This window comes from Lycium barbarum, chromosome 1 (genome assembly GCF_019175385.1).
Source record: "Lycium barbarum isolate Lr01 chromosome 1, ASM1917538v2, whole genome shotgun sequence".
In the NCBI taxonomy this organism is placed as follows: domain Eukaryota; kingdom Viridiplantae; phylum Streptophyta; class Magnoliopsida; order Solanales; family Solanaceae; genus Lycium; species Lycium barbarum.
In genome coordinates, this window is record NC_083337.1 from 90,963,776 (window position 1) to 91,035,864 (window position 72,089).

At 38.7% G+C, this 72,089-nt stretch overlaps 1 protein-coding gene across 3 annotated transcripts; it reads left to right on the forward strand.

Annotated features, from left to right (window-relative positions):
- The first annotated feature begins 3,809 nt into the window (after positions 1 to 3,809).
- On the forward strand, positions 3,810 to 48,916 carry LOC132636265 (uncharacterized). 3 transcript variants are annotated; one of them, XM_060353039.1, is made up of 44 exons: positions 3,810 to 4,224; positions 4,311 to 4,496; positions 4,596 to 4,685; positions 5,190 to 5,263; positions 5,348 to 5,503; positions 6,390 to 6,549; positions 6,664 to 6,719; positions 7,458 to 7,512; positions 7,587 to 7,643; positions 7,773 to 7,874; positions 10,458 to 10,538; positions 10,687 to 10,739; positions 12,412 to 12,481; positions 14,959 to 15,022; positions 19,045 to 19,193; positions 19,301 to 19,428; positions 19,510 to 19,567; positions 19,704 to 19,804; positions 22,756 to 22,840; positions 22,976 to 23,041; positions 23,122 to 23,181; positions 23,740 to 23,826; positions 23,916 to 24,102; positions 29,517 to 29,560; positions 29,638 to 29,769; positions 29,852 to 29,983; positions 30,100 to 30,152; positions 30,245 to 30,293; positions 31,305 to 31,363; positions 31,623 to 31,774; positions 31,878 to 32,026; positions 36,101 to 36,229; positions 36,307 to 36,392; positions 36,487 to 36,602; positions 36,696 to 36,808; positions 36,953 to 37,076; positions 38,634 to 38,755; positions 45,621 to 45,789; positions 45,885 to 46,101; positions 46,666 to 46,972; positions 47,715 to 47,854; positions 47,945 to 48,063; positions 48,164 to 48,365; positions 48,553 to 48,916. In XM_060353039.1, exons 1-44 carry the CDS (start codon positions 4,120 to 4,122, stop codon positions 48,638 to 48,640), a joined length of 4,932 nt encoding a protein of 1,643 aa, XP_060209022.1. In that variant the 5' UTR covers positions 3,810 to 4,119; the 3' UTR covers positions 48,641 to 48,916. The 3 variants fall into 3 exon arrangements, with proteins under 3 accessions (XP_060209022.1, XP_060209030.1, XP_060209033.1); XM_060353047.1 differs by having other exon boundaries at positions 6,390 to 6,510; XM_060353050.1 differs by having other exon boundaries at positions 6,390 to 6,510; positions 31,623 to 31,762.
- The last annotated feature ends 23,173 nt before the right edge of the window (positions 48,917 to 72,089 follow it).

A 72,089-nucleotide genomic window follows, 5' to 3' on the forward strand; every position in this document is an offset into this window, starting at 1 on the left:
AGAAATACGGACTGTATTTCAAAATACGGGCCGTATTATTTGGCCGTATTTTATGTTAACAAAAATAGTGGACCACATAGGGAGGCGGGTGAAATACGCCTAAGAAATACGGGCCGTATTTCAAAATACGGGTCGTATTCTTGGGTCGTATTTTACATTAACAAAAACAATAGAGTCCTGATTCTCCAAGACGTTTTCACACTCAACCCGAATTTACAGAGTGTTACAGAAAGTTAGCCTTAACATACCTTAAGTCATCCAAGCAATCCAACAACGAGCTTATCACAACTAGAGCACCAATCCTATAACAAAGGAATACATATACAACTTAGATGGCGCTAGTATATCACGTATATCAATGATAACTGGATTCTAAAGTGAGATGGGAAGCATTCCCCTATTTCTTAATCATCACCACAAAGCCCACAACTAACAATCAACAAAACAACCTCATATGATTTTCTTTAAACTCATATCCACAACATTTAAAGATATACAATTGAGCAACCCGTTATACGCTTGTATACAACACCTATACACTTTCTTCTTCCAAATACACCAAGTATAACAACCTCAACACATCCTCAACACTAGCCATTATCCCCATAACAAGATTTTTGCTCAAAACACACTAACAATCATGGCTCAAGTTAGATTACAACTAAAAATAACATCAAGTTCATGTTTGAACCTTTCCTCCAATTTCTTTCTCTCAAACTCTAGCATAAATATCACATAAACTCATAAACATGGAAATAAGATGAAATCTTACCTCAAAAACTCAAGAACACTTCAATTCCAAGATTACTTCACCTTGAAGTATCCTCCAAAGCTTCTACAAGGAGATGAAACAAACTTCAACAATACTTTGAAAACCCTAGGCATTTGATTCTCACTTGGCTCTTTGATCTTTACTTAGGGAGTGATTGAATATGATAGGAAAGGGTTTCTAGAACTTATATGAACATGGGGTTGAGTTAAAATGACTTAAAAATGAGGAGGGGTCGTAATATAAACAATCAGCAAAAATCCACCGACATGGAAATACGGTCTGTATATACTGGCCGTATAATTTTATACGGACCGTATAGTGGTCCGTATTTCCCAAGCTTAAAATTTGCCTTCTCTGTTAAATTTTAAATCCTTAAAAACGGTCAGTATCTCAAGATACGGTCCGTATCCCAACAATACGGTCCGTATAAAATAATTTTTAGAACGAAACTTGTCGAAACGTATTCTCTTCGATTCACTTATTCTTTAATCCTTCCATAACTTACCAAACATGAACTTAAACCCTTATAAACATAAGACAGGCATTTCCAACCTCGTATAACCTCGGAAACAACCCCGGTGTCCTAGACTAGGGCAACTAACATACGACGAATCTCAACGTATAAAACTACGAGGTATAACATTGCGCTTATATTTTATTTTACCAAATAATAAAAAATAAAGCAGATAACCTTATCCGCTTGCAATAAGTTTTTTCGAGACGGAAATAAATCAACACACAGTATTATTATTTCCATTGTAATCAGACAAAACCAATACCACATGCTCAAATTTCTCAACTGAATGCAAACTCAGCCTTTCATTAATGCATAAAAAAATATAATTTGACTGGTACACTTGAGTTGTATAATTTGGAGTAATGATTTTCTTTCATGACGAAATCTGGACAACATACACATCAGAAGTAGTGTCAGGACTTCATATGTTAATGTCTGAGGTTAAACATGTCAAGCAAAACTTTAGACACGTCTGACAAAAGTTTGTGATGAAGCCATGAAGAAAGTTTGTGAATAGTGCGTTTTGTTCCCATTGTTCATATCTAAGACCAATTGTTTAAACTTTACACAAGTAGTAAGCCAAGGCATCTGAAGTAGGAAGAACAGTTTGTTTAAAACTGGTTAGGCCTAGCAGTCAACATAGACCCAATATTACAAAATTTTTAGAAATGAAATTGGCATTACCAGGATTCAGAATCCATATATGGGTGGAAAGAAATTACTGAAACATACAATCTAAATATCCATACACCAGAGGAAGTGGAAGAGGAGGAACAATAACCTATTATTTGAGGTTTGCCAAGATTGATTGCCTACTAATAATTTTGAAAAAATTGGATATAACTTAAATTGTAGGGTGAAACTGACTATCTAGTGAAATTAACACATATAAAGTTGAGAAAAACCTAGTCTATACGACCCAATCAACATAAAATTGATGGCAAGTGCATAGATAGCCGATTTGGACCATCATTTAAGTCATATTGTATTTGTATACAATTTGCAAGTTTAGCCACTTCAGAAGCAACTTCATGCATATGAGAACCAAAATTGCTAAAAATTGCATCTGAAGCTTGGTAGCAAACTTTCGCATAAGTTTGGATTTTTGATATTTTTTACTAAAGTTTGGCTTGCATATGCCAAGGCCAAACTTCTAATAATGGTGCCTGAAGTTTCAGACACATATATTTGGAACTGAAAATAGTTTTTTGGAATTTAGAACTACCAATCTTCACATTTAATTGCACGGTTTGCCCTTCAAATGGATTGATCCTTAATTGTTTTCCTTAGCAATCGAACTTATGCCTAGCGGGGCATAACTTCTTTAAGTGCGGGGCCTAATTTATGGGATATTAATTTATGCCCTGCTAAAAAAATTATTTGCCTTGAGGGACAAAAATTAAAGACCAGCACAAAATAGAGACGAAAGTGCAAATGACCTGGAGCCCGTTTGGATTGGCTTATAAGTTGCTTATAAGCTGTTTTCAGTTTTTTTGAGTGTTTGGCTGGCCAGCTTAAAGTCATTTTGCGCTTAAAATAAGCTCATAAAAATAATTGGGCCCGTTTGACTTAACTTATCCAAGCAGCTTATAAGCTGAAAACAGCTTATAAGCAACAAAAAAAAAAAAAATTAGGCTACCTCAATTTTTTTTTTAGCTTATAAGCTGCTTAAAATAAACCCATCCAAACAGGCTGCTAATCATCATCCTTGATAATGTTTTCAAGCTTTTTCAATACAAATTGTTTTATAGCCTGTAGCCTGTTTGGCCTAGCCGTTTTGAGGCCAAAAACACTTTTTTTTTTTAAATGTTTTTTAGAAAAAACACTTTTTTGAATATTTGAGGTGTTTGACCAATTAGTAAAAATGCTTTTTAGTAGAAGCAGAAGCAGTTTTTCTGCTGTTGGAGAAGTTCTTGCAAAAAGCAGAAGCAGAAGCAGAAAATTATTTCTTTCCCGACAAAAATTTCCCCACCATGAATACATATTTACCAAGTATATCTGTCATTAATCCATTAATTTTCAATGAACAATTCTTTGTGTTGAATTTCAATTTGTGGAATGATTTTGAATTTTATTTTAGTTGTAGCTTTTTAGTATATTTAAATCATCGTGTTTATATTATATCAATATTTAATATATTTTTTATATGTCTATGTATTATATTAATTGAAAATTTTAATATGTATTTTTAAATTTTAGTTAAATAAAAATAAAATAATCTTGACAATAAACGTTCATTAATACTTATCCTTTTTCATAATTTGACACTCAATTTTTTTTTTTATAAGATGTTTAGTCAAACACAATCCATTGATTAAAAGCAGTCAATAATATTTTTTAAATAAATTAGCCAAATACAAATTACAACAACAACAATCCAGTGAAATCCCACAACGTGGGGTCTGGAGAGGGTAGAGTGTACGCAGACCTTAGTAGGATGGCTGTTTCCGAGCCAAATACAAATTACATCACCCATTTTTTTTTAAATAGCAGTTCTCAAAAGAGGCCGTTTTTAGCCGCTAGCCAACCAGGCTCTTAAAACAATTTTTATCCTTGAAATTCAGGATCCCCTTACAACAATGGTGATTTTGATGTTGAAATCCGTAAGTGGCTACAAATACAATTTCTTTAAAAAGGTGGCTGCACTTTAAATAGGCTAGGGGTGAAATTACTTGAGAAAATTGATCAATCTGGTGATATCCCAAACGACAGTGGATTTGCTTGTATTCTACCGTGTCAAGATGAAAGCACACAGTAAGGAGATCTGAACAATGCATAATTTTTATTCCAAGTGTTTGTTTGTTTGATTCATTTAGGAGAGATCTTAGAGATGGCTTTGATGGGAGTGTTGGAGTCAGATCTTCGAGCTTTATCTGCAGAAGCTCGACGCCGATACCCTGCTGTCAAAGATGCTGCCGAGCACGCTATTTTGAAGGTAACCTTTCTTCCTTCTTCAAATATATTTAATTCATATATTTTTCAACATTTTGAACTTGAATGGCTTTGGTGTTGTATATGCAGTTAAGATGTATGTCGAGCCCGAGTGAGATAGCAGATAACGAGGATATATTAAAGATATTTTTGATGGCCTGTCAAGTTAGGAGTGTTAAAATGAGTGTTATTGGCCTTTCTTCCCTCCAGAAACTCATTTCTCACGATGTAGTTGCTCCTTCTGCTTTGAAGGAGATTCTCGACACTCTCAAACATGTAAGACCCTGCCATTCTCACTGTTCAAACTACTGCTTCTCTATATTTGCATCATCATACATATAAAGCTGCTGCTGCTTCCTCTTAATCTTTTCACAGCACGGGGAAATGCCTGATGAGAGTCTTCAACTTAAGACCTTGCAGACTATCCTCATTATTTTTCAATCTCGTTTGCAACCTGATAATGAGGTAATTCTTTATTTATTTACTACCTGCTTGCCTCTTCTTATCCATTTATGCTTAATCTAGTTTTGTCTCTTCTTTTGAAAAAAAAAAAAGACCGGAATTTGTGAGGGCATGTGATGGGAAACAATATCCTTTACCTGTTGACTCCATGTGTAATATCTTTAGTTTTCTGTCTAATGTGATTGACAGCCCATAACTTTGTTCTAACACCTTTTATGTGAGTATTCAATGTTGCTCAAAACTTCATTGTGAAACATGATATGTATAAAACAGAAAAAACATACCGCTGTGTATTAGAGAATGATAAAAGCCTAGGTTGTAGCTAATGAGTATGTGATAACATGTAATATAAGGAAGGAAGCACTGGAGCTTAAGAAAAATCCTTCTTTTAATTCCTTCAACAGTTCCCAGTTTCCTTCTTAACGTGGGATATGTTGTATTTTGGGAGAGTTCTGGTTGGTGTTCCTTTACAAAATGGATATGCATTAACTTTTCTTTAACTTTCAGGATTACACCGCTCAAGCTCTTGCTATCATTCTTCACCTTCTTGAAAACAATAGATCCTCTGATAGTGTGAGAAAGTGAGTTTAAAGGGTGAAAGTTCAATGTATTCAGTTTCTATGTCTTGTTTCATTTGGGTGCTCATACTTGGCAAATTGTTTCAGTACTGCTGCTGCAACTTTTAGGCAAGCTGTAGCATTGATATTTGATCGTGTGATTTCTACTGAGTCACTTCCAGCCGGGAAATTTTGCTCTGGCGTGTACATTTCTCGTAGCAGTTCGGTTACTAGTGATGTTAACCGCAATATAAATCATCTAGAGTATGTACACATCCTGATAACTTTTTATTTAAATGATAAGTACACATCTTGATATTATAATGGATTTAGATTTTTCGGTCCTCTTCTCTGCATGTCTAGTAACTCTTTTTTTTTTTTTTTTTTGAAACTGGTAACTTTGTATTCCTTAGCATTAAGGATGGCAACCTCCAAAAAGTGTTGTATAGAGTGGTATTGATTACAAAAGTTCTATGAGATCCAATATCTGTATTTCATCATCCATACTATGCTCTTTACACCAAAAACATAAGGAACTAATACAATTCCATTTGATCTTTTGAATGGAATTGGATCTGACTTAAAAAATTCTACCATTTCTCTCCTTCCATATGTTCCAGGACTGTTCTCCACCATATCTTCTGGCTTTTACTACCCCCCTTCTGATCCAGCAACTTAAGAGATCTGCTGTGTGTACTGTCATGGTCCAACTTTCCCTGGCCAAACTAATAAAAAGAGCTCAAAGATGACTATTGGGTGGTCTAGCCTGTCTTTGCTTTCTGAACATACCTACTGTGTTAACTGTGTGTTATGTTTCCTCTGTCTATGCCTTGTGTTTCCTCTGGCTATGCCGGCATATTAAGTCATTTTTAGTATTGCAACTACACCAATCCATGGGTGATCATGATGAACTTTAGTCGTTTAATCCTTATATTTCAAGTATTTTTCCTCGAGGACATCTTGTCCTTTTGTTGTACTCTCCTTCTCATTGACTGAGTCTTCCTTTCTTAATGAAAGAATGTTTTGCTGGCATTTAAGAAGTCTATGTTAGTCGTTGATCTAATTGGTAGTTTAAAGAAATTGCTTACTTGTCTTATGAAGTATGATGTTATGATTTATGAATTTCAATTTCTGCGACGTACTTGAACAGGTCATTGGAGCAAGAGTTTTCTTCTGGAGGTCCATCGCTGATGAGGGATACCTTAACTAAATCTGGAAAATTTGCACTTCGGTTACTTGAGGACCTGACAGCTCTTGCTGCAGGTGGATCTGTATGTGCCGATATGAGTTCTTCTTCCGGTTTGAAAGATGTTCAAATTCTTTTGACTGTCTGCTTTCTGAAAGTGATCCATTGTAATTGTGGTTTCTGTTACAAATAGAAGTTTTAGATTCCTCGCTGATATTATGTCTGTTTTATACTTCAGGCTGTCTGGCTACGTGTCAGTTCTATTCAACGGACATTTGCACTTGATATACTTGAGTAATGATCTAACCTTTAAATTAATACTTCTTACCCCTTAAACATGGATTCGGCTGGATGCTTGTGAAGTGTATCACATGAATGTGGAGCATTGTAATACTTACCTCTTCAAAAATAATGTTGTGCTTGGGACATTGAGCTTGTAAAAATGTTACTTTTCAACTTTTGAGAAATACATTAGTTTCCTAGATCCCCTAACTAGTAGAGTTTTGAAAGCCTGCCATTCTTTTCCAAAGTGTATATTAGGATTAAGTTATTGACATAAGTTGTTCTTTGTACGTTATATGCATATATAAATAAACGAGAAATTTCTGTGGGCCAGCTGACGCATGTTTCGTAACTCGGTGGATAATGGTCCTGTCCCTCACCCGTCTGCACTTAGTTGATTCATTTGATTGTCCATGACTTGAGAACCTTGATGCAATAAGAGTAGGCCATGCTTCAGAGCATGAGCTAAAGAAGCAGCTGTAGTATTTTATCCAGCGTTTGTAGATGGAGTTTTTGGGTAGTTTTTGGCAATATCTTGTGCAATCTTTTAAAAAAATTTGAGTTAATTGACTTGTTCTAAAAATATAAAAAATAAAATAAGAAGAAGAAAAAAGATAGAGAAGGCAACTAAGGAAACATGTTTATATAGATGGTCTAAATGAGTGAAAGAGTTTGTTGTAGCTGTTGACTAACTTATATAATAGGTTTCTATGATTTTGATTTTACTTATGTTGCTTCATTGCTTTTCAGGTTTATTTTATCTAATTATGTGGTGTTGTTCAGAGCATTGGTTCCTTTTGAAGAGGTATAGGGATATCGTCTTTCTTTCTAGTTATATTGATTATATCCATTCTCTAATTGGTAGCTTCTAAATAGCAGGTTCTCCGTCGCAAGATATGTTCACTTCTAATGACATCACTTCGTACTGATACTGAGGTGATAGTTCTTCCATCTATAATTTAGTCTCAGCAAAGCAGATATAAGCATAAACTTTAAACTGCTTTTCTTCTCAAGAATCTGGCTCTCTTTATTTACTTTGTATCTTATACATTATCCTGTGAGCAGCTTGAAGGAGAATCTGGAGAACCTTATTTCCGGCGTCTGGTGTTGCGTTCAGTAGCCAACATAATCAGGCTTTACAGTTCTTCACTTATCACTGAATCCGAGGTAGAATTTAAACCATTTTATGACATTTGCTGTCCCTTGTAGTGGTCATTATGGATTCTTTCTGAGAAGAAATTCAATGTATGCTGACAGACTAATTGCCTTATGTTAAGAATATTGTAATGATATATTATTTATCATTTTTCTTCTCAAAAAAGGAATATTGTAAATGATAATTTATATCAATTAGGACTAGTCAAAATTAATCAGATTGATGCTTTCCTGTAAAGAGGTAGTCAGAATATTTTCTTTCTTATTGTAGGTTTTGTTCATTCAACTATTTGAGAAAATGACAAAAATGGTCCTTTATGTTTGGGTTAGGTTTAACATGGTCCCTTAGATATATTCCTAAGCAGTTTTGGTTCTTTAAGTTCGCCTTTTTGGTCTATCTGTGGAGTGTGGTGCATGCAATTTTTTGAGGTGCAGGTTCTGCTACTTTTTATCTTTTTTTGGTGTCTGGTGCACTTTTTGGTGTTGCGGTCTATGATATTTGACGAGATTTTTTTGGAGTTTTTTTTTTTTTTTTTGACTTTTCCCATAAAATCTAACAACCAGAGTTTGTTAAATATTTGACGGAGATGAAAAGGGCTCACTGTTGTGCATCTATTTATCAATCTGATTTTCATTCCCCATAGTATCACCCATGATAGAAGAAGAGAAATACTGGTTCTTTATAAAATAGAGAGAGCAATAAGAATGAAGCAGATGGAGAAGTATTGAGCAACTAGAAACTAAAAAAAATAGAAAACTCTCAAGTACTATATGATCTCAAGTACGGGATAGTGTTAAAAGTAACCAGCAACAAGAGAAATCTTTGCCGGAAAAGAGTACCTCGCTGGAAAGTGGATTGACCTTCTCGAAATAGAACTCTGGTGGTCGGAATGTTGCAGAAGGTGGATGGGTCGAAGTAGATCAAAGAGGCGACACCCACAGTAGAGGGGTTCTCGCAAGGAAGTGGTCAGAAGGGCTCGCACACGCCGGCCCATGAGATAACCTCGTTGCAAAAGATAGAAGACTTCTTGGTCTACTCTGAGAATTGTCTGTACTACCATTTTTTTTTTGGGGATCAAGATAAAACTTGCAAAATACTACCATTATAGATGTATCATATGAATTTACCACTGATGCAGGTGTTTGAAAATCCACATCTTGTTCTCTCTCAAATTAGCCCAGCGAGTCACTGACATTGCTCCAAGCCCACTCACTTAAGCTTGTTGAGCCTAACTTGTCTCCCTCTACCTTAGCCCACTTCGGCCCGTTAAGCCTCCTCTCTCTCTCCTTAAAAATAGACCAAATCCACGTGTAAACTCTAAAATCTGGTTACACGTGTGGGAGGGTGTTAAGAGTATGCTACACTCCTCCCTCATCGGTTGTGTGCGTGTTTTCAAAGGAGTTATATTGTTCTAATCTGCTCCACCTATTTCTTTAAGGTTGTTGAATGCTTGAATTCTTTTGCAAGTGAGAACTAATTAGATTTGATTCTTTCTTACAATTAGTCAGTCAGAATAGTTTCTTTCCTGTTGTAGGACTTGTACATTTACTATTTAAACACGATAGCTTGATGGAATCATCATTTAGGTTTTCTCTCAATATTCTTTCCCATGTTCTTTATTTCTCACACCTTAAAAGAAAGAGAAAAAGATAATGCTGATATAGGGATATTCAAGAGAACCTAACAGAGAATATTGATAAAGAAATAGAGAGTATACAAAGTGGAAGAAAGTAGGAGGTTAGGACTTAGGATTAAGAAAAGAGCTAGAAAGTGGATAGTAGGAAAGAATGGAGAACTAATGAAGAAAATGAGTGCTAGGATTTTGATTTTTCACCAACTTGCAATATCTTCTATAATTGTATAGAATGTCCTACTATGTAATTAAGTAAATAAAAATATTCTCTCTCTAGCAGCTTAAGCTTTTTTTAATTGATATGATCACACACTTCTAACAACATGGTATCGGAGCAGGCAGAGGTGCTCACTAAGCAGGCAGAGGTCCTGAGATAGAATCTCACCGCCACCCATAGTCAAAAAGCATTTCCACGTACTTGGCCAAAGAATCAGGCCCGCACGTGAAGGGGCGTGTTGAGAATATAATTAAGTGAATAAAAGTGTGCCCTCTCTAATAGCTCAAGCTTTTAGATGGGATGGTCACACACTTCAACAACACTTATAGTTGTGATGCATAATGTTAGATAGGAGGGGATAGATGAAAATAAATCATAATTAACCGTAGATCCCTTATCGGAAACAAAAAAGAAAAAACCCTAACCTAAATCTCGGTAAATCTTTTTTGATGAACTGTATTCGTTAAAAGATTTGTGGCGTGTCAGTACACAAATTACCACTACTTGTATTTCTTTCTTCACTTCTCTACTCCACTTTACTATACACTTTTTGCTCCTCCTTCTCTAGTTTAGCAGAGCATGCTTACTTTGTCTGGTGTCAGATTCATTAACAAATCTGCTGATCTATTAGTCTTGCTGAATTTAAGCTATATTCCTATTTATTTGTTATTTTTTGATTGGCAACTTTATTTCCTGTCTACGAGTATCTTACACTGCTAAACTGGTCAATCCTTTTCTGTACAGGTATTTCTCAGCATGTTGGTGAGGGTTATATCTCTAGACTTACCTTTGTGGCATCGCATTCTTGTTCTTGAAATCTTGAGGGTATTTCCAAAATCTTCTTTTTTTTTAAAAAATAAAAATAAAAATTCCTGTAGTTATTGCTTCCAACCTTTAGACTGAATCTGTAAGTACTCAAATGAATACTAACTTCTATCTAATATAATTCATAGTAACTTTTCTTATTTGGCAGGGCTTTTGTGTGGAAGCACGCACTATGCGGATTCTTTTCCTTAATTTTGACATGTAGGGTTTCTCACCTTTTGATGCTTGGATTTTTCTTTGCAGATAACTTTTTGCGGATAATTTTTTGGATGAAACTTTGCGGATAATTTTTGGATGAAACTTACCTTTTGCAGATAAATGTGATCATGTGCTTTTCTTACGTCACCCCCTAGATTGTGAAATTATGTGATTTACTTGTGTTTTTTCCCCACCGCAAAGTATTCAGGTTTTGTATCTGTAGTCATAGTCACATTCTCTTTCCGATGAAGTAAGGTATTTCATTAACAAGAAAGCATCAGGTAGATGCATAGTTAGAGTTTGAAATACAGAAACAAAAAGAATTGTTGGTCCCTTTTCAGTGTGTTAATCTAAGACAAGGGGGCTAACAATATCCAAAAAATGGTCGGTACTTATAATTACAGTATTTTAACTTAATCCAGCAAAAAAGATTGAGTAAGCATTTAGCTTCCAGGGAGTGATTTAGAGTTGAGGTTCCATCAAAACATCTACTATCCTCTCATTATATAAACACCAAAAAATACTTGTAGGGATCATTGCCAGGTATTTTTGATGGTCTTATCAACTCTCTATAAGCTCCAGTTCATATGAGCCCTTCTCATATTCGGTGGCATGATCCAATTCAAGCCAAAAATACAGTAGAACGAGCACCGAAGGTCAGTGGCAACTGGGCAGTGTAAAAACAGGTGGTTGACAGTTTCCACATTCTCCATACATAGATAACACCTGTTGACTGCCCGGTCTAGAATAGGTTATATATGCAGCAAGCTTGGTACATAAAATTGTATGCTCCAACTTGAGGGAGAGTGTTAGAATCCTTGTAAATTTTCTAGTATATATAAATATAAAAGTGGCTTAATTTACTCCTATCCTAATTAGGTAGTGATTTCCTTTCCTTTTTAAAACATGTAAACGTAGATGTTTAAACCCCAATAGGTTTAGGGAATAATGAAGCCAAGTTCTCTTTTATTTTCTCTTCCGTGTCACAGAAACAAATGTTATGTGCCCAACGCCTCAAATCCACTTCACAATGATTGCTTCTCTTCTATCTTCCATTGAAAGCAAAATCTAACTTCTCCTATCTCAAGATCCGATGTAAATTCAAAAAGTAGGCTGCTCAGTGGGGAAAAAGAAGAATTAGATTGTTTCATGCATCTCTTTTGTGGAGATCGTGGAAATCAAAGTTGCAAGGACGCTGCTAAACATGTTATCAGGCTTTCGTTTTCAACCATGGCAATGGAGGTGATCACTACATGCAATACCAAGAAGCTGCTCCTCCCACTCCTGAAGTTTCTGAATTGGTTTATAGGAATTTTGTGCCTTTGAGTTAGCAAGTGTGGGGTTAACTTTATGTGCTGTGAAATTTATGGAAAGAAAGCAACAATATGTGTTCTGAGGGCAAGTTTTAAGCTATACATAGTCTAACATATAAATGTATAGCCTATATCTATGGCGTAAACAGAAAGCTATATCTGAAGTGAACAATTTATTAGGATTCTTGTACCATTTCATGCCCAGTTTAGATTGTGTAAAAGTTCTGTAATCCTAGGCATCTAATTGGTGCTAGCTTCCATCATTAATATAATTGATTTTACCTGTCTAAAAGATACCTTGTTCCTCTATTCTCCAGTTCTCCTTTTTATATATATATGTGGGTGTATTTGATTGCATGCAGGCATCCGAAGAACACAAATGTAGTTGAGAGTCTGGTAAAAGCTCTTGCTCGCGTCGTTTCTACTATCCAGGTACACAATATGGGCTCCACACTTATTTACTTTACTAGTTTCTCGACATGTGCGTTGCACGTGTATCCTGATCGATTCATGATTTAGTACAAAATTTAAAATTAATAACCATATAAGATTATTAAAAAAGACATGTTTTCAAGTAACCTACAAGCCAGTGGCACTAGAGGGGGAATTCTGATGTCGTGGGATAGTAGAGCGTGGAGAGGGGATATTCTGGAAACTGGATCGTATACTCTAACCTGCAAGTTTGTGGCACTTCTTCAAGATTTTGAGTGCCACATAACTGGAGTATATGCTCCAAATTGCAGATTTGAGAGGGAGCATGTGTGGGAGGAAGTAGGAGCTGTTAGGGGTATGTTTGATGGTCCATGGGTAACTGGAGTAACTATGGCGAAATAGTGCGATAACCAAAACACAATAAACAACAGATGTTAACAGAAAGCAAGAATCTAAGGTCACGGTGCTTCAAACTACCACCAAACCTAATCCTGTCGAAAAGCGAGACAACACCCAACTACCTATAACCTTATACCCTAATTCGCGAACTCCAAACCCTCTATCTAAGGTCATGTCCCTGGTTAGCTGAAGCTGCGCCATGTCCTGTCTAACCACCTCTCCCCAATACTTCTTTGGCCTGCCTTTGCCTCTCCTCATACCCCATATCCAACCCTTCAGACCTCCTCACTGGGACATCTATGCATTTCCTCTTCACATGCTCAAACCATCTCAGCCTTGCTTCCCTCATCTTGTCCACCACCGAGGCCACTCCCACCTTGTCCCTGATATCCTCATTCCTAATCTTATCTCTCTTAGTCTGCTCACACATCCATCTCAGCATCCTCATTTCCGCAACTTGCATCTTCTGAACATGAGAGTTCTTGACGGGCCAGCACTGCGCTCCCTACAACAAAGCCGGTCTAATCACCACTTCGTAGAACTTACCTTTAAGTTTGGTGGTACCTTTCTATCACACAGGACTCCGGAGGCGAGCCTCCATTCCATCCACCCCGCACCAATACTGTGTGTGACATCATTGTTGATCTCCCCAAAATTACATTGCTGCTAAAATCCCTAAATAGCCCACTGAACCTATTCTGGCATCTGCCCACTCACGAGGTGGATACAAAATTGCCATTAAGGAAAATTTCGCACCATCCAAAAAACTATTTATCCAAAGTTGTTTGGTGGATTTATTCCCATCATCAGCAGACCCCTTCTATATGAAGTACAGAACTGAGCTTAGTGGAAAGTTCCTTTTCCAATCAAAGAGGTTTTTGATGATTATTTCTTGTTTGAATGCCCTTCTCCTTCTCGAGAAGTGGCAAACTCCATCTTGCAAGTTGATTGGAATTGAAAAGGAGAATAATACAGTTGAAATGGTGGACAACACACTTTGGTATTCGATTGGAAACAGGCGGAGAGACCAATATTCGGGTCAGATTAAATGCTATTCCACTTCATGTTTGGTCTGCAGGGACTTTTCAACAGATCAGAAAAGCACTAGGAGGACTCACAACAATCGATCTACAGACAGATAATAGAAGCTTTGTGGAATGGGCCTGTATACAAGTCAAGCCTCCCCCATAAGCTTCCTAGTTTTGTTGAGATGGAAATCAACTGAAAATCTAGGGCCATACCCTTGTGGATTGAATCTCCGTTCACTTTGTCTCTGTTGGAATTTGAACCCTAGTCTCCTTTGGAGTTTCTCCCTTTATTGGCCACTATATCACACCATTTAGTGCTGTGGCACAAAGTAATTTCATTTGATAGCTTATAATTTTAAAAAAAAAAATTACTGTTATTGAACTGCATTATGCAGATGGCTAAACCATGATGACCTCCTACACTTAAGAAATCCATAAGGAGGTGAAAAAGGCTTTTATCCTAATTGATGTGCTGTGTCTGCAACTGCAAAAAGTATACTCTTAATCGCTGTTGCGTTCTGGAGATTTTCATTGTGGTTATCCAGTATATTTGAGGAAACTTGCATCTTCCCACGTATGTAGGAGATTTAGTTCCACCCTTTTCGGGTTTTTGAAACTAAAATGGAAGTATGAGTTTTTCATGTATATGATAGCACATGGAAATTTGGTTAAATCTAGGAATTCTTAAATTCAAAGTTTTCTCTAATACCTGCTGGTTAATAGTGCTTGCTATTTTGGGCATACATACATTGGGTTTCTTATTACAATTGTTGTATAAGGCTGCACCTCAGTTTGGTGCCTTTCACTTAATTTCTTTTAGTCATAGGGAAAAAAGAAACTGTTGGCCCTTGTCAACATCAATGTGTATGTGACTTCCTTTTCGATGTAAAGATGAAGGTTGTCTTCAGGTCTTCTTTATTAAAGACTAAGATACACAGTCACATTTTTTGATTTTGGCTTCATTCTCCTTGCTCTGTTTATCTCTGATCTCATCTTATATCATTATGGTTTCTAACAAACTTAAATTATTTTTTTCTCTTCTATATCCAGTTTCAAGACACATGCGAGGAGAGTCTTGCCGCTGTAGCTGGAATGTTTAGCAGTAAAGCTAAAGGTAATTGCATCATCTGCTCTCTGATTGAATTGTTGGTGGTGAATGGAACATAAAATCTTTGGGACAGTAACAAATTTGACTCATTTTGGCTTGTTGATTAGTTTAAATGAGTCATACAGGATTCCCGATTACGTCAATTAACTTTAGCAGCGTTCAGTTGATTCAACGATTTAATGATTGTTGTAAATGATTACTTAGATATGGTGAAGTAAATTGCTGGAGTGCCCTGACGAGTGACCTTTATTTTGACATGGTAAATAATCTTATTAATAATGGGAATATCTCCCATATACAAGCAGTAAGAAATAGATAAAAAGCAGAGAGTCTACAACATACTAGGATTCTCTATGAATGATAACCCTGAAGAGTGATCTGTATCAGTGGATTTTGAACTAAAATGGTAGAAAAGATTGTAAAATTTTAGTAACTTTTTTTAAAAAGCTTGAATGATGCAGGCATTTTTTGTGCTGGATTTGGTTCATAGAAAAAAAAGGAAGATTTTGTGGTGAGTATTGATTCTATTCCCGAGAATGTATTAGCTTTTGTTCCAAAACGTCATGCATGGTTACCAATATATTGAAAATAAAACACCTGGATTAGGCATGAAAATATATTAATCTTCCTATAAGGATAAGGATGTATAGTATGAACAGGACAAAAGAATAACGTGGTCAGTTGATGGTAGGGACAAAATAGAAAAGCTTTTCCATGTAAAACCTGAACCACGAGAGCATACAGAAAAGAGACAGCATGGTCAGCTGATGGTAGGGAATGACTAAACAAGACATACCTGAGAATACAGTAAGAAAGACGTGAGAAGAATTAGACTGAGAAAGTGATTTTTGAAAAGCTCGAGTGGTTTGGAACTCAGCATCTGGTATTTAGATGCATTAAAAGAATAATTACATCTTAAAATTGAACAACTAATTCTATTATTTTCACTTCGACACAGTATCCTATATGCTACATGATGCCTTTTACTTTTAACTGTATACAACAACAACAACATACCTAGTGAAATCCCACAAATGTGGGGTCTGGGGAGGGTAAAGTGTACGCAGACCTTACCCCTACCTCTGAAGATAGGGAGGCTGTTTCCAAAAGACCCTCGGATGAAGAGAAAACATGACGAGAAAAGGTCAGATAAGCACAAGCAGTTCAAAGCAATATGAAAATGAAACTAACGAAAGCGAAAAGGCCCTGATAAAGCAGTCTGAAAAAAGAAGCAGCAGTAGCTTCCACAGATAAATAAGATAATCGAAGTACAAGAAACAACACAAGAAACAACATACATTAGCAAGAATCAAAGGACAATAAACTATAGATCAAAACTGCGACTGTTAGTACGAAGGGATACGCAGACTACCTACTAGCCTTCTACCCTAATCTGAGTCCTCCATAACCTCCTATCTAAGGTCATATCCTCGGTAAGTTAGAACTACGCCATGTCCTGTCTAAGCACCTCTCCCCAATACTTCTTCTCTGAAACCGTCCATAGCCAACCTCTCACACCTCCACACTGGGGCATCTGCGTCTCTCCTCTTCACATGCTCAAACCATCTCAGCCTCACATCCCGCATCTTGTCCTCCACCGATGCCACTCCCACCTTATCCCGGATATCTTCATTCCTAATTCTATCTTGCCTGGTGTGCCGACACATCCATCTCAGCATTCTCATTTCCGCAACATTCATCTTTTGGATGTGAGAGTTCTTGACTGCCTAACACTCCGCCCCATACAACAAAGTCGGTCTCACTACCACTTTGTAGAACTTGCCTTTAAGTTTTGGTGGAACCTTCTTATCACACAGCACTCCTGAAGCGAGCTTCCATTTCATCCACCTTGCACCAATACGATGTGTGACATCATCGTCAATATCCCCATTTTCTTGTATAATAGACCCAAGATACTTGAAACTTCCTTTCTTTTGGATGGCTCGGATACCAAGCCTCACTTCCACGCCAGCCTCATGTGTCACGTCACTGAACTTGCACTCCAAGTACTCTGTCTTGGTCCTACTCAACTTGAACCCTTTAGACTCCAGAGTTTGTCTCCAAACTTCTAGCTTAGCGTTCACTACTCCGCTGCGAGTCTCGTCATTCAAGACTATATCATCTGCGAATAACATACACCATGACATCTCATCTTGAATTTGCCGCGTCAAACCATCCATCACCAAGGCAAATAAAAATGGGCTAAGAGCTGATCCCTGGTGCAACCCCATCTCCACTGGGAAGTGCTCCGAGTCTCCTCCCACTGCCCTTATCCTTATCCTGGTCTTGGCTTCCTCATAAATGTCCTTAATCGCTCTAATGTACGCCACAGGTACATCTTTACTTACAACTGTATATTCACTCTTATTATCATTTCATATGCTATATTAAGTCTTCTTATTTTTAATGATACATCAATTGCCAATAACATGTCCAACACCCTATTTATTGGATAAGTGATTTTTGGCAGACCGAGACGGAAAATATGAACCAAATTGTTCATATTTTGACCAGTAACAACATATATTTTAGCATTTTTGACACATTATAGGAACTCAATGATAATTGATTTTTATCTGAAGTCTACCCCTTCAGTTGTTGACTTGTCAAATTGTTATACCATGATAATCCATTTGTTCCCTATTATTTTTTTTTTGATGACAAGGGAACCCGCAGCTGCTACCCTTCAGGTGCGCATAGGGTAAACCACGCTTTTGTGCAATAGCTCGGAAACCACACAGAAGAGATAACCCACACTAGGCAAGTCCCGTGCGACGAGCTCGACCCAGAAGGCAAATCCCCTGCTTTTTGTAGGCAGGGGGTTTCGAACCTGAGACCTCCATTATGGAAGCCCCATGCTCAACCAACTGAGCCACCCTTGCGGGTTCATTTGTTCCCTATTTGGTTAGAAGGTATTAGATATTTTAAGATAACCCTGGCTGCATGACTCCTACCTATATTATCTTCTTATCAGCTGGTGCACAGTTAAACTAGCATGCACTCTGTAGTCTGTACTTCAGGCAATTATCAGGTTTTCCAATATGATAGGCTCTATGATGACGCCCCACTTCACTAACTTGATAGAATGTTTAGGTACATCTTTACCTTTTCACTTTACTAACTAGGTTCTTCTCTTTATAGAAAGTTCAGGCCCAATTCAGTTTTTGATAACCAATTTTATTGATAAAATAATGAGAGTACCCGGGAGACTAGCCGTAGACAAAAAGTAGAGAATCTCGAATTGTAAAATATGTGTTCAACAGGCACACTGTCAAACCTCCTTAGCCGAGAAACCATTGTAGGATTTTTTTCCCGACAAGAGGGGGTTGCTCAGGTGGTAAGCATCCCCCCTCTCTCTCCAACCCTAAGGTGATGGGTTCGAGTCACCAAGGGAGCAAAAAGGTGGGAGCTCCTACAGTGGGTTAAAAAAATGTATTTGTTTTCAAATGAGTTGCATGATTTTATTCCTTTCCATGACTTATCGCTATTCCCTCCCTGGTGTGCAAGGTGGAACTCATTGAAATGCAGTGACATCAATGAGGATATAGCCACTGATTATTGTTTCCATTGGATTAAGAACTGTAAATGACTGAATTTTCAACTGATGTTATGTACTGATGCTCTCAAAGTAGAAATGCTAAAGCTTTGTTTAAAAGCCGATACCACTCGGACTTTGTGGTTGCAAGCTCTAGGGAATTCAGATATATACCTAATTCTGTTCTTGGTTGGTAAAAGGGAATGAATGTGGATTTGGTTGAGAATTCCTGTACTTAGTGATGCAAAAATTCTACTTAATTAAATATTATTTTGGATCCTCTATAGAAGCAATAAATTGATGTATTAGGTTTTACTTGTGTGTTTTCTTCCTTCTTTTGATAGGTGGGTAGACTTAGGAGCTCCATTTTGAAGGTGTGGCAGGGGGTCAATTACCTCTCTTGTACTTTGCTCACCTTTATCACTGTCTTGGAGTCATACCTTGCAAAACCTTCATCACTAGGATACTAACATCTGAGCAATATGGCTTATAGGGATTGAATGGAGCTTAGATAGCGATGCATCGAATGCTGCTGTTTTAGTTGCAAGTGAAGCACATGCAATAACTTTAGCAATTGAGGGCCTACTAGGAGTCGTTTTCACTGTGGCTACTTTAACAGATGAGGCAGTTGACATGGGTGAGGTAATTAGTCGAGTTGCTGGTCTCTCTCTTTGGTGTTTTTTATATATCTGAAAGGCAATTAGTAACATGACATACTTGCTATTTCATATTTGTCTTGGAGTGACCAGCTTGACTCTCCAAGATGGGAGTCTGATCCTCCAGCGAAATTGACTGGGAGAACTGCACTTCTTTGTGTATCGATGGTTGATTCAGTGTGGTTGACCATTCTTGATGCTTTGTCGTTCATCTTAGCAAAGTACGTAAAATTTTAATATCTATGAATGAACCTTTAAACAATGCTATATGTACTTACTTTCATACGTGATGTACATTGAAGGTCTCAGGGGGAGGCTATTATTTTGGAAATACTAAAAGGCTATCAAGCATTTACTCAGGTAATATTTGGACAAATTTAAGTTTAGTTAGACTTTTGTGCAACTTTTGAGATCAAGAGAGTTTGGTGTTATGTTCTTGCCAAACTTCTTAGTTTGCTACGATTTGTGATGATGACCAGAACTTCTCGTTTCTCAGGCCTGTGGAATACTTCATGCTGTAGAGCCTTTGAATTCTTTCCTTGCATCCCTTTGCAAATTCACAATTGGAGTACCTGTTGAAGTAGTAGAGAAGAGGAGGTAAATTCCAATGCAAACCTTTCCTGTTTTGGCGACAACTTTAATTACTTGTTACAACATGAATTTTACTGAACCTTCTCTTCCATCATCATGATTGACAGGTCCTCAATCTTGTAGAAATTATATTCTCATACATCACTCATGCTTTTTAATCTTCTGTAAGTTGTTAAGGTGCCTGCCGACACTTGCACTTGCTATAAGCTTAGTTCTTTGAACACTCAATGTGCATCATAGTTAATAGCTTGCTTACTACTGTAATTGTTATGCCCAAGCCCAAGGGTCTCAAACGTGACTTCACTTGGAAATTGGTTATCTTTAACTTCAAAATGTCTTGCACGATATCCCTAAAAGATTAATTTCCATTGTAGAATGGGTGATAGGAAGAATAGATTTGGGGATGAATGTACAACTTGGTTATCGCTAATGGAGGGATAGCCTTGTAGTGCTAGTTCATCTAAATCCTAAGGTTGAACTAACTCTACTAGGACCCGAAATATAAGATGAACTAAAGAAAAAGCGGACTCTACGACTCTCAGCACTACGCGGGAAGGTAGTGCTAGTTCATCTAAATCCTATGGTGGAACTAACTCTACTAGGACCCGAAATATAAGATGAACTAAAGAAAAAAACAGACTCTACGACTCTCAGCACTATGTGGGAAGGTAGTGCGGGTATGTTTCCCAAGTACATATGACTCACAATTTAATGTGGAATTGTGGATAGACTAGATAAACTAGGCACCATCTTTTGTAGCTTGGATAAACTTGAATGTCCCAAACTTCTGTGAGAAAAGTTTGGAGGATCTGTAACTGGACATGCTGTGGTGAAATTAGTAGGGGTAAGGTAATAAAGGCCGTGTGATTCATGTTCTTTGCCAATCGTTTGTCCTGTATTGCGATCCTGCATAACAAAAGAATCATCAAGAAATATTATGGTACAATTTAGGATACGAGTCAAACGATGACACATGCATGATTAAAAGTACAATCAGGGAGAAAGAACTAAGTTCAGAGTGACTGAGGAGAGAGGATTAGCTTTTCCAACTGCTTTTGCTTTTGTTTGGAATCCATTGGCTAAAGTGACAACATGAAGAGACTGTGAATACATAAAACTTGAAAAAAGGGATTTATTATTAGAAATATAATTAGAAGCGTCTGAGTCCACGACCAACGGTCCAAGGGTATTAACTTGTAAAACAACAAGCAAAAGAATTACTCGCAACAGAAGCATCAGGCTGAGCAACTGAGGCTACTTGTAAAGATGTCTGCTCACTTGCTCGATACTAAAGAAAGTCATTATAGTTCCCTCCAGATAAAGAAAAACCCTCATTACCTGCATTTTTAGTCTGAGCGGCATGAGTATTCTTGGGTGGTCGAACATGTAGAGAATAAGATACTTCACGAGTATGTCCAAGTCTATTACAATAGCTACACTTAGGTCGAGGTCTTCCAAAATGACTTCCTCCTCGACGATTTTCCCTAGATTGGGATGTCCGATTTTCTATTGTCTAAGATGCGAGAACGAAGGAGTCAACAGTTGGTGATGAGACCATTGTGTGACTGGGTGGCACAACAAGGTGAAGTAATTGAGAGAATAGATTTTCAAATGTAGGAACACTAGGACTAGCCAAAATCTGGTCACGCACCGAATTAGGATCATTAGGAAGTCCAGCAAGTGTAAGAACTAGATACATCATCTGTCGTTACTCCTGTTGCTTTTCAACACTAGCAGTATTTGGCATCGACCTCTCAAGTTCTTCCATGACTGCCTATACGTGTCTAAGTAAGTAGACATCCAAGATTCATATCATAAAAACGAGATATGTCATTAGTGTATAAAGGGGGAGCCTTTTCCAAAAGTGAATAACATGTTTGGAATGGATGAAACAAGGGCAACTTGGAATCAATAGATCGCCAGAGGAGACTACTTAATTGAGCGTCAACCTTCTCCCATTGTGCTCAGGCCTTTCATATCCCTTACTAGGCTTTCTGATTAAGTGATCTTGAACACCTTGACCCTTGCACCACAACTCAATCAAGGAAGCCCAAGATAATAATTTAAACCTCCCATTAAAGGTTCTGAAGTAATTATAAACTTGAATTTCCAACTCTTATATTTCTGAAATTAAAGCCATCAAATGTGAGAGACATGGTTGGATTGAAGAGAGTTCTAAGCGAACAACTTCAAGAGAATCTGACTGAAAAGAAATGGGATAATACCAGCCTGCATATGGTGGACTGTGTGGAGAGAGAAATAGGAGATGTTTTGAAGATAGATCCAATTCTATTCAGAAAGTTAAATGGAATTGTATTGTATCTTTACTTTTCTGGTTTAAACAACTTTGTATAGAGGAAACAGATCAGATTGTAGATTTACTAGGTTTCTGTAAGTCTTTTTCCTTTCTTTTGGTTGCTCACTTTTTGGAGGTGGCCAGCATACCGTTAATGCCGACGAATACAACTTTACCAGTTAAATTTTTTTTTTAAAAAAAGAAGAGAATCTGACTGAAAAGAAAACACCACAGCTTCTGCCTCAAAAAGGACTGCTGGTTCATAAAACAGAAATCCAGAAGCTATTGAAAGGCTGGAACACTGCTGGATGTTCGAAGCTTAAAGCATTTATCATATGCCCTCCATTGACCCCCTCAGTGGATTGTGTAGGTAGCCAAGGTACTAAAAGACTTCACGTCCTTATGTTTTCAGAGAAACAGTTGATGTAGTGCTTTCTCGGAACCTACACTTAGGAGTTGCACTCTGTAGTCCAATGACTTCAGCTGCTCAACTAAGTGTACAAGTTCGTGCAGAAGTGGTTATTGATTTTATGTTTTTGGTTGGCTAAATCTACACATTAAGCTGGGTGTTATTAGGATGATGTTCGGTCACATGTCTTAGTTTTTCTTTGAAAACGTTCTGTGCAATTTTTGGATTAACATGCTTATCAACAATCTACAGTGTGGTACAATCTCCTGGGTCTAAGCGGTCAGAAGCATTGCTTGAGCCAAGGGAAACTGTTGTTCTTACTCCTAAGAATGTGCAGGTTTTTCTTGTTTGTCGTGTTTGTAGTCTATTGCAAAATTTCTTTCACATTTTACTTTTGGAGAGCCAATATTATTTCACGATATATGGTTTTTGAGCAACTTATGATGTTATTATTAATGCTTCTGTATCTCAGGCACTAAGAACACTATTCAACATATCTCATCGGCTGCATAATGTTTTAGGTCCTTCATGGAGCTTGGTGAGTTAGTCAACTATCTTCATCTACCGAATGTTTAGAACTATATGCTCCTAATATTTGCTTTTGCTAAACATGTACAGGTACTGGAGACTCTGGCTTCTCTTGACCGAGCTATTCATTCTCCACATGCAACTACACAGGTAACGTTGGGTGTCATCAAAAGAGAGGGCTAGTTGTACTTCAGTTATAGTTTTTGGAGATTGCTTGGACCAACCTCTAAAATTAAATTGACCTACTTCAACAATGATAGGCCAGTGGCCTTAAACACTGTAGTATAGAAAAGCTTTGGATTAATCAATGAAAATCTAGTAGGAAAATGCAGTTCCTGATGTCTACTTCATTTCCTTTTTGGTTTTTTCCCCTTTTACTATTCATTGGTTTTTTCATGGCTAATAGTCTAATTATGAGTGAAACATGGAAAAGATAAATAGAATGCTATAATTTCGAGTAAGAAGGGAAAAAACGGCAGATTTCTGTCTGTCAGGTTTCTCTATTATTACTAGCAAACAATTCCGAGTAAGAAGGGAATGAATTCTAGAAATGGCATAGTAGCTAATAAGTATATTGTATGAGCTAATTTACAACTCGAGCCTGTCAAATTTTTTATAGTTGTCCATGTCATTATGGCTTAATCTGTATTTGTCACCATCAAAGGCTGAAAAATATACTGATTTATCCACTTAAATACCATGATACAGGAGGTCTCCACAGCTGTGCCAAAGCTCACCAGAGATTCTTCTGGTCAATATAGTGATTTTCATATTCTTTCTTCCCTAAATTCTCAGGTGCTTGATTTCCCCTTTTTCTTCTCATTTTAACCGTTTGACTTATTTTTTATTTGTATATAAAGATAAAATTTCACTTCTTTATGAAGCTGTTTGAGAGCTCAGCTCTGATGCATGTATCTGCCGTCAAGTCACTGCTTTCTGCTCTACGTCAGTTGTCACATCAGTGTATGTCTGCTGCTGTGAGTGGCTTTGGACCACCGTCAAGTCAAAAAAGTGGAAGCATCAGTTTCTCAGTAGAAAGAATGTTATCAATCCTAGTCAATAACGTGCACAGTATGTCCTGACAGCTATTCTTCCCATGTTTGTTGTTTCCCTTCTGTTGTTACGCATTGAGGTGCAAATAACCATGAAACATGCACTTTATGGTCTGAGTTACTGCTATCTGTTTAAATTTTTTGGAAGGTGCCATCAAGTATAATATCTCACTTATTTATTACTCTATTTATTCTTCTGAAATTGTCTAAACTAAGAGGAGGTGTTGCAGCTGAAATTCTATAAGATCAGATGTTTTTGCTCTCTGGTAAGCTGTAAAGGTTTTTGACTTCCCTATCACTATCTTGGTTGTTGAATATATAATTAAGTAAACGAAAGTGCATTATTTCTAATAGTTTAAGCTTTTAGATAACGTGGTCATTCAATTTTGTAGTGATCACTTGAATGTGAGGATAATATTATTCAAAAGTACCTGCATAATTGTTTGGAATATAAAGCTGTTTCAAACTTCTGCTTCTAATTTATTCTAAGCATAACAAGTGGTAGTGATAAAACCACAGCAATAAAACCAGGTGGTTGCTCCATAAAAACTTCCTCTTCAAGGTCACCATGGAGAAAAGCATTTTTAATGTCCCTCTATAATGAGGCAAATGGCTTAGAACCTAAGTTACTCGGACTCGCCTAAAATATCGTCGGGTGCGTGTCGGATCCTTCAAAAGTAGTGTATTTTTGGAGGATCCGACACGGGTGCGGCAACACTTTCAAAGAGTCCGAGTAACTTAGCTTAGAACAACCATGGATAAAAAACAGGAGGACACATGCTATTTTAGCCATGGGAGAGAAAGCATCAATATAATCAAGCCTAAATATCTGAGTATACCCCTTGGAAACAAAACAGGCCTTAAGCTGATCAACTTGGCCGTCCGGACCAACTTTGACTGCATAAACCTAATGACAACCAGTAATAGATTTATCTGAAGGATACAAGCTCCCATATACCACTCACATGTAGAGCTGACATCTCTTCAATCATAGCCTGTCGCCATCCTGGATTAGAAAGTGCCTCACTTGTAGACTTTGGGATGGAAACAGAGGACAAAGATGATACATAAGCATAATGGAGTGATGACAGACAATGATAACTTAAAAAGGTATATTGGAGGTTAGTATTACGAGCGGATCATATAAATTTGTGAAGTGCAATCGGTTGAGTAGGATGAGACAAGTCTGTAATAGAGGGTCTGGTGTAGGACGTGAATCATTTGCATGATGCTGGACGCGGACGGCGATCATAAGTCAGGAGTGATGGTACCATTGCTGGAGATGTAGAAATAACCATAGATTCCTCAAAAATTGATGTTGGTAAGACCTCAAAGATATCAGGAAGATCAGAAGATCAGAAGAAGTTGTAAAGTAAGATGGGGACTTAAAGCATGTGACATCGGCTGATATAAGGTATGGACGAAAGGTCAGGTGAGTAGCAACAATACCCCTTTTGAACCCAAGTATAACCAAGAAAGACACACTTGAGAGCACGAGGGGGTCAAGCTAACTTGATCTCAAATTCTTGTGCTAACAACTTCTTTGATCGGATCATCTCCTCTTTGTCATCTCTTGTCACTACTATGTCATCAACATAAACGATAACCAGTGAGTTTACCTGTTCATATCTTATGAAGTGTGATCAACATTGCTTTGTTGGTAACCGATATATATCATCGTTTTGGAGAGTTTGCCAAACCAAGCTCGATGGGACTACTTCAGTCTGTACGAGGCTTCTTTAGTCTGCACACCTTTCCCTAACTTTGTTCAGGATCAAATCCACAAGGGATCTCATATACACCTCTTCTTCTAAGTCTCCATAAAGAATACGTTTTCACATCCAATTATTTTAATTCTCAATCAAGATTAGTTGCATAGGATAAAAGAATTTTGATAGGGTTCATCTTCTTAATTGGGGAACACGTCTTTTGATAATCAACTCCATAAGTTTTAGTGAATCTCTTAGCCACCAATCTTTGTTTGAATTTCGGTCGAGCCATCGACTTTATGTTTCACCGTGAAGACCCATTTGGAGCTAACCAACTTTTTGTCGGGTGGTGAAGTGATAAGTTCTCAAGGTCTTATTTGTTGACAGGGCCTTCATTTCTTCAATCATAACTTTCTTTTATTTAGGATTTGGAGTGAGAGGGAGGTCATACAGAACCCAGTGACTCCAGAATGCCGGGGGTGGGGTGGGGTGGGGTGTTTGGGTTCCAAAGGTGTTGCTGCAGGCGCCAACACCGAGATAAATTACCCACCCCACTCGTGATAAAAAAGAGCATGCGAGACTTCATGCCAAATAATTTTGGAATGACGAAGTTACTAGGAATTTCTCTCCGGTGTCGCTAAGAGGCTCCGGTCTTTGATTGACACTATTATGTGGAGAAGACCTCGATATTCTCAAAGATTAGAGATGTCATTGTTACTATGTTTCTGTTACAAAAGTCGCCTCCAATTTTGAGAATAGATACAAAAAAAATAGACAAGGCAAAGGTTCCATGAGAGGGAGATAAGGAATTAGGAGACAAAATTAGATAACGAATGTTTTATACAAGATCCGACTCCTTTTCTATGAGAAATAGGCAAATCTAACTTATTAGGAAATGTAGATAACTCACCAGTAGAAAGGGGTTCAACTTCGACAGATTGCATAATGACTTCTTATGCTTTATTTCTCCTGAGTAGGTTATCAAATCAGGTCTATCCAAATGCTCAACGGTCTCTCCATGAATTCTTTCTCTAACTTCACTTTCCTCTGTGGTAGTGGTTTCAACCGTGGAACTAGGGAGACACTTCTTTTTCCTTATTGCCCTCCCCCTGAAGAGGTGATGGTGTAATATTTAAATGGGGTTCAGACTCTCAAAAGGTAAAATCCATACTGACAAGGATCTCCGGGAGGGAGGATGATAAAATTTGTACCCTTTTTGTGTAGGCGAATACCCAATAAAGACACACTTAAGGGCTTTAGGTTCAAGTTTCCCAAAATTCCTAGTGTGAACAATACAGACACATCCAAACACCTTAGGAGGAAAAGTATATTTATTCTCACCCTTAAAACCAAGGGGATTGGGAAAATTGAGGTTTTAAGTGGTGCTCTATTGATAAGATAGACAACAACTAGAATGACATCCTTTAGTGGGTTATTGGTCATGGTAAACACAAAAGATCTTGCCACTTCTAACAAATGCCTATTTTTCCTTTCAACAATCCCATTGTGTGCACTAGTGTATAGAGAACTTGTTTGATGGATTATCCCATTGAACTTCAGATAAGCACCATGTTTTTTTTCATGTATTTTGTATCTTTGTCAGTTTACATTTTTTTTTTTTTTTAATCTTAGTGTCAGATTGAGTACAAATCATCTTATGAAATGATTGAAAGCAAGTGAAAACCCCATTTTTGGTCTTTAACAGATTCACCCAAGTCATCCTAGTGCAACAATCAATAAAGGTAACAAACATCGAATTGTGGACAAGGCTGAATCCATCAACATATACCTAAAGTTGGCAATATCTTTCACTTAGACATCTCAACTTAGGGGTGTTCCTATTGACCACTTACACTATCCGAATTTTATACCAATTAGACACTTTTTTCACAATCAACAAACATTTAAAGAGTGCAATGCACTCACCGATGACATGGCAAAAAGACGAATTAAATGAAAACATGTGGAATTTTTGTATAAAATAAAAAAATAAATTTTAAGTTTAGAAAAATAAAACTTTTAGACGCTGCCCCCACCCAAGGCCTCATTTTACTTCTCCTGCCCCTGATCCCTTCCCCCATTCCATTGAGTGGGACACCTTTATACATCAAAATGAATAATCGTAAAAGGAGTAGTACATTTATTATCACTCAAAAGGTAAGAGTTTCTAGCATGCTTTGCCACAAAATGGGGTCTAGGGAGGGTAAAGTGTACGCAGAACTTACCATTACCATGGGAGGTAGGAAAAGTTGTTTCCGATAGTCCCTCAGCGGAAAGAATAGCAAGCTAAATCAGTTTCGGAAAGGAAATAACAGAAATAAAGAAGCCATGGCAAAATACTAAATAAAGCATGATAAAGCAGTCTGAAAAAAGGGACAATAACCTAACTACCAAAAAATCATACGAAAATCTAAGTACAGGACAACAGATAATAACAAAAATCAAAGGATGAGAAACTACAAGAGTAATGTGAAGCGTGACAATGCTCAATCACCTACTACCCTGATTTGTGTCCTCCAAAACCTCCTATCTACGGTCATGTCCTCAGCTGAAACTCGCACCAGAATTAACAATTCAAGAATTAAGGTGAGCAGTAAAGGCAGTACCTGGTTACATGTAATTAGATGTGGTAACAGAAGGTGAGTCAAGTTCGGTTAGGAGTCCGTGAAGATGTTGAATTTTGTCCGAAGACAATGTTTCTCCCGAAGCCGTCTTTTACGTAGTTTAATAAGACTCCAAATCAGAAAATATAATTTCTCAAAACATTAAAAGAGGATTATTTCAAATGAGTCCCTCATGTGACTTATAGGTCACATGGTTGACCGTGGAAGTAGCCACTTATGCTTGCATTAGGTAGGCTGTCTATATCATACCCCTTGGGGTGTGGCCCTTCCCGGACCTGCTAAAGCGGGATGCGCTTTTTTTTTTTTTTCTTCTAGTCCCTCAGAGAAGAAAAAAGGGGAAAAGATCGTCAGACAGATCTTGTCTCGCCGGAACCCTAGGTTCGGTAATCGTAAAATCTTAAACTTGGTGTGTAGGCTGGGAATTGTCAGACGAGCCGAAGCAAGAAAGAATCTCTAAAATATTCCATGAGAAGTAGTCTTTGCGGACAGCTTCAAGGAGGGTGAAAACTTGACCTCTTTTTTGGAAAAAATGAACCCTAATGCTGCAAGTGAGAAAAACACCTCAAAAGGCAGCAATGAGGCCGATACCATGATGAATTTGAGAAAGAAGAAAATGCTTCTTTGTATGTCTACATCCAAGGAAGGGGTATTTATACAAGTGAATCCTAATGTATCAAGGAAAGACAATAAATCACAATAAAGGAAATATTCTATTCCTGTAAATAACGCTAGGAAAAGGAGAAGCAGTCGCGCCATAGGGCTTCCGTTTTCTTGCTCGTTAGTGTTTGTTTTTTGATTTTTGAAAGAAAGGGCATGAGGTTTGAGAGCTGTACGAACAAATGCTTTAATCAGTCACTTTTCGCTAGCCTTAATGAGTGATGAGATAGCGTATAATCCGTGCGATAAGCTAGCAGCATGAATTTTCTACTTCAACAGACTTCTACTTATAGCTTAGCAGTTCTGTTTTTCAAAATGACTTTAGTTTTCTCTTTTTTCTTTCTTCTAAAATATTCTTCAAATATCATGCTAATTGATCAACACAACCGCTTTTCAATTTCATTTTATTGTTAAGTCTAAATTATGATCGTATTTTATAACAGGGGTGGGGCCATTATGGGATGAAGTTATTAGCCACTTTATTGAGGTAATCTATGCCTAAATTTCATAAGATGTTATGGTTGCATTTGTTCTATATTTTCTAATATCTTCATGTTTTTGTAGCTTACTGATAGTTCAAATCAACATGTGAGAACTATTGCACTGAATGCAATGGATCAATCTATTTCTGCTGTTTTAGGATCTAATGAGTTCCAGGAACGTGCACCATCCAAGCTCCAGGGTGCATGCAACGATGTGAGAATTAACCTTCCATTGAGAGGTCATGACTTTTTGCATACGAGGTGATAATAATCCTTATCCTTGACAAACTCTCTAGGTAAAAACTGAGAATATAGAGTTGAGGTTACTGGAGTGTGCTGTTATATCTCCACTGGAAGAGCTATATTCTTCAGCTCAAAACATTGATGTTCGTGCTGGATCTCTGAAAATTCTTCTTCACGTTTTAGAGGTACTGTTATCCAAGTTACTGATGTAGTCCATAACATTGATAAAGAGATGCAGAACTCTCCTTTCCCGATCCTCTCTCACTATTCTTTCTATCTTTTTAATGATATATTCTCTCAGAGACATGGAGAAAAGCTCCATTATAGCTGGCCAAATATTCTTGATTTGTTGAGGTGCTTATCCAGTACTTCGAGTTACTTTTGGTCTTTAGAGCCATAGTTTTTACAGGTAAGAGAACTCTAAAATCGTGGAATTATGCTTTCAGGTCTGTAGCAAACGCTGGCGAGAAGGATCTCATTACTCTTGGATTTCAGGTGACAATCCTAACATTCATCAAACGTGAGGGTGCAAGTGTTCTGGGCCATCTCATGAGATATGCGACCTGGTCAATTTTAGTTCAACCAGCTCCTCCATTTATTTTGCTTAGTGTTTATTGACTCAAGCCAGATCAAGTAGCAAGGCATCCACCATACATGTTATTCTTTTTTCCAATACAAAAAAAAAAAGGAGTTTGATTTAGTCCCTAGGGATTTCATTGAATATCATTAGGAAATATTTTAGTGACCCGGACCATGTTTGCATAAAGTGGATTGTGGATCTTGTGTAGAGGGTTACCAAACAAACGAAATCTTAAGGACAACGTGATATTCCCATTTTTTCCAGATCTTCTCATTCTTTGACTAATTTCTTTTTTCTGCTCCTACATCTTTTAAAGGCATTTTGAGGAAAATTGAAAATCTCAACCCCAAAATGATTCATATTTGGTCTCTACTCTTTCATCATTTCTAAAATGCTTCTTTGAAATAACATGGTTGGTGTACTGGTTTCCCTTTTCATTAATGTTTAGTTTATGTTCAGTGCATATAATCTCGATTATATTGCTGTCGCCCTTACTCGCTTTATTTTGGGTCCGATAAAAGGAGAGGAATAGGGGGCTTTTGATGGAGTTGGGACTACTTTAATTGCTTTTGTTTATAATAGCCTTTTGTTTATAATTGTTTTTGATGCACCAATGAGGTTCCTATCTGCATAGAAAATTTGTTGTATATTTTAGAGAACCATTATTTCGTATAGGTTCTTTACCTTTTAGTATACTTCTTGTATTCAAGAATTTTTCCCACATTAAATAAAATACTTTGTAAAATTAAATGGGTTGGACGGAGTGCTTCCACATAAGTGATGGTGGCTCACTGATGCAACAGTCAGCATTGGCTATGTTATACCTTATTAATGTTTATACTGTAAATGGTGCAACATTCTTGAACGCGAAGCTTTAGTTACGTGTGCATCTTGGATGTGGATTGACTGCCATATTTCTTGCACAGAATCTGCGTGTCATCATGAATGATGCCCTTTCAACAGTGCCTGCTGGCTGCCTTCACGTGTAAGCTACTTTTCTGTTCCTGGACTTTGTCTACTTTTCTTCTCTTAGTTTTTGCAGCATCAATAGCAACATGTGGATAACGTCTGGAAACCATGATCAATTTGCAAGCTGTGGTTTATGTGTTTAAAATGAGAAAAAAGAGAAACTCGATGGAGAGGCTCTCAGATAGCATTAAGAAACAAACTTAAAAAGAGGAATGAGCAAAAAAATCCAAATAGCAGCAAAGTATTATTATTTAATAATGTTATTTCCTTTGCAGATGCATTGATGTGACTGGGGCATATAGTGCTCAGAATACTGAACTGAATATCAGTTTGACAGCAATTGGTCTTTTATGGACTTCCACTGATTTCATCGTTAAGGGGCTTCTTTATAGACAGAATGAAGAAAAAGAATCAGGTAGAACCACAGGTTGTATATAGGCTGTCGGTTCTCTCTCCTATTAAAAGCATGTAATTAGTTCTTTCTTCTTTTCTAACTGCTAGATGAAAACTGGATATTTATCTGCTTCCAGATAGTAATGGAATGAAGGAAGAGCAGGCTCTCACTTTCTCTGGGAAAGTTAATGACCAAGCCCTCCAAATGAATATTGTTGACCGTGACAAATTGCTCTTTTCAGTTTTTTCTTTATTACAAAACCTTGGTGCTGATGAAAGACCAGAGGTATTTATATTTTCTGTGGAATTATGCTTTTCCTGTGGTACAGATTTTGAGCAAATAAGCTGCTACACAACTAATTTATAGGCTTTCAAGACCGTTTCTCTTTAGTTTAGTTGGCTAATAGTTTCTTCTCAATCATTCATAGGTGATTGATCAGAAACCTAGTATGTAATTTCATTGGGCAAGATATGGGGGATACGAATATCTCATTTGCAGAAGGTTTTAAATCATACGAAATCAGCAAAACGGTCACGGGGAATGAAGTGTGGTTTGAATGGGTGGAGAGGAGTTGACAACAGATGTGGCGAGTGACTTTTAGTGCTAAACTAATGCAGTGGATAGTGGGGATTTTAAATATGGCATCAAAGATGCAGGTGGAAGCTGTTGAGATGGGGGATGCAAAATCACTTTGCAGACATATTCTGTTTACTGAAGAATAACAGATATGGGAGGTATGCTAGTATAGTGGCAATCCAAGGTGTTCGTAAATCAATCCTGATAGTGCCAAAGACAACATTCAATGCAGGGTAGCATTAAATATAGAAATTTTATTAATACCAGAAAGGAGAAAATGGACAACAAAACAAAGACAATGGTCAACCCAATGTTGTCAAAAGAGAAAAGCACAAAGAAGCTTTGAAGTCCGTTGGGGCTTTAAGTGCAAATCGCAAATAAAGCGTGGACTTCAATTAAAAAAGGCGCAAATGGAGATTTTTTTTTTTTTTTTACAAAATACATATGTTTAGTCAAAGACTTATAATAATGAGCAGCAACAACAACAACAACAACAACAACAACAAGCCCAGTAGAATCCCACCATGTGGGGTCTGGGGAGGGTAGAGTGTACGCAGACCTAACCCCTACCTTGAAAGGTAGGGCGGCTGTTTCCGAAAGACCCTCGGCTCAAGAGAGGAAAACAAGAGGAAAACCAGACAAAAGGTTAGATAGGGCCAAGCATATCAAAAGCAATATGAAAGCAAGGAATAACAAAAGCGAGGAAGTCGTGGTAGAAAGGAGCATTAACTACCGTAGATAAATAAGATAATCAAAGTACAAAGGCCCAACAAATATAAGCAGAAATCAAATGCAAAAATCAAATGGCAATAAACGAATGAGCAAAACTACAACTACTATGGTGAAAGGATAAGCAACCTAGCCTTCTATCCTAATCGGAGTCCTCCACAAACTCCTATCTAAGGTCATGTCCTCGGTAAGCTGAAACTGTGCCATATCCTGTCTAATCACCTCTCCCCAATACTTCTTTGGCCTCCCTCTACCTCTCCTGAAACCGTCCATAGCCAACCTCTTACACCTCCGCACTTGAGCCTTTGTGCCTCTCCTCTTCACATGCCCAAACCATCTCAGCCTCGCTTCCCGCATCTTGTCCTCCACCGATGCCACTCCCACCTTGTCCCGGATATCTTCATTCCTAATTCTATCCCTCTTAGTGTGCCCACACATCCATCGCAGCATTCGCCGTTTCGCGACTTTCATCTTCTGAACATGAAAGTTCTTGACTGGCCAACACTCTGCCCCGTACAATAAAGTCGGTCTAACCACCACTTTGTAGAACTTGCCTTTAAGTTTCGATGGCACTTTCTTGTCACACAGCACTCCGGAGGCGAGCCTCCATTTCATCCACCCTGCACCAATACGATGTGAAACATCTTCGTCGATATCCCCATCTCCCTGTATAATAGACCCAAGATACTTGAAACTTCCTTTCTTTTGAATGGCCTGGGTACCAAGCCTCAATTCCTCGTCAGCCTCATGCGGTACGCCACTGAACCTGCACTCCAAGTATTCTGTCTTGGTCCTACTCAATTTAAATCCTTTAGATTCCAACGCCTGTCTCCAGCCCTCCAGCTTATCGTTAACTCTGCTGCGAGTCTCGTCAATCAAGACTATGTCATCCGCGAATAACATACACCAAGGCACCTCACCTTGTATTTGTCGCGCCAATTCATCCATCACCAAGGCGAATAGAAACGGGCTAAGAGCTGATCCCTGATGTAACTCCATCAGAACAGGGAAGTGCTCCAAGTCTCCTCCTACCGTCCTTACCCTGGTCTTAGCTCCATCATACATGTCCTTTATCGTTCTAATGTACACCACAGGTACACCTTTAGCCTTTAAGCATCTCCATTGGACCTCTCTTGGCACTTTATCGTAGGCCTTTTCTAGGTCAATGAATATCATGTGCAAGTCCCTCTTCCGCTCCCTATACTGCTCCACCAATCTCCTTATAATATGAATGACTTCTGTAGTCGAGCTCCCCGGCATGAATCCAAACTGGTTCTCTGAAATAGACACACCTCTCCTCACCCTTATTTCCACCACCCTTTCCCATACTTTCATAGTGTGACTTAGCAACTCGATACCTCTATAGTTGCTGCAGTTTTGAATGTCGCCCTTGTTCTTGTACAAGGGAATCATTATATGAGCATGAACAAAGAAATTGAAAAAATAATTTAAGATAAAGTAAAATATCAACTGTTTACTGTGACATCTTCGGGAGACGCTTATTAGCAAGGAAAAGTATGTCTTAGAGCCTTGATGACGACATTGCAGCACACATTAAACAAGGCCAAGCTCTCAACATGTTTTGTGCCTCGCTTTAGGGCTTAAGCTCGCCTTTGACAGCACTGGGTTAACTATAAAATCCTTAAAATTGAGATTTGTCATTTCTGGGACTTCTGATTTATCTGGTGGAGATCTTCTTGGCAGATGCTTAGTGGGTAAGTTTGAGGCTGAATTGTCGGAGATTCCTACCTTGAACGAGGTTCGCAGATGGGTAAGCACAGTCTGGAAAGCAACACATGGGGTGAATGTCTATGTGATGAACGACTTCACGTTTATATTCAAACTACCATCAAGAAAGGTGGCAGAGCACGGGTTTATAACACCATACCACATAATTTTAAGAATAATAGAAACAAACATGGTTTCGTACAAAACCATACATTAATGAACCGCGGGAAACCACCATCCAAACAGGGGGTTAGATTCACAGGCAGAGGAAGACGAAATGAATGCGATCCTTTGGGTTCATAACAACATAATCAGACTGAGTAACTAACTTGGGGTGGATTTTTGGGGCGTGAAAATGTAGCTTTGGCTCTTTTCATAAAAATTAACAGCCGGAGGAAAAAAAAAGGGGGTAGTTGCAGACAAGGCCAGTGTTGCGACACCAAAGTTCAAGGATATCCATGAAGTTAAGGGGTTGGTTTTCACAAGAAATCTAAAGTAAATGGGTCGAGACGCAGTACCAGGGGAAGGGTAGATGAAGATAATCAATGAATATTTAAAATTATTTCATGGAATGTGAGGGCGTTAAATAGAAGGGTAAAAAGGAGCACGGTGAGGAGTCTTATGTCAGAAGTGGAAAGCAGATGTTTACTGCTTTCAAGAAACAAAATCAAAAGGGGATTGTTCCAGAATATCTGAAATTGAAATGGAGAGAATACAAAGACCTTTTAAAGAGCAGGAGGTGTGGCAGATTATTAAACAGTGTACTATTGGTAAGGCTCCAAAGCCAGATGTTTATTCTATGAGATTCTTTCATAAGTTTTAGGAAATAATCAGATAGGACATAATAAATACTATTCATAACTTTCACAGCAGGGGAGTCTTTGAAAAAAGCTTCAATGCTACTTATGTAGCCTTGATCCCAACAAAGAATGGTGTTAAGGGTATACAGGATTTCAGACCCATAAGTCTGATAGGCTCAATTTACAGAATTATTTCCAAGTTATTCACTGAGAGGCTTAAGGAAGTGTTACAAAAATTGGTGGACATACAACAAATGCCATCTCTAATTAAAATCTCTTATGACGTCTCTAAGAATGTTAAGAAAGATGCTAGCGTGCAACTGTTTTTAGGTTTCAATGCAGCTAATTGAAGGTTTCTTTCAGTTGCTGTGACCATGTTAAAGTTATATTATAAAATCACATTTTGGTATCTATTTAAGTAGACGTGAGCTGAAGCTACTCCTAACCGTGATGAAAATTGTGTGGTATTTTGATGCTTTTGTAAGTAGCGGACATAATTATGTGTTTCACCTAATCTATTTTTTAGGTTAGGAACTCTGCTGTTCGGACACTTTTTCAAATTCTTGGCTGCCATGGGCAAAAGCTTTCAAAGAGTATGTGGGAGGATTGTCTATGGAATTATATTTTCCCTACATTAGATCGCTCTTCTCACATGGTAGGTGGAAATGTCTCCAATATATTTTAGGGACTTCCCTGTGGCTTTTCTTGACCAATCAGATATATTTTGCTTAGGCTGCAACATCTTCAAAGACAGAATGGCAAGGAAAAGAACTAGGAACACGTGGAGGAAAAGCAGTTCATATGCTCATACACCATAGGTATGCCAATTTTGGAATGACCATTTACTGTCAATATATTTTTCTATTTGCTTATATTTTGAATCTCTGTTGAGTAAATTAATTGGTTCTGCAGTCGTAACACAGCTCAGAAACAATGGGATGAGACACTTGTGCTTGTACTTGGAGGCATAGCTCGAATTCTACGTTCTTTTTTCCCTTTCTTGAGAAGCTTAGAAAATTTCCAGTCTGGTAATATTCACAATCCTTTTGATTTATAATCATGTTGTCTTTTCCTGGTGAGAACATTTTCAGTGATCATAGAAGAATTCTGTGTTTATGCAGGATGGGAGACTTTGCTTCTCTTTGTAAGAAACAGCATATTTAACGGTAGTAAAGAAGTTGCTCTTGCAGCTGTGAATTGTTTACAGTCCACCATAGTTTCTCATTCTCCAAAGGTAATCATGTGATTCACTGTATTTGTGCATATAACATATCTTCATGCAAATAGAAAGAAGGCTACAGAAGTTATCAGTGTGGTGAATATTACGAAAGACTTATAGGTTTTAGCTTATTTTCAATGAATAATTCCTATGAAGCAGGGAAATTTGCCTATGCCTTACCTGACTTCGGTGCTTGATGTCTATGAGCTTGTGCTGCACAAGTCACCAAACTACAACGGGAATATGGCATACAAGTTGAAGCAGGAGATCTTACACGGTCTTGGTAAGTGTTTTTATGTGTAATAATCGACATTACTCAATAAAGGGCCGTTTTGGAGCTTCCTTATATGAAGTCTAAATAGAAATTTATCTAGATTAGGTCAATCCACTTTGCATTTAGTGTTGTGTTTGATCAAATTGGATGTTAACCAGGACTTTATATGATCTCTATTTGGCAAATTTATTACTCTACGTTTTAATTTAAAAAATACTAGGATGTCAATAGTCATAAATAGCTATAGTTCTATTTTATCTTATAAATGATGTGTCTACTATAATTATATGCATAATAAATCAATAAAATATCAGAATAGTCTTTTCTAGGACCAACTTGAGTTGGTCTTGGAACAAACTTAATCTGGATTAGGCTCTTCTAGGGTCTAAATTGAACCAAACCAGTATTTCAGCGTTTGTCAAACAAGGATTAGGAATAAGATGACACTAAATTAAGATTAGGTAAGTCCTCAGTCGCTGCAATGAACTTGAGCACCAGGAGTTTTAGCTCCCGTTTGGCCATAGATTTTGGGAACATATTTTGAAGATTTGTTTTCAAATCTTTGTTTAGCCATAAAATTTTGACACATTTTGAAAACAGATCTTCAAATCCCAAATTCTGGCTCAAACCTATTTTTGGGCCAAGATCTATGTTTTGGCATTTTCAAAAATATTAAAAACTAGCCCAAACTTTTATATTTTATAAAAATACCCCATCTATTTATGACCCAAGTAATTCTGTCTACCATGTTCTTCCATTAAAGCCGTATCTACCATGTTTCCACAATTAAAGCAATCTCTTCTATAAAGTGAAAGAGCTAAGCTAGTTACTACCGTTGTTTTTTTTTTTTTTCTTTGAGCGGATGGATCTTTATATTGTAATTTGAATTGTAGTAACTAGTAAGTGTGTTATTAGCAATTGTTATTAAAGTATCATGTTATGCATAATTTGGGATTAGCAAGTATGTATGTTTTGTATGGTTGGGTAGTCTTGATAGTTTTTAGAACTTATGTTTATAAGTAATCTCTAATGTTTTCCAAAACAAAAAGTGAAATATGTTTTGAAAAACTAGGGCCAAAACACATTTTCAGAACTTGAAAAATTTCACCCAAACCATGTTTTTCAATTTTTTTTTTTTGGGAATCTATGGCCAAATGCTAGCTTAAGATCACATGAAGTTAGCCACTAAGCAACAGTGTCTATGACACTTAGAAAAATTGTAAAAGAGAAATACTGTAAATAGTATAGTGCATCCTTTAGCCAAGACCAGAAAAGGTGGACAATTGTTTGTGTCCCATGTCAATAATCCCCTGGTTTTTGTATGTCCCCTCGTACAGTAATTCCTTTGTCCTTTATATCTGTAGGTCAGAAAACGTGGAATCCTTATTGTTAGTTCATGAGGTTAAAGTCTTTATTTACTTATTTATATTTATATTCATGCAATCTTTGTAGTGGCTGACTGTTGATATCAGTCTGATCAAGGAGATAGGGAGCATATATGTCATGAAACTGTGACAACTTTTGTAGTCTATCCGTAGCTTGCAATGAGTACCTTTTTATTGGCAGGTGAATTGTATGTTCAAGCACAGGGGATGTTTGATAATGGCACATACCTAAAGCTGCTGTCAGTTGTAGATTCAGGGATTAAACAAGCCAAGGTCGCCAATAGTAACTTTGAAGCTGAATATGTGAGTACTTGCATTTCATGTGATATAATTGTCATGCCCCAAAATCCCCGGGCATTGTGAAAGGAACCCGGCCACCCCCTGATTGAGAGTACCAATCTAAAACAGTAGCAAAATCACCCAAAACCAATTATGACTCCCAACATAGAGAGGATAATATACTTAATCCAATAATAGTATCTGATACAACGCTTATGAAAATAGGTCCAGACTCACACCAAGGCATGAGCATCTAAGAATTTATAAGTACATGACAAGTCTAAAATGGAAAATAGACAAAATATTGAAGAAAACTCCAAGCAGCCACATGACTAAGCGGTTGGCTCAGCACTGAAATCAACAACTCGTATTATCAATCAACTTTGATGCTCGCTAGTGCTCGAATTTGTATTTGCAATAAATGCAGGAAAAGAAAAGGAGTGTGGGGAGTACTCAATAAGTATCATTGGCTCCCAACAAGGTAGCGGCGAGAGTCGTGATATGAAAGTAATCTTTTATCAATAACCTGTAAATATATTATACTCACAATTACTAGTATACAACAACAAGCCCAGTATAATCCCACCATATGGGGTCTGGGGAGGGTAGAGTGTACGCAGACCTAACCCCCACCTTGGAAGGTAGGGCGGCTGTTTCCGAAAGACCCTCGGCTCAAGAGAGGAGAACAAGAGAGGAAAAACAAGACAAAAGGTTAGATAGGATCAAGCATATCGAAAACCAATATGAAATCAAGGAATAACAAAAGCGAGAAAGTCATGTTAGAACAGTCCGAAAGAAAGGAGCATTACTACTATAGATAACTAAGGCCACCAAAGTACAACGGCCCAACAAATATAAGCAGCAATCAAATGCAAAAATCAAATGGCAATAATCAAATGAGCAAAACTACAACTAGTAAGGTGAAAGGATTGGCCACCTAGCCTTCTATCCTAATCTGAGTCCTCCACAACCTCCTATTTAAGGTCATGTCCTCGGTGAGCTGAAACTGTGCCATATCCTGTCTAATCACCTCTCCCCAATACTTTTTTGGCCTCCCTTTGCCTCTCCTGAAATCGTCCATAGCCAACCTCTCACACCTCCGCACTGGGGCATCTGTGTCTCTCCTCTTCACATGCCCAAACCATCTCAGCCTCGCTTCCCGCATCTTGTCCTCCACCGATGCCACTCCCACCTTGTCCCGGATATCTTCATTCCTAATTCTATCCCTCTTAGTGTGCCCACACATCCACTGCAGCATTCGCATTTCCGTGACTTTCATCTTCTGGACGTGAAATTTCTTGACTGGCCAACACTCCGCCCCGTACAATAGGGTCGGTCTAATTACTAGTATGAACATAATAAAACATGTCAATATGCACAGAGTCCAACATATACAACGAGGAAGCATATGACAAATATGCACTTTCACAATAACCGGCATGCCTAATAACCTGCGTGCACACTGTCCTGGGGTCTACCAAGACTAGCGACTCATGAGAGGATCCATTTCACACGTCTGAAACTGAAATCCCGAACATGAATCCACCAGTGTTGTTAGAGGCTCATTTGAGCCGCACTTAAGTGCTGAAGCTCAGAAAAGCTTAGGGAGGGTGCCTCGCCTCGCTTATGTTGCGCCCAAGTGTAGGCAAGGCACTGAGGCGTAAGGTTGCACGGACTCTTCATTTTTGATGCCGAACCCGTCTTGACATGAGACTGGGACAGGTCCGGGTGCGGGATACGTCTCGGATTCAGTCAACCAACTTCGAATACTTTGACCGGAGTCCATGAACAAATGTCGAGGAAAGATTGAGATTTTGATTTCTCAAAATAAAAGATAAAATCGATTTATGACATGGGAAATTGCATGCCCATCTTGGAGAATTAAAGATTTAATTCTACAATAGACATGTATGTTTTCATAGAATATCTTTATAGCTCTATTTTAAGATTTTTTTTTTTTTGAATTTTCTTGGCTGAATCCCAGCATCCGTATCCAAAGGCGAATCTAGGATTTCTAGAACATGGGTTCACCACTAAAAAAAAAAAGAAGGAAAAAATGTATGAAGTGGGAATTGAACCCTAGCCCTCTAGGTAAATAACTCAACCTTCAACCAAGTGCACCACTTAGCTTTCTTGTAACATGTGTTCTAGCAGTTGATATTATACCAATTTTAAAAAATATATACACAAAATACCTAATTTTACGGAAAGACCATGTGTTCATGAGTTCTATATTTAATCTAGCAGTACTGAACAAAAAATAAAATCGACAAATAAGTATATTAGTTGTTAAGGAAAATTCTATAAATGAATTTGTTGCCTTTTTCTTGAATTACATCTATATGTTTTTTCTCCTTTATCGTGCCTTTTTAAGGTAAAACCCAGACTGCGATTGTCTTTGTGCTTAAAGCCCCAATAGACCTGGAGCGCTTTTCGCCGTTGACAGCTCGTAACATCAACATACATACCAACAATGCGCATGACAATCCAGTACAACCATGTAAATCTGCATGAGTACCATAATGTTATTCTAGCATGTACCATATGCATATAACATTATACTAGCATATTATACACACATAATCAATTAATAGATATGACATATCATGCACAACAAAGTAGCAGTAATACAACCTATATCATACCTCGGTGCCTACATATATGCTCGTTACCTCATATTTACAGTAACCCATATACTTATCAATTATCATGTATAAAACAAGTTTTAGTTTTGGGAAAAATCTCCTATTGAGGTTGAAGTCTTAACTTACGTCGGTCCAACCCAAGCTATTCTCCCGAAACAGCTTTTCCATGCCCAATGCCCAATGTCTACCGACCATGAAGGGTGCCCTGGAGATCGGGGAGAAGTTGAGGGCTATGGGAGCCTGGGAGAGTAGTGGGGAGGCGACCGACATGTGGGATAGGACGGCCAGTTGCATTAGGGAAACAGCTAGAGAGGTGCTGGGGGTCTCGAAGGGTAGCCGTGGTTGGCACCGAGGGGACTGGTGGTGGAATGGAGGAGTTCAAGAGAAGGTGGAAGCAAAAAAGGTGGCGTATACGAAGTTGGTAGACAGCAATGATGATGAGGAGAAGCGAACGAATAGGGAATTGTACAAGAGGGCGAGGAAGGAGGCAAAGTTAGCAGTTACGGCGGCAAAGACAACAGCTTTTGAACGCCTGTATGCAGAACTAGAGGACAAAGGCAGGGATAAGAAGTTGTACAGACTAGCCAAGGCGAGGGAGAGGAGGGCGCGTGACTTGGATCAGGTGAAGTGCATCAAGGACGAGGATGGCAGGGTACTAGTGGAGGACGCTCTCATTAGACGGAGATGACAATCATACTTCCACAAACTCTTGAACGATGGTGGGGACAGAGATATTGTGTTGGGAGATTTGGAGTACTCTGAGAGGTGTCGTGATTTTGGATATTGTAGGAGTATAAAGGTTGAGGAAGTTAAGGGTGCTGTCCGTAGGATGAGTAGGGGTCGAGCGACCGGGCCCGATGAGATTCCTGAGGAATTTTGGAAGACTGTAGGCAGGGCAGGTTTAGAGTGGTTGACCCGACTCTTTAATGTCATCTTTAAGGCGGCTAAGATGCCCGAAGAATGGCGATGCAGTACAATGATTCCATTGTACAAGAACAAGGGCGACATTCGAAGTTGCAACAACTACAGAGGGATCAAACTGCTAAGCCACACTATGAAAGTGTGGGAAAGGGTGGTGGAGATGAGGGTGAGGAGAGGCGTGTCTATCTTAGAGAACCAGTTCGGATTCATGTCGGGGCGCTCAACTACAGAAGCTATTCATCTTGTACGGAGACTTGTGGAGCAGTATAGGGAGAGGAAGAGGGACCTACACATGGTATTCATCGACCTAGAAAAGGCATACGACAAAGTGCCGAGAGAGGTTCTATGGAGATGCTTGGAGGCTAGAGGTGTACCTGTGGCGTACATTAGGGCAATCAAGGACATGTATGATGGGGCCAAGACCAGGGTAAGGACTATGGGAGGAGACTCAGAGCACTTCCCAGTGATGATGGGGTTACACCAGGGATTAGCTCTTAGCCCATTTTTATTCTCCTTGGTGATGGATGGGTTGACGCGGCAAATTCAAGGTGAGGTGCCATGGTGTATGTTGTTTGCGGATGACATAGTCCTGATTGACGAGTCTCGCAGCGGGGTTAACGCTAAGCTGGAGGTTTGGAGACAAACTCTGGATTCTAAAGGGTTGAAGTTGAGTAGGACCAAGACAGAGTACTTGGAGTGCAAGTTCAGTGAGATAGTGCATGAGGCTGATGTGGAAGTGAAGCTTGGCACCCAGGTCATACAGAAGAAAGATAGTTTCAAGTATCTTGGGTCTATTATACAAGGAAATGGGGAGATTGATGATGACGTCACACACCGTATTGGTGCAGGATGGATGAAATGGAGGCTTGCCTTTGGAGTGTTGTGTGACAAGAAGGTGCCACAGAAACTTAAAGGCAAGTTCTACAAAGTGGTGGTTAGACCGACTATGTTGTATGGGGCAGAGTGTTGGCCAGTCAAGAAATCTCATGTTCAGAAGATGAAAGTGGCGGAAATGAGAATGCTGCGATGGATGTGTGGGCACACTAGGAGCGATAGGATTAGGAATGAAGTCATCCGAGACAAGGTTGGGGTAGCCTCAGTGGAAGACAAGATGCGGGAAGCGAAGCTGAGATGGTTTGGGCATGTGATGCGGAGAGATGCAAATGCCCCAGTGCGGAGGTGCGAGAGGTTGGCCAGTGACGGTTTCAGAAGAGGTAGAGGTAGGCCGAAGAAGTATTGGGGGGAAGTGATTAGACAGGACATGGCGCATTTCCTGCTTACCGAGGACATGACCTTAGATAGGAGGGTATGGAGGACTCATATTAGGGTAGAAGGCTAGTAAGTAGTTGCGTTTATCCTTTCTTACGAGTAGCTATGTTGCTCTATAGTTTCTTGTCTCTTGATTTCTGCGAGTATCTGTTGGTTTATAATGGCTTATTTACTCACTGTTTTCATTTTCATAACTGCTTTGATGTGTTTGCCCGTATCTGACCTTTCTTATGCTTTCTCTTGAGCCGAGGGTCTTCCGGAAACAGCCTCCCTACCTAAGGTGGGGGTAAGGTCTGCGTACACTCTACCCTCCCCAGACCCCACGTTGTGGGATTAACTGGGTATGTTGTTGTTGTAATGCCCAATGTCCACTGAACGATATAGATCTATGCAAAAATATACTCAAGAGTGTCAATCGAGGTCATTTGACCCAATTCCATAATTTAAGATTTGGTCAAAGTCAACTCTAAATAAACCACGGTTCAACATGGTCAAACCTCTTAACAAAATTTAAATCCAAGTTACCCATAACTCACGAGTCCAAATCTATGCGTAGATTTCCATTTGGAGGCCATTTAGTTCATCAAATCCATAATTTAGTGTTTCTAGGGCATCGGCCTAAAATCCCCAATTTCCACAATAAATTCCAGGTTTTAATGCTTAATCTTCAATTAAAAGCAAGTATAATCACCATGAACGACTTTAGAATCACTTCCTTGAAGTACTATGAAGTTACCAAGTTGAAATCCCTCAATTCCCGTTTCTAGGTTCGTCGAAGATGGTGAAGATGAGTATGAAATTACGGACTGGTCCATATATACCTTTCAGCATCACGATCGTGGCACATACCTCGCTATGGTGTTACTGGACCTAGCCTGGCTACATCGATCGCGGGCAAAGACCCGTTATCACAAGACCTGACCTGGTCAATAAAGCTGTCCATCGTGGCATTGACCTCACAATCACAATGAAGGTCGACTGTCTCAGATCAAAGATTCCTCTGCAAAAGCGACACTTCCTCCACGAGCGCGATATTGCACCAGAACACCAGAAATTGCACCAACTGCTTTTTTCAATTTCAATCTTGTCTGAAACATGTCCAAACCCCTCGAGTCTCAACCCAAACCAAGCCTACAAGTTGCAAATTACTATATCAGCATATATACATGCTTAAAATGCATATTAACCCAAACCAAACCTACAAGTTGCAAATTACTATATCAGCATATATACATGCTTAAAATGCATATTAGGTTGTTACAATAATTAATAAGGATGTTTAAGCCCTTAGATCGTCTGGACGTTTTAATATCATATAAACATGTGAGAATTGTGTGGATTTTTCTAAAGTGTGGAGTGTATATATGAGTAGATTCAAGTGTCATTGTTTTCCAATAAACTATTATGACAAAAAGGGAGAATACTTCATAATATGAATTCAACAAGACGCCTATAGGCTAGATGTCCCCTTGTTATTTAATTCTATGAAGGGCCATCCTCACTTGATTAGCAGAAGCAGCAGTCAGAAAGAACTTCGCTTTCTTTCTAGTAAACTCATTTGGCTATTCTGTCCACCCTTGATTTTTGTGATTGTATTATGGAGTTCCAACTTACCCTCACCGTGGTTCATAATCATTTGTCTGGCAGCTACCCAAGTTTTAACTAATACTCATATCAAGTTTGCCTCAAGATCCAGATATCTTAAACTATCTTGCGTTTTATTTGAATTTGGATTCTAGTTAATGTTTTGTATTTCTAGAACATTCGATCAATCAATCAATGAATCATGTCTCAAGCTCCCAAACCCAAACTAGTTGGAGTCAGTTATATGAACTCCCTATAACCATTCCACTGTATTCGTGTCCATGCCATTCTAATACTAAATAACTTATTCTAAGAAAGACAAGTTAGGGTTCTCTAACTCTGACATTCTATCTAAAACATGAAAGACGGAAAATTGCTAAAGTACTCAGCTATATAATGTGACAAACCTTGCACTTTATCTGTTTGCTCATGATTTTAAATTTGTTTGCGATGGCAATTTCTTTCTCTAGGGTCATGTTCCACCTGTGCAACGTACTGCACTGGAAATACTTCCACAATTGCGTCCAGCAGAACACCTTTCTTCCATGTGGTCACCGCTGCTTACAAAATTATTGTTGTATCTTCCAAGCTCTGTTTCCTGTATGGGCAAAATTGAAGATGAGAGCCACCATGAGACCAGTGAGAGTAGTTACTTGTTTGGAAATCAATACATTTCTTTGAGCTGTTTTATATTTTTAAACAAAACTTATTTTGTTTGATATTGTGTGTCCCAGGGACCAAAGATGATGCTGAGATCAGTAATGGAATTGCTTCAGAATCCCAAGGGGAAGTGGAAGCTTCACCTAGGAATCCTGAATCAACTACAGTACCAAGTATCTCAAATCATATTTTCGCGGAAAAACTTGTCCCCGTGTTAGTGGATCTCTTCTTGCAGGCTCCACCTGCAGAGAAGTACAAAATTTTACCTGATATTATTCAATCTTTGGGAAGGTGAGAATTGATCATGTATGATAGATCCTCTAGTTTCTTTTTCCGTCTATCATTAAAGACGCTGATTACAGTGTTTGATAAAAATATTACTCTGAAGCATATTCTTTTGAAAGAGGGAAACCATCTTAAGGAAAACTATCTTAAAGAGTTGACTAAGGGATGCAAGATTTTGCAACCTTGTTATGAAGTTGAGAGAAATAGCTTAGGATCCAATCTTGTTATGAAGGCGGGTTAAATAGGGAGCTTATAATACCATTCTCATGTTCTCTTCAGTTAATCATACAAAATTACTAGGGAAGACTGTCATTAGATATTGATAAAAATTAGAAATGATCTACTTTTGACATAATCTTTTCTCGTCTCTTCCTGAATTTGTAGGCTTCTATTGTATTTTTGTTTTGTTTTATTTTGGCTCACATGTCAATGATACATAAGTCATTCTGTATGGATCACAGTTGGAATTACTTATACTCCTTTTATTGGTTGTGTTCCTCTTTCAAAGAGATTAACATGCTCAAAGAGTTTGGTGCTTCTTGTAAATTGAGTTCTACATTTATTTTGTAGATGTATGATAACAAGAAGAGACAATCCTGATGGCTCACTTTGGAGACTAGCAGTTGAAGGTTTCAGTTGCATTCTGCTTGATGATATCAGCAAACTGACAGAGAATGCAGGGCCAGAGTTGATAACCACACATGCAAGAATGCGTATCTGGAAAGAAGTTGCTGACATTTTTGAGATATTTCTAATAGGGTACTGTGGTCGTGCACTTTCAGTGATGGTGGACAGTGCTGATGAATCTCTGGAGATGAATCTCTTGGATATTCTAGGAGACAAGATTCTCAAATCACAGATTGATGCGCCTCTTGAAGTAACTGTCCAACCCAAATCTTTTTAGATATTCGCAATCTAGTTCTTTCACTTTACATCTGCACATATTTAATAACTTTTCACAAACACTTCATTTTGGGCCACTTAGTACCTTCCCATGCTAATGAACCAAGCCCATTTTTGGAACTTCTGTATGCAAGATGTGCTTGTGTTTCTGGAAGTTCCAAAGGTTGAGAAAGAATTAAATTCTGTCTATCATGGTTTTCTCTCAATCTATTCGGTGCCACTTGGCATTAGCCAATAAACTGTTTCCAATTAGGCCCAATTTCTTTTTCGTTTTCTAACAACTAAGTCCAACAAATGGCCAGCTGTCACCATCTTTAGGACCCTTGTTTGTGTAAATGATTTAACAATTAATGGTTCCCGTTGCAAGTAACTGAATCCTCGAAAATAGGCTAGGGAAAAAGAACATATGCATTTCAGATGACACAGCTCTGGTCAATAAGATGTGAGATTATAGGAATTATTTATGGCCTTCTGCATAGATAAAATCAGCTATGGATTAATAACCCAGATTGTTGGCTTGAGAAGTTCAGCAGATGATAAAATATGATGTTTATCCATTTTTACAGCTCAAGACTTTTTGCTTGCTATAGTAGAGTTATATCTCCATTGCCACTTGAAGTTGTATGTCTCTCTGTTTGAATTCATATATTTTAATGATGCATTGAAGAAGTAAACGTTGATATCAAGTGTAATGCTGATGATCATGTTAATTGCAGATTCTGGAACGTCTAATCACCACTCTGGATCGGTGTGCATCACGTACATGTTCCTTGCCTCTTGAGACTGTCGAACTGATGCCTACACATTGTAGCAGGTTCTCTTTGAACTGTTTGCAAAAGCTGTTCCTTCTGTGCAGGTATATATAGTACTTTGTAATTGACACTATCTTTCCTGGTTTCCATGTTTGCGGATATTGTCCTTTCACACTCATTTCACTTGGTTTCAGCCATGAAACTGGCAAATGGAATTCAACTAGATCTGAAGTAAGCAACATGTCAATAAAAGTATTAATAACCAGATGTGAATTCATTCTGGAAAGGTACTTGATGGATGAGAACAAGTTAGGTGGGTGATCTATTTTATATTGAAAGGATGTCAATTGCTTCTCTTTTTGTTATACTTGTTTCCTTCTGCTTATTTTTCAAATCATACAATTACGACTCAGGAGAAAATCCATTGCCAGCAGCACGTGTGAAAGAAGTTATCTTTATCCTCCAAGAGCTTGCACGTCTTGTGGTTCATTCAGACACTGTATCCCAACTTCCTTTACATCCTTACTTAAGAGAAGGCCTTACAGCAGAGAATCAAGCAAGGCGTTCACATTTACTTGTTCTTTTCCCATCCTTCTGTGAACTTGTCATATCAAGGTAAACAGGTGAAACGGCGAAAGAGAATGTGGTTACACTGTAAATTCTTCTGTCTAGGCATCTTTTGGTTAAAGGAGCTATTGTAACATAGTTTGGTTTCGTAGCGAACTTTTGGCACTTCCTTTCTATTGTTGTTTTTCTTAATTAAGAAGTTGATATCTAATATGAGGTAATACTTTATTGGCAGGGAAGCTAGAGTGAGAGAGTTGGTGCAACAATTGCTAAGATACATCACAACTGAGTTGGGATTACGGAAGTCTAGTGTAGCAATTTGAAAGAAATGGAAAATGGTTGCATTTTCTAACAGTTGGCACCTAACATTTGTATTTTTCTTGGTCTCCTCCAGTTTTCGGTGTTTCATAATGGATGCCTTTGTGCATTATGCCAAATAGATGAACTCGAGAAAACATGGTTAGTGTAAAAAAAGAGACATCCATCGACGTCTTGTACATTGTTGTATGTATCTTCTCCTTTTACTCAATGAGGAGGTATCTTTATTCTACCAGCCTCTGGCAAACCTATACTATTGTCCGATTGAGTTACTTTTCTTCCGTAGTTTTTGTTATGTTTTTTACGTTATCTTGCTGCTTTCAAGTTAAATTTTTAACTGACTTGTTCTATTTTACTATTGTATTATGTGCCTCCCTGTCGTTCAAATGGTCTATGGCATCCCAATTTTAGATAAGAAAGAAGTGGTCAGTCAAGAATAGACACGTATTTTGTGAACAATACAAGATTCACCTTTGAGGACCCAACCAAAAATTGAGTTGCTGCAGATCGTTAATGAAGTGGAAAAGGGGTGAAATTCAGGTGCATTAGAAGTTGTACCCTAAGCTTGCGCAGTGCGACCTTGTCGTTAAATTGGGTTAAGGGTTTAAGTATTTAGTTCGGCAATTAGGCCCTTTTATGTTTTATGTCTGTTTTACTTTATTTACACATTGACCACAGTCATTTCTATTTCTGAGTTCAATCAGTCCTTGTCAGAGGTTGTTATGGATTTGTACGATCCTTATCCTCATTTGTAGAAACGACATGAATCAGCTAGGGTTTTATGATTGGTATATAATGTAATGTGCTCTTTATTTAGTAGCTATCAATCAAAATACCCTTAAGCTGTATCTTTGCTTAATTTAGTATAGCTTCTTCTTACTTTATTCCATTTCCATTTCTGTCCTCCATCATTTGGTATCAGAGCCTGACTCTGAGCTCTGTGGGAATCATTAATGACATTTGATATGAGTGAGTTGAAGTCTATGTTTGAGAGTGTAACAACCCGATTGGTTGCTTTGAGCTTTTAGGCTTCTTTTCCCCAAAATATCCTCTTCGTAGTTTCATCTTGGTATTTATGACTTGAGGGGATAGGTGGCGTGGTTCCCGAGGAAATCAGGTGAGTTTTAGATTAGTTTTAGCTAAATTGGAAGTTCTTAAGTCAAGGAAATGAGAAAGTTTGACCAAAGTCAACATCGGGGGTACATGTGTCATTTTTGAAGTTTCGTCAATTCCATTAGGTTTGGAATGTGATTTTTGACTTAGTTGGACTGTTGGTTCGGGTCTCGAGGCATTCAGGTATGATTTGGATCATTGGTTAAAAATATAATATTTTGAAGATTGGAGTTGACCTTGGTCAACATTGGATTAAGATGACCTTTTTTGGGAGTTCTGAGTGCGCGAGCAGGTTCGTAGTGTGTTTTATGATTGAAATGAATATATGGTTTGTGTTCGAGAGGTTCTGAATGAGTTTCGGGTGTTGCATCGAAGATCGGAAGCATATTTGGTATTTTCCGGTGTGATTTGGGGGTTGCAATCGCGACCCCCTGGTGACGATCGCGAAGAATAAAAAGTTTCGTGCAAAAAAATTTTTGCCTTGGATAGTGTTTTAAAAATCAGATTGGGATTTAGAGTTTTGGGCATATTGTGACTTCTAGAGCTCGGTTTGAGGCGATTTTGGGGGCTAAATTCTCGTCTTCGAAAGGTGGTAAGTCTCTAACCTTTATTTTGGTGTTTCCCCGTAATTATTTCTACTAGTTATCATTTTATCCGTGTTTGGGTTGTAGAAATTGAATTTTGAGCCCTAAAGTTGAGAAATGATAAATCATAAATTTGAGGGTCAATTCATGGATGAAATTAGTTGATTAAATACATATGCAGCTCTTTAAAGTTGGCATAGAATTTCATTTTGGCACCTAAACTATGGCTTGTTCCTATTAGGCACTTCAACATAATTAAACACATTTGATACTTTTATGGTGCGTGGATGCTACTCTCTTCTGAAGCTTAAAAAAAGAGCAATAAAATGTTACATGTCAGCAACAATATAAAACTGTGCACGTAAGAAAATAAAAAGAAGCTAATACCTAAAGAAATAAAATCTGTTTTTAGATAAGTTCCTCACCCGTTCCACCGTCCTCTCCATCCTACCCACCCCTAGGTTTGTCGTCTTCCGTATACCCACCTCCTTCTCCTGGTTCATCGTCTAATCTTCTCCATTGAAAAATATTTCCCTCTTTTTTTCTATCCCCTCCTCTCATCTCTTTCTATCAAGAAAAACAAATTCTGCTACCGTTTGGCAATAGATTTCCATTTTTTTTTTCAATTGAAAAACTTGATTTCGATAAAGTTTTTCATGCTTTGAAAATATATTTGGCCATAATTTTTCAAAACATATTTCACCTTTTGTTTTGGAAAACATGAAACATTATTTATACATATAAGTTTAAAAACTATCAAGAATATCCAACCATACAAAACATACATATTTACTAATCCCAAATTATGCAGAACATGATATTTTAATAACAACTGCTCATAATACACTTACTAACTACTACAATTCAAGTTATAATACAAAGATCCATTTTATCTTCGCAACGGATTTCTACAGTTGGCAGGCAATTTTTCCTAGAGTTTCTTCTTCTACTGTTTGGGCACAGTTTAGCTTGTTCACTTTATAAAAGAGGCTGCTTTAATTGTAAAAACGTGGTAAATACGACTTTAATGGAGGAACATGATAGATAGAATTAGTTGGGTGATAACTATATGACCTTTTTTATAAAGGCATAATAGCCTGGGAGGCCCCTGTACTTGTCCAGTTTTATCATGCCGGTGTTCGTACTTATGAGTTTGCCAACTAAACCTCTCTACCCTTAAAAAATAAGCATTTCAAGCCCCTCTGTCACTGCGTGTTCCTTACTTGCTTTGACATGGATGACACAACAGAACAATTAATGCCACATCATATCCACATCATTGGCCACATCAGTTTTTATATTCATCTACCAAAAAAATATTTTTATCCTCTATTTCCTTTGTCAAAATGTAATTTTTATATGAAAATAAATAGAAAGTTGCTAGATGATATTTTGCACATCCTATAACCATTTTTCCCGCTAATAGCGCCGCCAATGAAAAAACCAAAACCACCGCATCTCCGTCACCTCACCGGCTATAAATCCCCCCAAAAAAAGGTCTTCAATGGTGGAAACACTCTATTTTCCCCATTTTCGTCTCTCCTTCACCTCCATAGATGAACAAATCAGAATACATAAAAAAAATTGGAGAAAAAAAAACTAACTATGCTGAATTCTAGGAAAAAATTAAATATTGATGGATAAGGCAACATATATAGAAATGGCGTTCAATAAAGAACTTGAAGACTGTTTTTCCGGTTGCCGATATTGAGTCGCCGACCACTCTTTCTTGAAATGGATCTGCTTTTTTCTTGATGATTGAATTGAAAATTGGATTGTCTCCAAAAATGTGAGTTAAAAAGAGAATTTGAGATGGGGATCAGATCTGAAGAATCTGAAGAAGAAGAAAAGAGGAGGGAGGGGTGGGGGAGGGAAACTGAACAAGAAGAAGAAGAAAAGAGAAAGGGGATGGGGAGGGAGAACGCAGGGGTTTTTATATTTTTTATTTTTAATATCTTTTACATTTACTTTTAATATTTTTAAATCAAAATTCTTGTATTCACTTGTTTTTAAACGTGTGTAACCACACACTTTATCCGACTCAGCAAAATAAACGCCACATAAGCTTGGTCAATGGTCAGAGGGGTTTAAAATATCCATTTTGAACAAGTTCAGGGGTCTAGATGAAACCTTGAGGAGTACGAACACCGGCATGACAAAACCGGACAAGTATAGGGGCCTTCCAGGCTATTCTGTCTTTTATGAATTACAAAAGTTTGGGTAGTTTTTAAAAGTTTTGAAAATACAAAAACATAGATTTTGGCCCAAAAACAGGGTTGAGCCAGAATTTGGGATTTGAAGATTTGTTTTCAAATCTGTCAAATTTTATGACCAAACAAAGATTTGAAAACAAATCTTCAAAATATGCTCCAAACATCTATGGCCAAGAGGAGCTAAGAGACCCACATAAAATAGTAGATGGTGTTCGCGATGAAACGAATTAATTTCCGGTAGGGATTACTCATTTTTGTGTCTTTGTTTTTACACGGTACTTCACTGTAACAACGGTTTGATGATGAAAACTGGAAAGGGAGGTTCTGGTGTTAATTTTTAAAGTGAAAAAGGGCTTTCAAACGTGAATAGATAAAAAAAATAAAATGGTGAGCTCTGTTTTCAAATTGAAAATTGAAGAAAAGTCAGGCAATAATGGTGGAATTAAGAGGGGATCAAAGGAGGAAGAAGAAGGTGTGCAAAGAGAAAAGATATTGGGTATTTTCCTTTGACATTTCAACAATATTTTTCTCATTCATGCGCTTAAAATGAGTGAAACTCACGTTTTCTGCCAAGTCATCTTTTGTGTTTAATAGACGCAGTTTAATAGATGCCGGAGTGTCTAATAGGAACAAGTCATAGTTGAGATGTCAAAATGAATTTTTTTGCCAACTATAAGGGGATGCATATGTATTTGGCCTTCTAGATTAGAACCTATGGGCTATGGGTAAATTGGTTTTACAATAAAAATTTAGTTTTGCCCTTGTGGCTCGGGTTGGCTTTTTGTGTTCGTTTTTTTGTTCCGAAATAAAGTATAGCAATATGAGTATCGTTAGACTCATCTAACCTCGTAGAATACTATTTTGACTATATTGAACTCATTTGGCAAATTTAGACGCGGTAGAGCTTCCGGAAGGCTTATTCTTTGCTCGAATCGAGATTGGGATTGTTTGGAGGCACTGACGATGGGCAAGCTGTTCGTGAGCTATGGGGCTTCAAATATAAGGCAAGTTGAAACTTACTGGACCCTTTATATAGTGTTATGTGTTGGTTAATTTAATAAATTGGCGTAATGGGAAATTGGGGGTCCGGTAGACGAGCACTCGTGCGGGTACTGGTGTAACTGTATGGGTAACTAAATCTTGGACCTTCCGATCTACATAAATCTTCTGTGGACTCTGAGCTGCCAAAAGCTTGGCCTGAATGACCCTCACTCTCTAAAGAGAATCAGATCCGTATCCCAAGGTCGAACCTCAAATGCATCAAACCAACCAACCGGAGATCTACATCTCCTACCATACAAAGCCTCAAAAGGCGCCTTGTTGATACTCGAGTGATAACGGTTGTTATATGCAAACTCTGCCAATGGCACGAACCGGTCCTAATAACCATCAAAGTCTATAACGCAAGCCCTCAACATATCCTCGAGCACTTGAATGGTCCGCTCGGACTGCCCATCGGTCTGGGGGTGGAAAGCTGGATCCAATCGGGTACCCAACTCATCATGAAAAGCTCTCCAGAAATGGGAAGTGAAGATAGTACCCCGATCAGATATGATAGAAATAGGAACCCCATGAAATCTCATAATATCACGAATGTACAACTTGGCAAACTTCTCTGCAGAATAATAAATCTGAATAGGAATGAAATGAGCGGACTTAGTCAACCGATCAACTATCATCCAAATCACATCAAACTTGCCCAGGGTCTTCGGAGACCCACAACAAAATCCATGGCAATCCTCTCCAACTTCCACTCGAGAATGGGCATCCTTTGAAGCACAACACTGGGTCGCTGGTGCTCATGCTTAACTTGCTGACAATTACCACACTTAGCCACAAAATCGTCTATATCCCTCTTCATACGACGCCACCAGTTGTGCTGCCTCAAATCACGATACATCTTAGTCTCCCCCAGATGAATGGAATATTGAGAGCTATGAGCCTCAGTCAAAATCAAACGAATCAAGTCGCTAACACGAGGAACGCACACGCGCCCCTTAATCCTCAAAGTACCTTCGGAATCAATCATGGCCTCCTTGGCCTTACCCCTCATAATCTTATCTCGGATCTTGCTCAACTGAGCATCCTCAAACTGAAGAGTCCTGATCTGATCTAACAAGGACGATCTCGCCTCAACACAAGCTAAAACTCTTTCTGGGGCTGAAATATCAAGATGAACGAAACTGTTGGCCAGAGTCTGAACCTCCATGGCCAACGAACGCTCGGAAACAATCAACGTACTAAACTCCTCATGCTGATGGACTTGTGACTCAAGGTGTTATATCTCGTATTTTTATACGTCGAGTTATTCGCAAGAGAATCGACTCAAGTTAAAGACGGGATCATTTTCGGACACGAAATAGAAATCTTTAATTTTCAGTTTTTATTAGAACATAAAATTGTTTATAAATTTTATTTAGTGTAAAAATATTATTATTGGATATTAGGAATAAATTAATTGTGATTAGATTATTAAGTGGGAATTAGTAATTAATTAAATTAATTAGAATTAACTAAACATGTGGGCCCTACCCGATTTTTGAAAAAAAGAAAAGAAAAGAAAATTTAATTAACATAATGACTCACCATGAGAGGGGGCACGTGGAAGGCTCAAGGGCTGCATATAAAAGCATGTTTTGATGAACAATTTCGTTCATCATAAGTCCATTTACTCCAAGCTAAGTATTAGAAAGAAAAAAAAAAGGAAGCCAAGTTAAAGGCATTCGACCATGGCTGATTAGCCGAGAATGGTGTGGAAAAAAATATTAAAGTTTCAAGGTTATTTGATGATCAAGGTGTTGTGAAGATCCAAGTGATTAGCAAGGTTAAGAAGCCAACTTGTTAAGGTAAGAATTTATCATTTTCTATATGTTTTAGGATGAATTTGGACGTGTTGTGAATGTGCAAATGTGAATTTGATGTATGAAATTATATATGTTGGTGTTGGAATGTTGTTGTTGAAGTTCAAAGTTGAACCGTGTGACAGGATTATATGAAGTAAGGATTTAGACGTGTTGTAAATGTGTAAATATAAATTGAATCCATGAAATTATGTGTGTTGATGTTGAAGCATGGTTGGAGCCGTAGGGACTGTTTGTGTAGAAAGTGGTGAACTGATTTTACTTGGTATTTTGATTGTTGTTGCTATGAATTTTATGATGAGAATGAAGGTATTTAATGGTTAGAGTTGGAGTTAAATTTGTTTGTGGGCTGTTGTAAGGATTATAGTGATAATAATGTAGGTTACTTGCATATGAACGGATGATGTAATTGTCGTGTGGCTGCTGTTGTAATTTTACCAAAATTAGATGAAAAAATTATATGAAATAACGTGTAAGAATCGTATATGGTTTGCTTGGTGTGTTCGTAAGTATTCGCAAGATTTTCGAGCACCTTTTATGTCGTAGTTAGGGGCTGTTTCTGATATGTCGTTGTTGTTTTTGTTGAGCTTGAAAGATTGAGTGTAACTAAAGTTATACATGATGTTATTGTATTGGTTGGGCTGTTAGAAGATCGTTTCGATGAAAACGTTAAGACTGTGAATCATTAAGGGTAACTTGAATATGTAGTAGTCGTACGTGGATTGTATTCGAACATTATGAATGTGGGCTATTTGGAATGTAGTGCGGGCTGTCTGAAGTGTTCTCGAACCCTGTTTTGAATGGTCTCGGATTAGTCCTTGAATGTGTGGTTATTATGATGGCTTGGTTGTTATGTGGTTGGTTTGAAAACAAGGGAAACGTCGTCTAATTATCTAGAAAGGAATTACTAACGTTAGAATACGTTTTGAATCTCCCCGTAGCTTAACAGTAATTCTTGACGTCTTAATATAGGTTGAGATATTATTGGGCAGCGTATACGTGTTGTGTGGCGAATAAACGCTAAAGGTATGTAAAGTTAACCCTTATTTCTTTTTGGCATGATCTTTATGAAACAAACAGACGACGTATACATATATATATGACTCCAAAGAAGCTCCTATTCTTAGAGCCACTAGGATGACCAATGTTCTTGATTTCCAGAAGCTATTTTAGTATATCTTGTTACGTATACATGACTCCAGGAAGTTCTATTTTGATATAATCCACTGTGACACTCGAAAGGTATTTGATATGACTATTGTCTTGATTTTCAAATGATAGTTCGTTTTGATTATTCCATTGAGTCTTTGATAATGTTTTAAATTGCACATGGTTTCTCACTACTCTGCTCGTGCATGCCTCAATATATCGTTCACCGAGTCTCGGGCCGAGTATGTTATCGTGCACAGTTTCACTGCATTGTTCACCGAGTCCCTCACTAGACGGCCGGGTACGGTATATATATATATGATGATATGATGATATGTTATGGCGGCCAGGAAGGCATATGATGACTTTATTCACCGAGTCCCTCACTAGAGGGCCGGGTACGGTATATATGTATATTATATATGATATTGACATGCATGATTTATGTTTCAAAGGCAAGTGTTTTGGTATTCTGAACATTGTACTTGTTTCCTGTACTTCTTATTTCAGTTATGATCCTTTTACTGTATTTCATGCTTCACATGCTCAGTACATATTTCGTACTGACCCCCCTTTCTTTGGGGGGGGGGGGGGGGCTGCGTTTCATGCCCGCAGGTGCATATACTCGCTTTGGTGATCCGCCAGCTTAGGATTCCCTTTCTGCTGTCTTGGAGAGCTCCGTCGTTCCGGAGCCTAGATTTTGGTACAAACTTACTGATATGTATATGTATATATGTTTTTATCCAGGGGTACGATGGGGCCCTGTCCCGTCATATTGCACTGTTAAAACTCTTAGAGGTCTGTAGACATGTATGTGGGTTGTGTTCAGATGTGGTCAGTTGTGCCTATATGGTCATTATGGATGTTCTAGCGTTGTAACAGCCTTGCCGGCTTGCATATATTATTGTTTTGTTGTAGCAGCCTTGCCGGCTTGCATATATTATTGTTTCGTTGTGGCAGCCTTGCCGGCTGGCATATATCATCGTTTCGTAGTGGCAGCCTTGTCGGCTTGCGTAACATTCTGATATGTAGTGGCAGCCTTGTCGGCTTGCGTAGAATAATAATATATATGGTGGCAGCTTCGTCGGCTTGCGTATGTCATTATGTTGTGATTGATTGAGGACCTATAGTATCAGTCCAATTATGTTGACAGGTACATATAGGTGTCCAGCTCGGGCACTAGTCACAGCCTACGGGGTTGGGTCGTGACACAAGGCATCAACAACAACATTGGCTTTCCCTGGATAATAAAGAATAGAGATGTCATAGTGCTTCAGGAGCTCCATCCATCGGCACTGCCTGGAATTAAGATCTCTCTAGGTAAACACGTGCTGAAGGCTACGGTGATCGGTGAAAACCTCTCAATGGACACCAAACAAGTAATGCCTCCAAATTTTTAAAGCAAAGTCCACGACCAACAACTCCAAATCATGGGCAAGGTAATTCCTCTCATGGATCTTCAACTGAAGGGAAGCATAGGATATAACTCTACCCTCCTACATCAAAACAACACCCAAACCCACACAGGATGCATCACAATAAACGGCAAAATCCTTACCCTCCACAGGTAATGCCAGAATCAGGGCTCAAGTAAAAAAGGTCTTGAGCTTTTGAAAGCTCTCCTCACAATCAACGGACCACTGGAAGAGAACATCTCTCTGAGTCAATCTGGTTAATGGCAATGCAACAGAAGAAAAACACTTCACAAATCGGTGGTAGTAGCTGGCTAAACCCACGAAACTATGGATCTCGATCACAGTAGTGGGCCTCGCCTAATCCCTCACAGCCTCAATCTTCTGAGGATCAACCATGATCCCATCCTTAGACACAACGTGGTCCAATAATGCCAAAGACTCCAACCAAAACTCGCACTTCGAAAACTTAGCAAACAAGCTATTCTTCTTCAACAACCCAAGTGCAGTACGAAGATGGCTCTCATGCTCCGGCCCGAGGCTGATGGAATATGCCACCCCAAGTGCAGTATGAACAGGAATACCTTTGTGAACTCGCTCCCAATAGGAATGGATTCAAGGGGCGGATATGCACCGGTAGGATCGCGCACATGAGCCAGATAAGCTACACACCCCTTGTTGACTAATTTCTTTGCCTGAAGAAAGGAAATAATCTTTTTCGAAGCGGGGCTAGGCGTACCCCTCCACTTAAGTCTAGGAATGCCCGGCATGGCTAAAGTGACTGTTGTCACACCCTAATCTCCCTAGGGTGTGATGGGCACCCGACCCTTACTTAGGGCCGAGCGAACCCTCAGACCCTTAGTGCACACATAATCTTCTTAGACTTTTAAATCAAATAAAGATGAAATACATAGTACGACTTTCAGAAATATTCTTTTTCATCGTTATTCTCAACTCAAACAGAATCTGTAATCATGTAGAATTTATCACATAACACAGAGTGACATATCGGCTGATGGAGCCGCTTACAAAACTGACATTCTATACCCACGACTCTGTCTGCAAAGTCTCTAACTCCAATCAGAAATCATAACATGTGTACTCTGACTCGGCAACACTCCAGGAGCAAAGGGAGCTTGCCAACGCCGCTGGAACATCTTCTATAATGGCTTCTACTCATCTGGGTGTACCTGCGCGGCATGAAACGCAACCCCCGAAGAAAAGGGGTCAGTACGGATTATGTACTGAGCATGTAAGGCATGGAATACAGAAAACAGAACCATAATCGGAACAACGGTACAAAAAGTAAGTACATTAACCAGAATACCAAGGTGCTTATTTTCCGAACGTAAATCATACTTACCGATGTTATATGTCAGAAAAAGTACCGAAAATGAGTAAAACATCCAGAGTACCAAAATACTTACTTTCCAAACACAGATCATACGTGCCGACATCATATGTCACCATATACCTATACATATAATCGATCCATACGTAATATGATAGTGCCGAGGAACGTACGACCCGATTCATACATATCATATTAGTGCCGAGGAACGTACGGCCCGATCCATATATATATATAACATACTAATGCTGAGGAACGTTTGGCCCGATCCATATATATAACATATTAGTGCCGAGGAGCGTTCGGCCCGATCCATAAATATATATTATACTGCTGCGGAACGTGCAGCCCGATCCATACATATATTATACTGCTGCGGAACGTGCAGCCCGATCCATACATATATTATACTGCTGCGGAATGTGCAGCCCGATCCATACATATATTATACTGCTGCGGAACGTGCAACCCGATCCATATATATTATACTGATGCAGAACGTGCAGCCCGATCCATATATATATTATACTGCTGCGGAACGTGCAGCCCGATCCATATATATATTATATACATATATCCATAGTAATACTTCCTTTGAAAAAAAACATTTCTTGTTCATATATATACAGAAAATAGAACATATCATGTTGCCGAGGTGTCGGCTCCGATCCCTTTAACCCCATATAATATTGCCGAGGCGTCAGCTCCGATCCATATATGACATAACATGTTAGTGGCGAGTATAACATAGTGCACACAATGATATAACCGGCCCGAGGCTCGACGAACGATATAATAGTAGCACGCACGAGCGGAGTAGTGAGAACCATGTGTATATAAATCAATTCTGAGACTTGATGGACAAGTATACTCACCGACCCCTGAAGGCTCAGAAACAAGTTTCGGGTCAATCCGACTTAGTATAAGAAAGTTATGAGCATTTGAAGTACAGAACCTTCTACAAGTGTTTCAGAAGCCATTTTTGGAAAACCAAAGCTATAATCATGTTAGGTACCCTTCGAATATTGTTATGGATCACATCCGACAGAGCCTTTGGAACCATATGTACGTATCAAAATGTATCAAAGACTCGATGGAATAACCAAACGTGCTATCATTTGAAAACCAAAACATTAATCACATCAATTATCTCTCGGATGCCATTCGGAGACATATCAAACTGAACTTCGGACATCATAAGTACGCATCAAAACCATATGGGACAGCTTATGAAAATCAAGAACGTTAGCCATCCTAGTGGCTCTAAGAATGGGAGTTCCTTTGGAGTCATATACATATCGTCTGTTCGTTTCACAAAGATCATGCCAAAAGAAATAAAGGGTAAGCCTTACATACCTGTCCCGCGTCCAATTAGTTACGCTTATTCGTCCAAACTTGCTAGTCTACATTCAAAAGAACTTATATAATCATTAGATTCATCGTCATATACTTGTTTTAGTTCTTCAAATGAACTCATTCATAATCTGCCAAAATTTCGGCAACATCTCCCCTGTAAATACACCATCCCCGAGAATGCAACTCGGCCAATTTATCAACAACAGTACCAACAATCATGCCAACAACATCAACAATCAATTCAAGACGCATTCTAACATTAACAACCTTTGTCTTACAATTCAACGACATTTCATTTATATTCAATTCAATTCATAATTGCTCACATATTCAAGTACTAATCCGAAACCTTTCAAACAATATTCAAGAACACTTCAAACAATCCGCACAATATTCTAAACAATCCAACCAACATGCCCCTTTACCCGAAACCTTCCAAGTTCAACAAGAACATTAGCAACACATTCCCTTCTTTCAAATTCATGAACCACACCAACAATTCACACACTAACAACATTATTTTCCATAAATGCAAGAAGACTATATTCAAATCACATTAGCTTCCAAAACAACTCTCCAACCACTACAACTTCAACTAGAATCATTAAACTCTCATTTTCATCATAGATTCCATTACAACAACAACCAAAATACTAGATAAAATTGGTCCATCATCCCTACACAATACAACACATACACGGCCACACACTACATATACACGGCCACAACACAACATCCTTATTTTCATGAATTTCACCCATTTCTACATACTACAACATACACAAGCATCCATAACATATAAAAGAAAATTAATTCTTACCTTTTTCCTTTAGCTTCTCACTTGACTAGAATTTGTAGCTTGCAAGAATGGATGCTTTACTTGCTCCAATGACTACTTCACTTTGCTAGGGACCTTCCAATTAGTAGAAAATAATTTTTGAACAATTGTTTTTCCAAGGTTCTTGTTCAACCAAGCATGGCCGAATATGGCCCCTTTATTTTCTCTTCTCCAAGTTTCTTGAACTCTCCAAGGATGAAGATGAATAATATGACAAATAAGTCATCTTTGGACTTATTTATTTTGCTTCCATATGCGCCTTGGCCCATTTATGTTGGACGGCCAAATGGCCCCTTTAATTTCCAAGCCCATTTTTTTTTGGTCTTGCAATTCATGAAAAATTTATTTTCCAAATTCCAAATTTGCCCTTAGCCTTCCTCCATATCTGTATGAGTCATCTTGCGAATTTTCCTTTTTACCCCTAGCCATTCTTAATATTTCCACATCAAAATTTTCATAGGCAACTTATGTGTTAAACAAAATAAAAAATATAGCCTTGTTTTTCACTCCCCGCGATTATCTTGAATTATACGAATGTACAAAATGCGGGATATAACAACTGTCTTGGCATGACAGTCCATGATCGCATGATAAGGAGAAAGCCAGGTCATACCCAAAATAATATCAAAGTCCACCATATCAAGTATCATCAAATCTACTCAAGTGTCATAACCCATAAAAGTAACCAAACACGACCGATAAACTCGGTCAACCATAACAGAATATCTGACCGGAGTAGACACATGACTAGGTACAACTATGCTATCACAAGAAAACTCCCAATAAACGGCATGATATGCAGACACATACGAATAACAGGATCCAGGATCAAATAATACAGATGCTGCTTTATGTTGGACAAAAATGGTACCTGCTATTACAGAATCTGAGGCATCCGTCTGGGGTTTACATGGGAATGAATAACACTGGGCCCCACCTGTTACACCTTGGAAATTTCATGACGTCGCATAGTGAATGAACCAATGCGAGCTTGAGGGTAACAGGAAGTTCTTAAGATTATAAGATGGATAATTAGTGGTCTTAGAATGCATACGTTAAGATCTTGGAGCTATATGAATTGATGGAATAAGGATTGATACTAATAAGTGGAGTATAAGTGAGGTTTAGGAAAGGTTTCATAAAATTATTGCGTTAAGAATTATTTGGCAAGGCCTTGAGAGCGAGTTCTAGGGATGTTTAGATCATTAATGAAGTATTAAACAAGTGTTAAGAAGGTTGTATAAGGATTGGAGATCAAACGAAACGACGCGGACAACTTTGGAAAAAGCTGTGAGTTCCACGACCACATCCACGGACCGTGAAACTTTCCACGGACTGTATAATGATCCGTAGAATACCTAGCAGAGATGATGGTTCCCTGGTGGTGAACCACGACTAGTTGTATGAGCTGTACAATATTCCACGGACCGTATAAGTGTCCGTGGAAGTCCCGACGAGCTGAATAAGTTCTGATTATATAAATGTGTTTCTACTTCATTAAATTCATTTCCCACATTCCTTCTTCATATCTCAAGACCTCTAGAAGGTTCCATACATTTCAGTAAGCACGTTCTTATAATCGCTTAGCTAATGTTAATGCAAATTCTTTTGAAGGTAAAGACGTGAGCATTAAAGGAGAACGAGCAAGCAATAGAGTAGTTAAACGACAAAGGTATGTGAGGCTAGTCCTTTCTCTCTAAGGCATGAATCTTATGGCATGAATTTCCTCCTTCTTCACGAATTTCCTATCTTAAAGAAAACTAAGAGCCCTTGTTCATGAATAGCCATATGAAATAAGAGATACACTACGAGTACGATAACGATGATGATAAGTTTGAGTCTAAAGAATCTAGAATCCATGATATGATGATCCTATAAAGCTAATGATGCTATCTATAACCCATTGATGTCGTTATTGTATACACTCACCTCATATGCAAATTCTTTCAAGGTGAGGCAGAATGTCAATGAATGCTCCATAATGAAATCGGGGGATCACGACCTTACGTCACCCGATAAAGTATAGTTTTCCTTGAGTCTTTATGCATGTATTATGATGAGCATACTATGATGAGCATATTATGATGATGATATAACACCGTGCCTTTATGGCCGGGCAGTCACCGCTAAGGCGGGCAGCGTATACACCATGGCCAGATGGCATGGGCAGACACCACTAGTGGGCAGCATGAGATGGTACCCCGGACGCGGGAGGCCTGGACGCAGGCTAATGTTATTGATTATCACACCGTACCTATATAGTCGGGCAACTTATATATATTTACGCATACATGAAATAATGATGATTATGAAAGTAAGCCAGCATGCATTATTTCTTTTATGATTCACAGTCAGTTACAAATTGCTCCTCATTTGATGCCTCTTCATTTCATTGATGTTTCATTATTGTTTATGCCTTACATACTCAGTACAATTTTCGTACTGACGTCCGTTTTCTTTGGACACTATGTTCATGCCCACAGGTAGACAGGGAGGCGATCCAGACTCGTAGGAGCTATTATCTGATTTGAAGAGCACTCCAATTTCCGGAGGTGCCATTGATTATTCTTTTGGTATATATGTATATGTATGTTTGGGAACGACGGGGTCCTGTCCCGTCCATATGTCTAGTACTCTAGTAGAGGCTCGTATATGCGTAGTGTGGGTAGTATGGTCTCATAAGTTCCTCATTGTATATATGTATGTATATTATTTTGATAGTCGAAAGGCTCATGTATATAAAGTAAATATGTTCCAAATGATAATAGTTACCATGGTCATGAGCATAAGATGCATGAATGAGAGCAGATGAGTAATAGAATGAGTGGTGTTCGGTGGTTAGCCTCGGGTGCCCGTCACGGCCCCTAGCCGGGTCGTGATAAAAGTGGTATCAGAGCAATTCAGTCCTAGGAAGTATCTACGAGCCGTGTCTAGTAGAGTCTTGTTTATGGTGTGTTGCGCGCCACACTAATAAATAGGAGGCTACAGGACATTTAGGAAAAATGACCATCTTTCATCATAAGAGATCGTTCGATAGAGCTGTATTATAAGGTTTTCCCCCTTATTAATGTGTTATGATTTCAGAAATGCCGCCAAAGGGAAAGGCTACAGCTGCCCAGAAGGGCAAGACTACGACAAAAAGGTGGGTAAAAAGAGAGCCGCCAATGTATGTAGAAGAGGGCAAGTCACAAAATGAGGCTCTATCTAATACTTCCTCCACCCCGCCCAATGTAGAAGAACAAGGGGGGGCTTCAGCTCCAATTACTCCACCGGTTGCTTCGGGTCAACAAGTGACCGAGGCCATTCACCTATTGACGCAGTTGGTCACCGCCCAGGAACAGCGGCAGAATGTGAGTTGAAGTGATCGGGAAGCTAGTACCAGAGCCCGTGACTTTATGAGCTTGAATCCTCCGGAGTTTTTCGGGTCAAAGCCGGATGAAGACCCGAAAGGTTTTATTGATGAGATGCTGAGAACATTGAGGATTATCCATGCCTCCGAAACTGAATCTGTGGAGTTGGCATCTTATAGACTCCGAGATGTGGCGGTATTGTGGTATAATAATTGGCTAGCATCAAGGAAGGAAAATGCACCTCCTCCCGTGTGGCAAGAGTTTGTAGATGCTTTCATCCGTCACTATTTGCCACCCGAGGTCCGCCAAGCGAGAGCGGATAGGTTCTTATGTCTAAAGAAAGGAAACATGAGTGCCCGGGAATATAGCCTTCAATTTAATTCATTGGCTAGATATGCCCCGACTATGGTGGCTGATATGGGAGACATGGTACACAGGTTTGTGAGTGGCTTAGAGCCACATCTATTCAAGGATTGTTTGACGGCTTCGTTGCAAGACGGGATGGATATTTCCCGAATACAAGCTCATGCCCAAAACTTAGAGGGACAACAACAACCACAAAGAGGTGATCGTGATATCGATAGAAGGCAAAGCAAGAGGGACAGATCTATGGGGGCAGGAAGTGATTATAGAGGGTGATCAAGGCAGACATATTCTAGACACTCAGGCCAGTCGGTGAGTAGTGAACCTCCATGATTTACAGGTAGGAGATTTGATCGCTCCTTTCGTTCAGGATAGGGTCAGAGTTTGAGGGCCTCAGATTCTCAGTTTAGGGAAGATTGTAGTCAGAGGAGACCCCCAGTACCGCGGTGCAGCCTGTGTGTAGACTACATTCCGGACAGTGTCGCCAGGGTTCAGATGCTTGCTATGCCTGCGGCCAGGTTGGGCATATGATGCGAGATTGCCCATCGACGAGTGGTAGAGTTGGGGTTCAGCCCACAGGATCAGTGGCTGGTTCATCTTCAGTGCGCCCAGTAGGACAGACTCCCAAGATTCCAGCAGGTCAAGGTAGAGGCAGAGGGGGAACATCTATTTCAGGTGCCACTCAGCCCCGTGTATATGCGTTAGCTGGACGACAGGATCTTGAGTCCTCCTAGAGGTGGTTACAGGTACATTATGCATATTTTCCTATGATGTGTATGCATTGATAGATCCGGGTTCTACCTTCTCTTATATTACTCCATATGTTGCTGGTAGTATTGGGGTGAAACCCAAGCCAATTAAGCCTTTTGAGGTATCTATTCCGGTTGGTGATCCCGTGATAGCTAGACAAGTGTATAAAAATTGTGTACTTGTGATATGCAATCGCCAGACCAAAGTTGATTTAATTGAGCTGGAAATGTTAGATTTTGATGTGATTATGGGTATGGATTGGTTGGCCTCATGTTATGCTAGTGTTGATTGCCGAATGAAAATAGTTCGATTTCAATTTCCGGGAGAGCCCGTTCTTGAGTGGAAGGGTAATACAACATCTCCAAAAGGTAGGTTTATTTCCTACCTTAAGGCAAGAAAGATGATAGCTAAGGGATATATTTACCATCTAGTACGAGTTCATGACACCGAAGCAAAGTTGCCAACTTTCCAATCCGTTCCGGTAGTGAATGAATTTCCGGATGTATTTCTTGATGAACTTCCAGGTCTTCCTCCAGAAAGAGAGATCGATTTTGTCATCGATGTGTTGCCGGACACCAAGCTTATTTCTATTCCTCCTTACCGAATGGCTCCGGCAGAACTGAAAGAACTAAAGGCACAGTTAAAAGATTTGCTTGAGAAGGGATTTATTAGACCCAGTTCATCACCGTTGGGGAGCACCAGTCTTGTTCATGAGAAATAAAGATGGTTCCTTACGAATGTGCATCGATTATAGGCAGTTGAACAAGGTGACGATAAAGAACAAATATCCTCTCCCAAGGATTGATGATTTGTTTGATCAACTATAGGGTGCCAAGTGGTTTTCTAAAATAGACTTGAGGTTGGGTTATCATCAAGTGAGAGTTAGAGAAGAAGATATTCCCAAAACAGCTTTCAGAACAAGATATGACCATTATGAATTCCGGGTGATGTCATTCGGGTTGACTAATGCTCCGGCAGTGTTCATGAATTTGATGAATAATGTATTCAAGACACTCTTGGATTTATTCGTGATAGTATTCGTTGATGATATTCTGGTATACTCTCGCACAGAATCAGAGCATGCAGATCATTTACGTATCGTTCTTGGGATTCTTTGAGCCCGAGAATTATATGCAAAATTTTCAAAGTGCGAGTTTTGGATGAATTCTGTAACATTTCTGGGCCACGTTATTTCAGATGATGGTATTCGAGTTGATACTCAGAAAATTGAAGTTGTGAAGACTTGGCCAAGGCCTACGACGCCTACAGAAGTTCGTAATTTTCTGAGATTGGCAGGGTACTATAGAAGGTTCGTAGAAGGGTTTTCGTCTATTTCGGCCCCATTGACGAAGCTAACCCAGAAGTCAGTTAAATTTCATTGGAATGATGCTTGTGAACGCAGCTTCCAAGAGTTGAAGGACAGATTAACCTCAGCTACGGTCTTAACACTTCCAGAAGGACCAAATGGTTATGTTGTGTACTGTGATGCTTCCGGCGTCGGGTTAGGATGCGTGTTAATGCAGCATGGTAGAGTCATTGCTTATGCTTTGAGACAGTTGCAGAAACATGAAAAGAACTATCCAATTCATGACCTCGAATTAGCTGCAGTTATTCATGCATTGAAGATGTAGAGACATTACTTATATGGAATGCATGTCGATATCTATACAGATCACAAGAGTCTTCAGTACATCTTCAAACAGAAGCAGTTAAATCTGCGGCAAAGACGGTGGTTAGAGTTATTGAAAGATTACGATGTGAATATTTTATACCACCCTGGAAAAGAAAATGTAGTAGCTGATGCGCTTAGCCGCCGATCAATGGGCAGTTTATGCGATGTTCCTCCGGGAAGGAAATAATTAGTTCATGAGCTCCATCAACTATCTAATTTGGGAGTACATGTAATTGATTCGGGTAGTGCAGGAATTAGTATTAATGATCCCACAGTTTCATCTCTGAATATAGAAGTGAAAGAGCGTCAGTATGAAGATCCCCATTTGTGTCATCACAGAGACACATCTCATGGAAAAGAGAAGTCCCCATTTGATGTTTCCATGGATGGAATTCTTAGATACCGAGGCAGGCTATGTGTGCCGAATATCGCAGAATTGCGCCGTCGAATTCTAGAAGAAGCCCATTACTCTCGGTATTCTATTCACCCAGGTGCAACAAAGATGTATCACGATCTCAAGTTGATATATTGGTGGGATGGAATGAAGAGAGACATAGCAGAATTTGTAGCGCAGTGTCCAAATTTCCAACAAGTAAAGATCGAACATCAAAAGCCAGGAGGATTATTACAAGCAATAGAAATCCCTACTTGGAAATGGGAAGTGATCAACATGGATTTTATTGTGGGGTTACCTCGTTCTCGAGGCAAATATGATTCTATATGGGTGATTGTGGATAGATTAACGAAATCAGCCCATTTTCTTCCACTCAGAACCACATACTCAGCAGAAGATTATGCGAGGTTGTATCTCAAAGAAATTATGCAGCTCCATGGTATTCCACTATCCGTTATCACAGATAGGGGAGCCCAATTTACAGCCAAGTTCTGGAAGTCTTTTCAAGAGGGTCTAGGTACCCAAGTGAAGTTTAGCACGGCATTTCATCCGCAGACCAATGGACAGGCCGAACGTACTATTAAAACTTTGGAAGATATGCTACGGGCATGGACACTAGATTTTGGTGGTAGTTGGGATGATCACTTGCCTCTAATCGAATTTTCATACAACAATAGTTATCATTCCAGTAGCCAAATGACTCCGTATGAAGCTTTATATGAAAGGAAGTGTAGGTCCCCAATTGGATGGTTTGAAACAGGAGAAGTACAGTTAATAGGCCCTGAATTGATTCAGCAAGCGGTAGAAAAAGTAAAGGTGATCCGAGATCGATTATTGACAACCCAAAGTCGCCAAAAGTCTTATGCGGACAACCGCCGGTGAGACTTGGAATTTCAAATTGATGATTGGGTATTCTTGAAAGTGTCGCCAATGAAAGGGGTGATAATATTTGGCAAGAAAGGAAAGCTAAGTCCACGATACATTGGACCCTATAAAATTATCCGCAAGGTGGGTCATGTAGCCTATGAATTGGACTTGCCTTCAGAGCTTGAGTCAGTCCATCCAGTCTTCCATGTCTCAATGCTCTACAAGTGTATTGGAGATCCCACAAAAATTGTTCCAATAGATGACGTTCGGGTGACAGAAAAGCTAGCATATGAAGAAGAGCCCATTTCCATATTAGACAGGCAAGTACGGAGACTTAAAAATAAGGAAGTAGCTTCAGTCAAAGTGTTGTGGCGAAACAACAACCGAGAAGAAATGATGTGGGAAGCAGAGATGAGTATGAAATCCAAGTACCCGCACTTATTCCAACCCCAGAAGGGATTCATGATGAAACACCAATATTATGAGGTATGTATGCTTACTTTTTCATGATTTTGGTCGTGTGTGGCCATAAATATATTGATATTGTATTGTAACCCTGTGAGGCAATGTTATTATGGGTTGTTGTGACAGGACGGTAGTGCCATATTACAGGGGAAACTCTAGCGAAATTTTCGTAGAATTCCCGAGTGTTTAACATTCGAGGACGAATGTTCCAAAAGGGGGGAAGAATGTTACACCTTGGAAATTTCATGATGTCGCATAGTGAATGAACCAATGCGAGCTTGAGGGTAACAGGAAGTTCTTACAATTATAAGACGGATAATTAGTGGTCTTAGAATGCGTACGTTAAGATCTTGGAGCTATATGAATTGATGGAATAAGGATTGATAAGAATAAGTGGAGTATAAGTGAGGTTTAGGAAAGGTTTCATAAAATTATTGCGTAAATAATTATTTGGATAGGCCTTGAGAGAGAGTTATAGGGATGTTTAGATCATTAAGGAAGTATTAAACAAGTGTTAAGAAGGTAGTATAAGGATTGGATATCAAACGAAACGACGTGGACAACTTTGGAAAAAGCTGTGAGTTCCACGACCACATCCACGGACCGTGAAACTTTCCACGGACTGTATAATGGTCTGTAGAATACCCAGAAGAGATGATGGTTCCCTGGTGGTGAACCACGACTAGTTGTACGAGCCGTACAATATTCCACGGACCGTATAAGTGTCTGTGGAAGTCCCGACGAGCTGAATAAGTTCTGATTATATAAATGTGTTTCCACTTCATTAAATTCATTTCCCACATTCCTTCTTCATCTCTCAAGACCTGTAGAAGGTTCCATACATTTCATCCATAAGAATTCAAAGGAAATTGATGATCAACTTCATCAAACCAACAAGAATCAAGAGTATGAAACCTATTAAAGTCATCTAAGCCAAGAAATTTCAAAGGAAGTGAGTTAGGGTTTTTGGTGCAAGAAGAGTATTGATACTCAAGGATTGTTCCTACAATATCTAAGGTAAGTTTTATGACATTTTCATGATGTTTAAGATATTGAGAAGTTGAAACACTTGGATTGTTGAAGAATATAGAAAATGGGTCATAAATGTGGGAATAGTGCTATTGTTGAGTAGTAGTTTGGAATGAATCATGAATATGGATATGTTGTGATTGTAAGTAGATTATGAATGAAATTTAGAACATGGAATAAGTATTATATGTGAGAAAATTCAATAATGAATTATGATCACGATTATGGAGAAATTGAAGTGAAATTGTGAAATGTGGATAATGTAGGTAAATGATGATTGTTATTTATGATATTATGAATGATGTTACGGATGTTTGGGAGTTGATATGGAATATGGAGGAAATCATATAAACAAAGGAAATGCTGCCCAATTTTCTTTAGCTTCAGTAAGCACGTTCTTATAATCGCTTAGCTAATGTTAATGCAAATTCTTTTGAAGGTAAAGACATGAGCATTAAAGGAGAACGAGCAAGCAATAGAGTAGTTAAATGACAAAGGTATGTGAGGCTAGTCCTTTCTCTCTAAGGCATGAATCTTATGGCATGAATTTCCTCCTTTTTCACGAATTTCCTATCTTCAAGAAAACTAAGAGCCCTTGTTCATGAATAGCCATATGAAATAAGAGATACACTACGAGTACGATAACAATGATGATAAGTTTGAGTCTAAAGAATCTAGAATCCATGATATGATGATCCTATAAAGCTAATGATGCTATCTATAACCCATTGATGTCATTATTGTATACACTCACCTTATATGCAAATTCCTTCAAGGTGAGGCAGAATGTCAATGAATGCTCCATAATGAAATCGGGGGATCACGACCTTACGTCACCCCGATAAAGTATAGTTGTCCTTGAGTCTTTATGCATGTATTATGATGAGCATATTATGATGATGATATAACACCGTGCCTATATGGCCGGGCAGTCATCGCTAAGGAGGGCAGCGTATACACCATGGCCAGATGGCATGGGCAGACACCACTAGTAGGCGGCATGAGATGGTACCCCGGACGCGGGAGGCCTGGACGCAGGCTAATGTTATTGATTATCACACCGTACCTATATGGTCAGGCAACTTATATATATTTACGCATACATGAGATGATGATGATTACGAAAGTAAGCCAGCATGCATTATTTCTTTTATGATTCACAGTCAGTTACAGATTGCCCCTCATTTGATGCCTCCTCATTTCATTGATGTTTCATTATTGTTTATGCCTTACATACTCAGTACAATGTTCGTACTGACGTCCGTTTTCTTTGGACGATGTGTTCATGCCCACAGGTAGACAGGGAGGCGATCCAGACTCGTAGGAGCTATTAGCTGATTTGAAGAGCACTCTTTTTTCCAGAGGTGCCATTGATTATTCTTTTGGTATAGATGTATATGTATGTTTGGGCACGACGGGGTCCTTTCTCGGGTCCTTTCTCGTCCATATGTCTAGTACTCTAGTAGAGGCTCGTAGATGCGTAGTGTGGGTAGTATGGTCTCACAAGTTTCTCATTGTATATATGTATGTATATTATTTTGATAGCCGAAAGGCTCATGTACATAAAGTAAATATGTTCCAAATGATAATAGTTACCATGGTCATGAGCATAAGATGCATGAATGAAATCAGATGAGTAACAGAATGAGTGGTGCTCGGTGGTTAGCCCCGGGTGCCCATCACGACA

Coding starts and splice junctions, on each gene's coding strand:
- LOC132636265 (XM_060353039.1), top strand. CDS start 4,120: ATGGCTTTGATGGGAGTGTTGGAGTCAGATCTTCGAGCTTTATCTGCA. Junction 36,393..36,486: donor CATATGCTCATACACCATAG/GTATGCCAATTT, acceptor TTGGTTCTGCAG/TCGTAACACAGCTCAGAAAC. Junction 46,973..47,714: donor AGATTGATGCGCCTCTTGAA/GTAACTGTCCAA, acceptor TGTTAATTGCAG/ATTCTGGAACGTCTAATCAC.